Consider the following 68,757-nt stretch of genomic DNA (forward strand, 5'->3'; position numbering starts at 1 on the left):
TTTAGGCAACACACCAAAAAATTGATGATTCACTACTTTAAACAATAGTAAATGTAGATCCGCTGATTTAGGTAGCATTAGTGCAAATCCACCACTTTAGGCAGCATGATTTATTGGTGAAAATTCGCCAGTTGAGGCAACATCGTTCACAAAATCATGTTGTAGTGGTTGGCCACCACTGCCCCTAGTATGATTTTGCTAACCCGGGTACACAATGACATTGATTTGGATTTGGAATTATATTTGAATTTTGAATTCGATACGGAATATGATGATTTCCTGTCGCGACAGTGTTTATGAAATTGAACTTGACATTTATGAAGATTGATCAATTGAACGATGAGTGTGACTAATGATACCCTGATTCATTAGGGTATGGCATATACTGATTATTCTAGTGATATGGGACACTAGAATATGTAGTATGTGGATGATGACAGGCATAAGCAATGCTGTTTAACTCTATAATTTTTCTTTTAATATGTGATATTTTTTACAGAGTACTAATCATTGTTTTTGACAAGTATGGTTTGCATATTCTTATCTTTGCAATTGAGGACGATTTCTTTCTAATGGAGAGGTATGCAATGGAAATTGATAATTATCTATTTATTACAGTTGATAGGTGACAAAATCAATAGCAGTTAATGGACTATGCAAAAATATATACATTTTATTATTTAAGTGCTCTTTATGAGCTATGGCCATGTAATGTATTCACTTTGAGCATTCAAGAAATCTATAAATAATTATGTGTAAGAGGAAAATGCTCAGTCTTGTAAAAGGGGAGATTGCACCCATTGGTTGTGTCTATTCTCCTCTCCTCTCCTCTCTTCTCTCTCGCCGTGCCGGTGTAGCACTCCGTTCTAAGAGGTGCATCTGCACGTGCTCTCTTTTGCTCTTTATCTCTCTCTGATTGCATACAACTATGATTATGTGCTATGGGATCCGTCAGGTATGTATAATTGTTGTTTATGGCCTATGTTGTGTTATTTTGAGTATTTTGGAGAGCTCTCTTCTCTTCTGTTTGTAGCAGAGAAAGGCCTCAACCATGCATGTGCAAAGCATGCGTGCACTTTACCCCCATTTGCTCTGATACCACTAAGAGGACAAGGGGTAGACAACCTGACACTCCTCCCATGCAACCTCCTATTTATAGGAAATGCCCCCCTCCCCCCCTGTGCATCATCCTAAAGCCATGCTCCCTACAACCCATGTCTTCATAAGAAATATCTCAAATCAAGAAAAATAGAGCATGACACTTGCAAAAGTGCTAATGCAAAATCATAGAGATTGTACATCTACGAGGAATTTTAGGATAAGGCCGAAGCTTATAAGGCATACCAAGCATGCCCTCACATTCGCTAGGTATTCTTAGTAGAATGCATGGTCTGCTTGGCCAAGATATTTCATCATGTATAACAAGATATGCTCACAAAGGTTACAAAACTCACCTTGCTTGGTAGGGGTTGCTCCAAGATGATCTAGTTGTTTTGTCTTGTCTATGTTTACCTTATGCTTAACACTTTTATTTATCTTGTTGAACATTGTAAATATGAGTAGTTATTGTCTCTTCAATGTAAGATAGACATTAATACAATTTGTAACCACAACAAACTAGACATCTCCTTGTTGCTTGCTTTTGCATGAGTAACACATTTACCATACATGCGTACGCTCCTTGGCTTACTCCATATTTGCACCCTACAAGAGATGTCAGTGACGTGGTGTTAAGTATGGAGCCTGATTTACCCTTGTAATTTTCTGTGGTAAAAGCGCACATTTGTAAGGCCCCCATTATGAGGAGAAGCCATCGTGCGTGAAGGAAAATCACTCACCGGAAACCAAAATTTTCACGGACAAGAATTAGGGGCAACTTTAGAGGCCTCGGGGGCGGAGGCCCCCGAGACTTTTTTTTTCGCCGGAATATTATGGCCGGACGGCGGCCGGAAAGTGGTCAGAAAACAACCGGTCGGTTGGCCGGTGGCCGGTAGTCAATGGTCGATGGCCGTTGGTCGGAAGTCAATGGCCGGTGGCCGGTGGCTGGAAGTCAATGGCCGGCGGTCGGAAGTCAATGGCCGGTGGCCGGTGGCCGAATTCAAAAGTGGACTTGTCTTCTCAAGGGCGGCCACACATGGGCGGATTGAAGGGTCCAATTTGGACTTATTCGCACAAGGGCGGCTACACATGGCTGTCTCTCATAAGAGAGGGCAGCCCTTTTGGCCTATAAAAGGAGGCCATTTCTACACACATTAGATAGTGAGAAGTTGATGCAACAAGGTGAGTGTGAGGTGGTGAGAGTGAAGCAAGGCGGGAGCTCTATCAAGGGTTTAATCCCTTTGTAAACTACTTCTTCTTTTGAAGTGCTAAAGCCATTGAGTGGCTGCTTTCCGGTGGACGTAGCCCACATTGGGTGAACCACGTATATCGTGTGTACTCTCTCTCTCTCTCTCTACTCTATAATCTCTTGTGTGTGAAATCTATCTCTCTCCATTAAGTAATCTACTCAAAAATCTATTTAGCTACGTCTTATTTCTTAACAACTGGTATCAGAGCAAGGTTTGCTCGTAGCTAAATTATCTCAAGGAAAGGATTCCTTGAATTGAGTGGGAGTTATGGCGGAGGAAGGGAAGCTCAAGATTGAGAAGTTCAACGGTAAAAACTACCAACATTGGAAGATGCAGATTGAAGACTATCTCTACCAGAAGGACCTCTATTTTCCACTAGGCGGTCTTGCGAAAAAGCCCGCAACAATGGCAGATGAAGCATGGATTGTCCTTGATCGAAAGGCACTGGGAACAATCCGGTTAAGCTTGGCGTCAACGGTGGCCTTCAATGTTTCGGAGATGAAGACCACGGAGGACTTGATGAAGTCACTTGACGACTTCTACGAGAAACCATCGGCATCCAATAAGGTATTTCTTATGAAGCGCTTGTTCAATCTAAAGATGGCAGAGAATGGTTCAGTTGCAGAACACCTAAATGACTTTAACACAAACATAAGTCAACTTCGATCAGTGAAAATCAATTTCGATGACGAAGTGCGAGCTCTCCTTATACTATCATCTCTACCGGATATTTGGGACAGCCTTGTGATGGCTGCAAGTAATTCTATCTCTGGTACAAATACTCTTAAGTTTGATGATGTTGTGGGTGTTCTCCTAAGCGAGGAAATATGAAGGAGAAGCACAGGAGAATCATCAAGTGCTGCATTGTCAGTGGAAACAAGAGGAAGGCCTAAGGAGAGGTTCAAAAGCCAAAAGGGTCGTGATCGCTCAAGACGGAGCAAGTCACGCACAAAGTCAATTCTTGAATGTTGGAACTGCGGCAAGAAGGGCCACGTCAAGAAGGATTGCTGGTCCAAGAAGAAGAAGGAGACAGAGTCTCAAGACAACAAGCCAACATCGGAGGCCAATGTGGCAAGTAAAGTAGAGCAAGATGCTCTAATTCTCTCATTAGACAATGTGTCTAATTCTTGGATAGTAGATTTCGGGGCTTCATTCCATGCGACACCACACAAGCAACATTTCCAAGACTACACCAAAGGTAACTTTGGGTATGTATACTTGAGAGATGATGAAGCTTGTGAGATTGTCGGCAAAGATACAATTTCTGTCAAAATTGCTAATGGAAATGAATGGAAGCTTAAAGATGTTAGGCATGTTCCTTCTCTTCGCAAAAATTTAATCTCTACAGGACAATTGGACGATGAAGGTCACAACATTGCATTCGGGAACAAACAGTGGAAGATCTCAAAGGGATCTTTGGTGGTTGCCAAGGGAGAAAAGGTCGTTACACTTTACTTGTGTACTATTAGCACGCAACCTTCAGCTTGTGCAGCAACTACATAAGTTGATAGTACAGTGTGACACTATCGACTTGGGCATATGAGTGCCAAAGGAATGCAAATCCTTCAAACAAAGAAGCTTCTACCAGGTTTGAAAGAAGTGGACTTAGAGTTCTGTGAAGATTGTGTTTATGGTAAACAAAAGAGGATAAAATTTCAAATCAGGAAATGAAAGAAAAAATAAAAAAACTTGAGTTGGTTCATTCTGATGTTTGGAGTCCTGCAAGTACACCATCACTTGGTGGCTCATTGTACTATGTAACATTCATAGACGATGCGACTAGAAAAACATGGGTTTATGTCATGAAGAATAAATCCGATGTATTTTCCATATTTCAAAGGTGGAAAGCCTTTGTGGAGAATGAAACAGGTACCAAGGTTAAATGCCTCAGATCCGACAATGGAGGCGAATATTGCAGCCAAGCTTTTGAAAGCTTTTGTGCTAGCAATGGCATTCGTAGCCAAAGGACAACCCCAAGGACACCTCAACAAAATGGGATTTCGGAAAGGATGAACAGGACAATCATGGAGCGAGCACGAAGCGTGCGGCTACATGCAGGCCTATCACTTGAGCTTTGGGCGGAAGCTGTAAGTACGTCTGTGTACTTAATCAATCGGTCACCCTCAACGGCATTGGATGGAGGAGTTCCAGAAGAGGCATGGACAGGTAAACGGTGAATTATGCATTTCTCAAAGTGTTTGGGTGTGAGGCTTTCATGCACATAGATAGAAGCCTAAGATCAAAGCTAGATGCAAAGTCCAAAAAGTGTTTCTTCATTGGCTATGGAGAAGGTGACTTTGGGTATCGCCTATGGAATCCTGAAGATGGTAAAATCTTAAGGAGTAGGGATGTAATTTTTAACGAACAAAATATGTACAAAGATTACTTGGAAAGAAAACAAACAAAAGAAACAGGTGATGAGTACATGGAGCTTGAGGACGGTGAAGACTCAAGGACTGCAAACGGTGACAATGTGCAACAACGTCAACCAAATAAGGAGCCTCAACCTATTCCCCGAAGATCTACAAGAGCAAGTAGACCTCCAGAAAGGTTTTTTCCTTCCTTCAACCATCTCTTGATCTCAGATTCCGGAGAGCCGGAATCATACGAAGAAGCTATGCAACATGAATCCAAAGAAGAATGGACGAAGAGCATGCAAGTGGAGATGGACTCACTATATCGCAACCAAACATGGGAGTTGGTTGAGTTGCCTAAAGGTAAGCGGGCACTTCAAAACAAATGGGTGTACAAGCTGAAGGAAGAAGAAGGTGGGAAGAAAAGGTACAAGTCTAGGCTTGTAGTAAAAGGGTTTTCTCAAAAGAAAGGTATTGACTTCAATGAAATATTTTCTCATGTTGTAAAAATGAACTCAATTAAGCTTGTCTTAAGCCTTGTGGCTGCTCATGATTTAAATCTCGAGCAAATGGATGTAAATACGGCATTCCCTCACGGTGACTTAGAGGAGGGAATCTACATGCTTCAACCAAAAGGGTATGAAGTAAAAGGTAAGGAGAAAATGGTTTGCAGATTAAAGAAGAGCTTGTATGGTTTAAAGCAAGCATAAAGACAATGGTACTTGAAGTTTGATCGATGGATGTTGGATCATGGATTCACAAGATGCAACTCGGATCACTGCGTCTACACGAAGAATTTGGGAGATGGGAAGTTCATCATCCTAATGTTGTATGTTGATGACATGCTGATTGCAAGTGCTAACATGCAGGACATCAAAAGACCTAAAAGAGGAGTTGTCTAAATCTTTTTCAATGAAAGATTTAGGTGTTGCAAAGAGGATACTTGGTATGAAAATATCAAGGGACAGAACGAAGAAGACAATAAAGCTATCTCAAGAAGATTACATCAAGAAGGTACTAGAAAGGTTTGCAATGCAAAATGCAAAACCAGTTTCTACACCTTTGGCTGGTCATTTTAAACTAACGAAGGATATGTGTCCAAAGACACAAGAGGAGATAGCCTATATGTCTAAAGTTCCATATGCTGTAGCGGTAGGTTCTCTAATGTATGCTATGGTCTGGACAAGGCTAGACATTGCACATGCAGTGGGAGTTGTGAGTAGGTTCATGGACAACCCAGGTAAAGAGCATTGGCAAGCTGTGAAGTAGATACTTAGGTATCTAAAAGGGACAACAACAAATGCTTTGTATTTTGGAGGAACTGATATTCTTCTAGAAGGGTATGCTGATGCAGATACGGCAGGTGACAAAGATACTCGAAGGAGCACTACTGGCTATGTGTTCACGGTTGGAGGCACAGCAGTAAGCTGGGCTTCAAAGCTACAGAAAGTGGTTTCACTTTCTACCACGGAAGCAGAGTATGTAGCAATGACGGAGGCAAGCAAAGAAATTCTGTGGCTTCACAGATTCTTAGAAGAGCTTGGATTCAAACAAGACAATTGTGTCTTGTACAGTGATAGCCAAAGTGCTATCCATCTTGCGAAGAACTCAGCCTTTCATTCAAGGACAAAGCACATTGAGGTGAGATATCACTTCATACGCACTCTTTTGGAAGAGGGATAGCTAAAGCTAGGAAAGGTGCATACAAGTGAAAATCCTGCAGACATGTTTACAAAGGTGGTCAACAAGGAGAAGTTGAGCTTTTGCTCATCTTCAATCGACATTCAAGGATAAGAAGACAGAATGGAAAGCAGTCACAGGTTTGATTTGGAGATCAGTCTCCAAGTGGGAGATTGTTAAGTATGGAGCCTGATTTACCCTTGTAATTTTCTATGGTAAAAGCGCATGCCAAGGATATGGCTTGCTTCACCCATGTCTTTCATTTCAAAGTTTACATGTAACTCTGACTTCAAGGCTGAAATCTCATCCCTGTCTCGCTTAATGCGCATGCCAAGGATATGGCTTGCTTCACCCATGTCTTTCATTTCAAAGTTTACATGTAACTCTGACTTCAAGGCTGAAATCTCATCCCTGCATTTCCTGGTAATTAACATATCATCCACACAAAGGACCAAAATTAGCAAACTACCATCTTTAGCTCGCTTAGTGTAGAGACAATGCTCCATATGGCTATGTTTGTAGCCTTGAGAGAGCATGAACGAGTAGAATTTATGATACGACTCCCTTGATGACTGTTTTAGACCGTAAAGAGTCTTTTCTAACTGACGCACCAAGTCTTCATTGCCCTTCTCAACAAAACCTTCTGGCTACGACATATAAACTTCTTCTTGAAGATCACCATGCAAGAACGTCGTCTTGATATCCATCTCGTCAAGTTCCATGTCGTCTTTAGCAACCAACACAAGTACACACCACAGACTAGTCATCTTGAAAACCGGAGAAAAGATCTCATCAAAGTCAATACCCTGCTGCTGCTGCTTAAATCCTTTAGCAACAAGTCGTGCCTTGTACTTGGGTTTATTATCATGAGGTGTAATTTTTTGCTTATACACCCATTTGCATGGTAATGCCTTTTTACCTTTAGGCAACATAACCAACTTCCAAGTTTGATTCTTATGCAACGAGTTAATTTCTGATTGCATAGCTTCTCCCACTTCGCCTTGTCATCCATTGACATGGCTTCCTTATAGCAGGAAGGCTCTCCGCAATCTGTCAACATAATGTAGTCCAGTGAGGGAGTAAATCTATCAAGAGGCCTTGAAACTCTTGTAGACCTTCTAATAATTGCTTGAGCCGGTTGTCCCTCAGCAACATCTTGTACTGCAGTAGAATTATGTACTTCTTGTCTAACATTAGGCACTTCAGCCCTATTGTGGACAATTCCATCTTCTTGGAAGATAACTCTCCTGACCTCCACTCTATGCACAGGCTTCTTATGCATCTTTTCTTCATTGAAGTATACGTCATTACTGCGAATTATCTTTTTAGCTTCAAGATCCCATAACCAAAATCCCATCTCACCAGGATTTCCATAACCAAGAAATATGCATTTCCTTGACTTAGGAGCCAACTGCTTCGAAACTCCTTTGGAACATGGAAATACGCTTCACAGCCAAAGATTCTAAGATGCTTGTAAGAAGGTGGCTTCCCATATCAAAGCTCTTTAGGTACCTTCTCATCTAAAGCCTTGTTGGGAGATCTATTAATAAGATGGACAGCAGTTGCTAACGCTATGGCCCAAAATCCATTAGGCAACTTTGCATTAGACAACATGCTACGTAACTTCTCTTGTATGGTACGGTTCATTCTCTCTGCAACACCATTTTGTGAAGGGTTATATGGAACAGTCAACTCTCTTTCGATGCCTTTGGAATCACAAAAATTCTGAAAGGCTTTAGTGACATACTCACCACCATTGTCTGATCTTAAGCACTTGACTTTCTTGCCAGCCTAATTCTCCACTAATGCCACAAAATTTTGAAATTTTGAAAAAACTTGATTCTTCTTCTTGAGAGGATATACCCACACTTTCCTTGAGAAGTCATCAATGAACGTAACAAAGTACAATGAACCTCCCATGGATATGTTAGGCATAGTTCCACACACATCACTATGCACTAACTCTAATGGCTCACTTTTTCGAGTGCTTCCTCTTTTGTGTGGTGACTTTGTTTGTTTACCATAAAGACAATTCTCACAAACTGAAAAGTCTAAGAAATTGAAGCTAGGCACATAACCAAAACGAGACAAGATTTTCATTCCCTTTTGAGACATTTGTCCTAACCGGAGATGCCACAAAGAAACACTTGCTGCTCGATTACACAAATTACATGGTTTTCAACATTGGATACATGTAGCATGTACAAAGTCCTAGACTTTGAACCATGTGCTACTACTAAAGAACTTTGGTGATCTTCCACGAACTATCACCAAATGTGCAGTAATATCCAGCGTCATCCAATTGTCCTGTACTAATCAAGCTTTTGGTAAGCTTCGGCACATGTCTCAAATTCTTGAGCATGAATGAAGAACCATTCTGAAAATTCAGCTGCACATCGCCGCACCAACTATGTCGCAAGCAAAATTATTGCCAAGACGAATACGACCTTTATGGGCTGCATCATATGTACTGAACCACTCTCTATGATGAATCACATGAAACAATGCACCTGAGTCAATAACCCAATCCTGTAAAGCATAGTCATCAGTGGCAACCAAAAATGCTGAATCCATGGCAGATGTGAGATAATTGTCTCCATCTGAATCTTCAGCAAAAACATTGTTGATCTCTTCAATCTTTATACTGCTTTCCTTAGTCTTGCCTTCTTCCGACTTCTTGTCTTTACCTTTCTCTTGTTTCCACTTTCAACAGTCTTTCTTCATATGATCCTTTTTGTGACAATGATAGCACTCAATGTCTTTTCGGCCACGTGATTTGCTATGAGATTTTCCTCTCTGATTCTGCTTGCCCTTTTCTTGTGAACAATGAGAGCATTGCTAGTACCACGAGAAGTATCAAGATTCTTCCTGCTAACCTCTTCAATAAGCAAACTGCCCTCAACATCAGCACATGTTAAACCATCAGGAGGTGTTAAGTTACTTATGGCTGTGTGAAAAGTATCCCAACTTTCTGGCAACGTGACTAGCAAGAACATTGCTTTGACCGAATTGTCAAAATTGACTCCCTGCGCAGAAAGCTAATTGAAAATTGTGTTGAACTCATTGAGATGGTTGCACATGGGTGTGCCCTCATCCATTTTCAAATCAACTAACTTTTTCAGCCAATAAACCTGTGATGCTGCACTTTGCTTCTCATATAGGTCATATAACTTCTTCCACAGCTCATAACTAGTCTTTTTCATGTTCACATTGAAGTACACATTCTTTGACAAAGTCAGCATGATGGTGGACCTGGCAAGCACATCCAACTCCTACCAACCATACTCATCCATATCCTCGGGCTTTATCCCCTTCATCTTTATCGGTCGGATCTGCTTCTTCTGTACTAAGACATTGTAAATTTGTTCTTTGTTCCTTCCAAAATGAGAAGTTAGTGCCATCTAACTTCTTAATGTTGAACAAAGAGTTCTCCGATGATGAAGCCATCACTCGACAAGGAACAAAAGTAATAGATCCGCTGCACTAAAGAAGATAATAGAAAACTTGAAAAATTTCGGCAGAGTTTCCCCTGCAAAACTGACTTCTGAACCCAAAACAAATGTGTACAATGACTGAACAAAGTGGCTGAATTGGCAAGATAGAATCTCAAAGAACTATCACTGTCAATGTATCCAACTCTAGAAGAGTGTCTCTAACCAACTGAACACTGTCAAACGCATACGCATATCGATGACAACAATGCCAACAATGGCGGGTCAACAGATGCACACCAATATTGCACTAACCGCATAAACATACATCCTATGTCGATGCCGAAAGTATAGGGATGTTGGGGGATCGTTCCAAAACCTGTATCACCGAAAGGATCTCCACATTTGAGAATCCCCCAGCTCAATAAAACCTTACCACGACCCTCAATAATAGGCTTTGCATATTTCCATCACAATACATAAACCGCATAAGATCTTACATCAACCACAGAAACCCTTTTCTGTAACCGCTGCGGCGGTTCGTCTGATTTAACAGACCCTCAAGACCTCACATCAAATATGCATGTGACAGAGATTGCAGAAAGAGTCTGCAATGAAAACTTGTATGCAGAAGAACCGACGAAGGTAGACCACCCTGCTGTCTGAACTGAATACCTCTCAAAATGTGCAAAATTTACAGAAAATTCCTTCTGCAAAGTTGTAGACCACGCAAAAACGGTTGGGGTGGTAGGAATGGACATGAAATAAGCTGTTTTTATAGGTCAAAACAGACCTGTAAAAATCTGAAGCGTCTACTTCACAACCTACAAGCAGTTTGAGTGACATATCTCAAAATTGGTGAAGATTTTGAGAAAACTTTCTTCGGCAAAGTTGAAGAGGGCAAAAAACCATTCATGAAGATGAGAATCGGCTTGAATGAAGACGTTTTGGTAGGCCAAAACAGATCTGCAAAAATGTGCTACAGTTTTTATTGCTTCTCTGTCTGCCTCCTCGTTGAGCTCCAATGGTGCTCCCAATCCATGAGCTCTGATACCAGTTGAAGTGCGCGAGCGAGAGAGAGAGTGTGTGTGTGTGTGTGTGTGTGTGCAACAATGGAGAAGAGGGAAGAAGAGAGGAGACACAGGTTTGAGTGGACTCCAAACACAATTGTGTTAGGGTTATGAGTCCTTATTCTTTTATGTAGAATGAATGGTCAGTGTTAGTTCCCGATAGTCTCCGGCCGCCCAACACTCAGGCGCATCACATATCGCTTTACCACCCCAACACATAGTCCATCCGCTCCTTATCCCATCTTACACACATTGTTCTCTTGCTTATGTGGGTAATGGAAATGTTATTGAAGACTGTTTATATGAAATTGGTTCAATTGATGGTGTATTGAAGATTGATATGATCACATGGTATTATGTTGTTGTTTAGAAAATCATTGAGTGGCTACGTGCCGGACGTATTGGCTTCAACTATTCATGCAAATGCTGTGGGCCAACTATTCCTACAAATTTCCCCCTTGTTAATGAAATCATAAGCTAGGACTTGGTATAACACTTTGCTGCCAAATACAAGGCCATATTAGAAGGGGTTTAGTTAAGAAATCATGCAAAGGTTTGGGGCTCAAGAGATGCTATGTGTGAAGATGTGTGAGTTGAAACAAGTAGGCTCTTTGAGTATGGAGAGTTTGAGAATCATAATTTCTTCTATTGCAGTAAAGGTCACGCCTTTCGGCCCAACACCACTAACACCGATCACTGACTCCCTAACCTTATTCTTTAGATATAGTAAATGAATAAAAGGTCACAATTAATTCATGCTGTAGTTACTCCACCAAGTAAGCATCTCCCTCTTCTCATCTCCTTCCTAACCACACATACACGCACACACTCCCACACAATGCACTCACATATTCATTATCCTCAATAAGGGGGAAGAAAACTATGATAGGATTTTCACATGTGCTCATCTATAGCCCGATGAAAGAAGTGGAAAAATTGAAAGGGAATATCCTAGTGAAATACTGTTTTCATCGAAAGACAAATCTAGATTTAAGTATCAAATACGCTATTCTTAGAATTTTAGCATCATGTTGTGCTAGGGAGTTTCTTACTCAAAGAGATATTACCAATTCAAAACATATGGTAATTTGATATGGTTAACATGCAAGGGTATCATACTGAATACACCATTTAAGGTGTACAAATCTCATACAGTGTGAGTAAGTGGGCAAAAAATTATTTTTTGGCATTTCATTAATGGGTATCTTACTAGACACCCACTCTTGATTGAAATGGAAGAATAGAGGCAATCGCGACAAGCAAGGGAGGGAGCTGCCATGTGGGCGCAAGATGTGATGACTGTGAGCCACATTGTGTGGCACGAGGACAAGAGGAGGGATGGGGTCGCATTGACAGCAGCCTCACTTGCATTTTTTTTTTCTATTGAGCAAGGCAAAAATGGGGATTAGAGTCCGGTGTTGTCCGAGTAGTTAGCTCGTATGATTTTGAATCGTCTACTCGTGGACCTGAGTTCGACAATCTGGATGGAAGGGACTTGACCAGCCATTATTAGAAGAACAGAATCCTCTAGAGGATCTCAAGATTCTAGGTAATATAGAGTGGGACTATAGCTAGTAAAGTTTACATGTAATCCCATTACAAATTTGTAGCTTAAGGTGTATTTGCCCATGGGGATGGGCTCCTATGTGCGCCACGTGGTTCGATGTGCTATATGACACGTTGCATTATTTCTCCCGTGCGTGAAAAACAAGAAATTGAGTTAAATGAGAATAACGATGAAATGAAACGAAATGCAACGCGTTGTTTTGCAAGTGAGTTCTCTTTCTGCATTTCATCTTCTGTTCTACGCTCGCTCCAGAGCAGAAGAGTAGAAGACCTTTTGTGCAAGGTTAGTCTTTCCTGTAAGGGTCTGGAAACTTTCCGTTTATGATTGCCCTAGGCCACAGGAAATTCTAGAAGAGACACAAGCGACCTGTTTCTTGCCACTGTTTTCTGCACATTCAACAGAGATCCCGCTATGCCTATGCACCTAAAGACTCCTTTATGCTGAAATCTTCAAGCAACAATTCCAGCAGGATTTTTATGCATGACAGTAAGGCAGAATGTGGCAATCTCTGTGCCATTTTGTTTGCCCGCTTTCATGTCTTCCTAAAGGCTAAGATGATCACAGTGATGTTTTGAGCAGAAAGGTTTTTCTCCCATTTCTGGCTTATCGGGAAGTCCTGACGAGTCTTTAATTGTGAATGGTCGTCAATATCGCATGCATCAAGGTGTTTGGACAGATTCAGCAGGTTCTAACACAATGACAGCCCTTTGTATTTGCTTCTTGTGAGGGTCCTGTCGATACTGTTGCCCTGCATATTTCCCGAGGCATGCTTGAATAGTGAGAACTTCTTCAAGGTCTTGGTGCTCTAGTGTGATATAGATGATTTTGAGAGGGGAATTTCCACTCTTGTTGCGAGTTGGAAGTAGCCTTCTCACATGTTACTTTACCTCTCTTTAAACTTTTGTTCGTAGTTCTGGGTGATCGCTTTCTCAAAATTCAGACGAAAAAAACAAAAAGGGAATTTTAAGGTTTTTCTCCACAAAAGGCAGAGCATCAGAAGTGCAGGTTGTAATTAATAGGAACTTTTTGGGGTGCCCCAATTTGAATAAGCCCGACACTGATTTTTCTTTGGAGGATCAGCTATTACCTTTTGTAAGGTTTACAGAGTTGGGCTGTCAGGGAAGTCACGCCCAGGTATTTCTTGTTGTGTTACAACCAGTTATATCAGTTTGTCTATGCAAAGAACTAAAATTGAATGTGGTCTTATTTTCACCAGGGTTTAACAGATAATGACATCAAAACTCACATCCCGCATTGTTTGCGCACATAATCCTAACAAAGGTGACTTTGAATTTGGTGGAGTGAGTGTAAAAGGCAGCTCTGAGAAAGTCAGATGGAACACCTTCAGACAAGGGGATATTTGGATCAATGGTCTTTTTCCTGAAGACGATTCTTTGACCAAAAATTGTAACTTCAATCCCATCAGCCTCCAAACTTCTTCAGATTGTTATATCAGTGAGCATTCAGAAGTGGATTGGATATCCAAAGAGATAGCGTACCAAGAACTTATTTGCAATGAGAAAGCTAATTATTGTACTGATGCTGTCTCTGGGAAAACTGAGCCGATCAAAGAAGAACATGACATGGATATCATTTCGACTCTAGCTGCAGTTGCTGCTCTACTCCGGGACTGGTGTGCTTTGGAAGCTGAATTGTCCCAGCCAGTGGTGGATGAACCTATCGAGAGGAATACCGGCTTAGAAAATGTGTATCATGATGAGTGGGTTTGGATCAATGATGATAAGGTCGAGCAAAGAAAGATGAAGAAGGATGTGTCAATGCAGCTCAAGGGGAGCCATTATAATGTCGCATGGGATGATTTTATTCAAGAACGTCTTAGAAGACAGCAAATGCTGTATCATACATATCTCCAGCCCCGACCTGCTTCAATTGAACTTGATTGTGGGAACAAGTTGGCGTCAGATGTTTTAGAGGATTTGTTTGGTTCTCAAAAGTATGTTGACATTGGTTGGTGCTCAGAGGAAAGGGCAGAAGAAGAGTTTTATTCTTTCAAACCATTTCTGCAGCCTGCTGGCAAAACAATTGAAGAACACAATGCATGCATCAGTAATCAATCTCTAGAGGCAGGCAGTACTTTAAATAATAGCTTTGCTGCACAATTTTTTGTCGACATCGATTTTTCGGATCAGCTTGCACATCAATATGCAAGTCAGCATCCAGTTACAAGTAGGTATAGTTTTGGCCGCAAGGGTGATCCTTTCTTTAGTCCAGAGGTTGGGGACATATTTCCAGCAGGCCATACATCTTACTCACAGGTGGAAAATGACTGTATTTTTGGGGGAGGGCTGATTTTGGCAGAGGCCAACAAAGGTGGTTATGTTGATGATGCTGATGCTGGGAAGGTACTACCTGGACATATTCTTGACGATGTAAAATGTAGTCCTAGTACAATTCAAGATCTCGGTTTCACGCATGGAGCATTTTCCAATGTGGATATAAAAAATGAGACAGAAAATGACACAAATGTAGTTGAGCTTGTGCATGAAGCAATGCCTTTTGTGCTTCCTTACGTATGCCTACAAGAACTTTTAGCCATGGAAGAAGTTTGTAAATCTTTGAGAGATTGGATCAGAAATGACCTTTTGCTATGGCAACAATTGCATGTGGAGCCTCCTTTAAGCAAAAATTTCACTGACAACGTTTTTCTCGAACTAGCATCAAGAGCAAAGGGACAACTTCGGTGCCTTAATCTGGTGGATTGCACTAAGGTGACAGAGGCAGCTGTGGAGCAAGTTGTTTTCTCAAATCCAAGGATTGCAAAGGTATTCTTCTTGCTATGGAGAGAGAAATGAAAATGAAATGTTATATTAAATGTCTCTAAAAGGCCAAAATGACCTATGAGACTAATCTGATACAATTTTGGTGGATCTAATACAATGTCTAGGTACAAAATAAAATGAAGTAAAGTGAAAAACTAAAATCTTAACTGCCAGATGTGAACTAAGCACAGAGAGAGAGAGAGAGAGAGAGAGAGAGAGAGAGAGAGAGAGAGAGAGAGAGAGAGAGAGAGAGAGAGAGAGAGAGAGAGAGAGAGAGATTATATTAAAGTTATTGAGAGGCCAACTTAACCTATAGGTCTGATCAAATAAATCTTGGTTACATCTTTTGGCATCCATATAATAAATGCATATAAAAACAAAATGTGTATGAAAACAGAATGCTTTTGAAAATTTCCTTTACGACTCCTAAGAGTTATAGCTCCAATGCGGTTTCAACACATGAAACGAGGAGGAGCTAATCTGGATAGGCTATGTGTTCAGTCCTTGGGGAGTGGGGTACGGAACTCCGCAATGATTGCTTTGCCTCCTTCGTAGACTGTCCGCTTGCCGTTCTTCCTTGGTTATTTTACATTGGCCAATACCTTGGGTCTTTTCTTTAGGTGCAACGATGTCACCTTGTCTGCTATCTACACCTTTTGTCCCTTGCTTCATTACTATTACTACGTCAAATTTATCCATGTATGTGAACTTTACTTGTGTACCTTCCATATGATGGGAGTAGGGGTGTCCTAGAGTCCTAGGTCCACAAACAGGACTGTCGTACTAACTTGTGCTTTGAGGACATTTATGTCCAAGAGGAAGTCATCCCTAATTTCCTCTGCAATGTCCGTCCTATGTGAGCCTAGGGGGAGTCCAATAGAGAGAAAAGACAGCAGTTATTCTCTTTGTACATTAGAGAGAGAAAATCAGCCTTAGAGAGAGAGTTGTCAGATTTTAGAGAGAAAATCAATAGATCCTAGAGAGAGAATTTTGTCAGAAGAGAGACCAGTCCCAATTGCTAGAGAGAGAAAATTGCAATTTCTAAAGAAAGAAACGTTCTAAAGTATTAGAATGGTAAAATTCAAGTTTAGAGAGAAAATGAGCTCCCTATAGAGAGAGAAGGAAGTATTTAGAGTCATTGCGCGGCTTGGAAGATTCTTGCCAGATATTGGTAGGGACCACCTTTTTAGAGAGAGTGTTTGGTTGGAAATATGCACTGATTAGTAGCTTGTCCAGTCTAGACTCAAAAATGCTAATCCTAAAACGTGTCACATACCTACGACCTTGTAAAATCAACGCAATCGTCCTCAATTGCGGGTGCTTAAGAGAGAAGGGTTAGGTTTTTAATCCTAACACCTTTTGGGCCACTCGGATGAGTTCTGTAAGTTGGCAAAACTTCTTTTGCCTCTTTCGCTAGGGTTTAGGCCCCCTTTCTTCCGGCCTCTGTCCTTTAGGCCATGCCATGTCATCCCTTTGTGACAGAAACCATAAGGACTCCAAGCATTGTATCCTAGGGGAGGTTGTCGCAACGATGGTGGAAGAGGCGGTTGCATCGGGTACACATCAGGTGATTGAACCATGTTCTTTAAAACTCTCCCGATCGGAAGCAAGGACTGAGTAGGTTGTTCGTTAGAAGCCCTTGTGCTTTTTGGTTCCGAAGGAGGAGGAATAGCATGAGGCATCAGAGGGGGCAACATGTAATTCGAGTACTGTTGAAAGCTTTGCAGAATCAAGAGGTTCTATTGAGGATGCCTTGAGAGTATGTCGTGGTTTTCTTTAAGGAGGACTTGCAGATACTTCGTAGAATCGAGAAATGCCATCTTGCTATGTCTATTCTTGGGAGGATTGATATGCTTTCAGAAAAGCACGCGTCCAAAGCTCTGACACCACTGAAATGGGATGGGCACCACATGCCAACTACAAGAACAGACCTTAATGGACGCCTAGCACCTCAAACCACGAGAGAGAGAGAGAGAGAGAGAGAGAGAGAGAGAGAGAGAGAGAGAGAGAGAGAGAGAGAGAGAGAGAGAGAGAGAGAGAGAGAGAGAGAGTGGCGGAGTTCCACTCCCTGTCTACAATGGCCCCAAACGATGGTGCTCTTTTTGGTAATTCTTATATTTCTCTGACAAAGTACAACTTTGTGGCCTCTCCCTGCGGTAGAATGCTCGAGAGAGAGCCCAAAGGGCTTATTTAAAGGCCCATCCAAAAGCAGTTACATGAAAAGCAAGTGATCTAAAAGCATTTGGTCCAAAAGCACCTGCCTAGAGGGCCGTCCGTACAACATTGCCAAGCTAGCAAGTCCCTCCGCAAATTGCGGGCTAGTCCGTACGGATCAACCACGTCATTAGCTCTACGCAATGTGTGTTGTGTGTATGTGAGTTCTGCTTTATTTTAGGGTTTAGGTGTAATCAATTCCGGCTAGTGATCGGACGGAAAGTCAAAATCTACACACTTGGCAACATTTTTAGTACTTCAAACAACTTAAATAACAAAGAGAAATTTTGAGCCAAGACACGTTGGCCCCAAAGACTGGCGCCCCTTTTGGTATTTCTTTATTATAGATTCGCAAAGGTACAACTCCCGTTGGGTCCAAATCTTCGAGTTTTGTATTCAGATGCCCCAAAGACTTGCCCATGGGGCACTCATGAAGAGTAGAAGGGATGCTAAAACAGAGCCTTAAAAGCGTAAGTTCTAAAAACATCGGGTTCCAAAAGAATCTTCTCCAAAAAGCTCGCGCTAAAACTGCCCAAAATGAGCGAGCGTGATTTGTGGAAATCCGGACAGCTTGCCACGTGTCATCCTCAACGCAAATCACGGAAAAATATGTACAACTGTCATGTCATCAATCATCCTAATTTGTGGATGTCTGTACAATTGCTGCCACGTCACTAACTATCACAAACCCCTCTCTTAGAGAAGATTAATCGTCCTCGATTAAGCCTGCAAAACAGCTATAGGACAAACTTTCTTCAGTAGACACGGACTCTTAAGTACCTATGTACTAGAGTCCACAACGTAAATTCATTGAACATGCAGTTCACAAATCACAGACTTGGTTCACACCGAACATTGTGTTTTACTCATTCAGTCTAGTCATCTCATTTGTCCAGCAGTTTGACGCACCTAGATCCTCGTGACATGTGTAGCCATCTTATCCCTCCTGAACTTTTGATGCGCTCACCACAATATCTAGTCATCTTATTCATATGGGAATCTTGATGCACTAGAATCTCATTCCGTCATTCAACATTTCTCATTCATTATCATCATTCATCCAAATTTGAAAACAAATTTCATGATTCTTATCTTGAATCGAAAAGCTATCGGATTTATTCCCGAGCTGCCGTCGCTCCCAATTGCTTTCTTATGCAAATTCCTCGATTTCACCTGTAAAACAGGCAAAATTTCAAGCTAATGGTTCATCTCGTTGCAGAGGAGTAGATGTCCATCTTCATGCTTCCAAATGCTTGCAGATGCGTCTTCCTCGCTCCTATTACCTATTATTTGTACACAAATAACAAGATCTTCCAAAGACATTAACTTCACGCTTGTTGAAATTTTCTGCACAGAAATCCTAGTTTTTTGCTGAAAACCCTAATTTTTAAAAATTGTTGAAATCAAAATTCGTTTGCGTCAATGCGTAGAGCTTGTTGAGAGGGTCAATTTTGCCTTGTGCTGCATATCCAAATTGAAACCGGCCCGTGGGGTGGTAGGCTTTGGCTTTCACCCGAAATTCTTTACTTTAGACACACACACAACACGTTGCAAAGATAACCTGCAACGGGAATTAACACTTAAGCCCACACACGGCTGGGAAGCTAGAATGCTCCGAGCAAACGCCGACAACCTGTAAGCCCCAAAATTGGCGCCCCTTTCGGTATTTCTTATACTTTGAGAGGGTAAATTACAAAGTAGAGTCTTGGAAATTCTTTAACTGTATCGAGCTAGATACCACCTATTTTGGCCAAATTTTGGCAGCATAACAGCCCCAAAACTTGTGCGAAACCTATTCCCCTGCTGGAACTCACTTCCACTGGCATAAACCCTCTCCAAAAACAGTAAATTCAGCTCACTGTATTTATTGGTTTTTGCCATGTTTTCAGGCCTAAACAGTCCCCGAACTGTCCTATGTCAGTGGGGCACTGTTCCCAATGGTTCTGGCGTCCGTATGGCTGAAAAACAGTCAAAATACAGCGCATAACCAGCACTAAAATTTCACCTGTACGGTGAGGTTATCACCCTCACCGATGCCTGCTTTTGGAGTAGCAGTTAGCTACTCCTGTTCCTCCTCAAGGAGGCTCTTGCCTCAACACAAAAACATGAAACCACACAACTGTACATCAGTCAAATGAAGAGCCCTCTTGTAGGGCATCACATAACTGCACGTAGGGGGGAGATAACAGTGTATAGTGTGCAGGTCATCAGTCCTAGCACCACACTGTACATAGAATGGAAAGAAAGCACTCCATAGCTCTTAACTTGTGACAGTTCTTCCAAAATGAGGCCTTCGAGCTACAAATTCAGCGCCATTTCTTCATGCATGAGGAAAGTGCATAGAAATGTGCCACTTGGCGCGATTACAAGCATTTTCCGGTTTCGGGGCCGCCACGTAAAAATCTCTTGACTGGTTGCCCAGTTGACTTCGCGGCAGAGTTGTAAAATGTTCCCCATTGTCATTCCGAAGGTAATGACACGAACGCATTTCACGGCCCAAAATAGCAGTTCCCTAATTTTTAGGAGATGCTTCCGTTGGGCTCCCATTGGTCTTCTGACCATCTATCCTCATTGGGACCGCATCCAAAAGTGCAATGTGGCCCGACTGTCAGATACTTTCTGTTGGTGATCCCACCTTGACTTTATGCCTTTATTGAGTTCACTTTCTAGTATCCACCAGCTTGCTAAGTGCGACGGGGGGACCTACATGACCTTGGATTGAGCCTAGATATCCCCTTACTGTACAAATTCCATTGCCGACCAACTTCCTGTTCACATTGGCCATACAACGTGTGACCATTTGCAACTTCAAAAAGAGGTTCTTTCAAATAAAACAAAAATCATTGGAAAGAAACCAACAACTAAGGTTAGCAATTGCCACGTCCTTTTGACCTAGTTAACAGTTGCCACGTCCTAGTGACATACCCGCCTCTTGAAATCGCAAACATCCTCGATTGCATACCATAAATACACGCCACTGATGATCTTGTGTTGTTAGCACTCTTTTATCATGGCATGTATCCGCAAGAAAAGTCGTAACACATAGATACAAATGACTTAATGAGACCTTCATACTTTTGTCATTCCATCTATTACATTGAATTCATATGTACATTTCATGTGCTAGCCCTATCATTACCCCTCCTCTGCACACGTTGGGTTGGAGCATAAGTAGGTTGTAACCCAAAGGCTTCAAGGTAAAGTTGCAATACATTTGGTGACTCTGACAATTCATGCTCTTTGCATCCATAGGCGGATAGTTCTTGAATTTCACCAAGTAGCGTCTTGCAACCTGTCCTTTAACTGTTTTGTCCTTATGTGCCAAAACTTGCTCAAGTACTATGATCTCATCAAGTTTCTCAACTTCTGGTTGATCGTCATCTGGCATATCTTCTGGCACATCACCCATGAAGGGTTTTAGAAGACTCACGTGAAAGGCATTATGAATCTTGTCACGTGACACATCCAACCCTATGTCTCCGTGGACAAGCTACAACACGACAAGGGTTCGGTCAGTCTAGTCAGTCTAGATTTAGAAGTGATCTCGCACTTTTGTGAGTCTGTTCTCAGACCGCGCATGTCCAGTCACTTAGTGTAGATGCATATCCTCTGGTTGCACACAACAAGATCATAAGCATTCCCATCAGAATCCTTCAGGGGAATTTTCCAGTGCATTTAGCCTATTTTCCCTATTTTTGACATTTTTCACTTATTATTTTTAACTGACTTTTGTTGGAAAGTAGGTAGGGCAAATTGAGTAAGTTTGTATATAAGCAAACCTAGGCTAGCACTAATTGGCAGAAGAGGCAGCAAGAGCTCCATCGCTCAACAGGCAACTTCTTAGCAAGAACCTTGGTGGCGGTTTCTCTTCCAAGCAAAGGCTCTCTCCCCTAGCGTTTTTCATCAAGTATCATTGCCAGCAGATCTCAGCCTCTAGCATTTTCCAGATTGCAGCCCTATTGTTTTTTGGAGCCCAGATCGCCCTCCCTTGTGCATGGCGTTTTCAGCATTAGCATCAGTAGTTTCCAGCAGATAAGCTCCGACAGTCTAAGCCATAAAGATCCGCCATAAAGACCAGCAAGGGCAGCGTTTTTTGTTGCTAATTGGACTATTTTCTTATTTTTAATGATTAAATCTCTTTTTTTAGGATATTTTATTATGTGCACTAAGAACTGTTAAAAAGATTGTAGCTACAGGAACTGCCATCAGGAACGGACAACTCTGATGTGTCATTTGATGGGTGACGGTAAACATCGCGAAGGAGTTTCCGTAAGTTCGGTGGAAAGGGCCGGGTTACGAGTGCCTCTGATGTGTCACATGATGGGTGACGGGTGCATCAGTAAGGGGGCATCCCGTAGGCTAAGGAGGAAATCCGAACTGAGTAAGAAAATACGCGCAAGAACGCAAGCACAAGAATAAAGATGGGTTCAATGAAGCTTTTTACGAAAAGCAGGAACAGTCGCGAGAGGACAGATGTTTTCCCGCGAGGAGTCTGTGTCTGCATTGCATTTGTGTCGTGTCCTGCACCCGGGGACGCCTGGAATGTGTCCGTGTAGCATTGTTTCACTAATTGAGTGAGTTTTTAAAGTTTGAACAGGTTCACACTTTATTTTATAAAGTGACCGGCACTTTTAAGTGACCAGCCCCTTTATTAATAAAATAAAGCAGGCAAGGCTCTTATAGAAAAAGCCAGCGCTAAAACCAACGCAAGGGGGGCTGAATTGCGATCTCTCTCTCTCTCCTCTCTCTAGAAAACGCGATTTTCTCTCTCCTCTCTCTAGGAGCGCCAAGCTCTGTTTTTGGACCCCTATTCTTGTCGGGTGTCAGACCCTATAGAAGGGTAGCCAGCGTTTCAGTTTGAAAGGGCCGGAATCAGCAGGAAGTGCAAGCGCTGGGATTCTGGAGCAGAGACTGGCGACGGAATTTGCAAGTGCTCGCGTGACGACCGAGTACGGAGGTTGATTCTCCGAGCAAGGAGCGACAGGTATAAGGTGTTGATACGCATTGAGAATTGCTGCTTTGTGTGGTTTGTTTTGCAGGAATCTCCCGTCTCACGGGAAGGCCCTTCACGGGAAGTACGGCTTCTCGCCTAAGTCTCTCACGGGAAGGAACGGCCTTGTGCCCAAGCCCTTTACGGGAAAGCACGACCTTCGGGTCTAAGACTACAGAACGGAGGGGTTTCCTCGGGTTCTCGTGCTTGTATAAGAATTCTCCCTGAATAAAAGAATACTCTTAAGGGGGGGGGTCCAGCCTATCTTCTGGTCCCCAATACTGTGTCGATCTTCTCCCTTCTCTCATGTTTTCAAAGAATTATAATTTTTAGATTTTCTAAGTGCTCGTGTACGCTCCCGTTTTGTGACAGTGGTATCAGAGCTCGGACTCCTCTCTTTCTCTGCAAAGAAGGACGATTCCGGGAAGAACGGGAAGAACCATGTCGAGCCAAGGGAGAAGCGTTGAAGAGGAACTTCAACAAGTGCAAGCTCAGCTTGCGGAGTTGCAACAAATTTTACTGTTGCCGGACGTCCAAAAGCTTTTGGGCGGAATGAAGAAAACGAATGGAACTGATGCAGCCAAGCATCCAGACAACACTATTGGCGTGAGACCACAGGAGGCAAGAGAAGAAGCACGTGCCGAGGTGCACAAAGGATCGTCGGATCGGAATGAACGGCCTACTTCAAGGAAAGGCCAGGAAATAGCGCTCTCTCTGCTAGACGAGAGCAAGGACATCTCTATCTCATCTCCATCTTACTCTCCTGATTATACTTCTACTTCTCGATCATCTCGTCAGAAGAAGGAAGCAGCTACTACTGCCACTACCATACATCAACCTAAAGATAAGCCTCGATTCAAGAAGCAAGGTCGCAAGTCTCAACATCGCATGAGAGTCTTCAAATCAGGCGACAAGGACATCAAGTTCGAAACCTACAACGGACGGAGAGACATCTCCAAAGCACTGTCCTTCATCAGACAGTTTGAAGTCGCCTTTACCAATGGGCACTTCACAGAAAAATCCAAATTACGCCATGTGGGGATATGCACCTCAAGGAAACGGCAAGTAATTGGTGGTTAGCCAAGATTCTGGAAGGTTCTCAGGCCAGAACTTGGGAGAGCTTCAAATCTGAATTTTATGAACAATTTCTTCCGCCTGACTTCGAGCAGGACATACGGAAGGAATGGGATTGGCTTGCCCAGAAGGAACATGAAAGAGTAACGACTTATGTGGACAAGTATTGGTCGGTTCTTTTGAAGGTCACTCCCTTCATGAAGATTGCCGACGAGGAAAAGAAAAGAAAAGTCGAAGCGGGTCTCCAATTGCAGCTTCGAAAGAGTATGAAGGTGTATCCGCATGATACTCTTCAGAGGATGATGGAGTCAGCAATCATTGCTGAGGATTTGCACTCAACTGGGACGCCCAGAAAGATGGAGCATAGCACTTACTGTGCAAGACAAAGAGGGGTCTACGATGACCAAGGGGGCCAAGGAAGAAAACGTCCTCCATTTAGAGACGATGATCATTCTAAGAAGCCAGAGGGCACTGGCAAGCGAACTAAGTACCTTTCTCCTACTCAACTTCAAACTTTCAGAGAGGAAGGAAGATGCTTCTACTGTGGCGAGAAAGGACATATAAAACCGGACTGCCCGCTAAAGCAGCAACGGCAAGAGCAAGCCTCTACGAGGCAAGAGAAAGCAAGGAAGGAACCCGCACCACCAAGCTCGAACTCAATTCCAGATGTTCAAGGAAACACAGAAATGGAGAAAGGGAAGTGTCAACTTCTGAAGGGCTGGGGGTCTTTGAACAACCAGCTAGTACTGATTCTTTATGATCCAGGATCCACGGATAACTTCATCTCCCTGGATACTGCAGAACGTTTGTGCCTTACACCGACTCAGCTTGGCACACTGGTTACATCCGGATCGGCATTCGAGGGGTTGACAACCAATGCAACTCCCGTGCAAGGACAGCTCAATCTTCGGATTGGCGAGTACAAGGACCGCGAATCATTTTTGATGGCACCCATCGAGGGATGTGATATCATCTTGGGTATGCCATGGCACTTTCACATGACACCCATTCCCGATTATGTGGAAAAGACCCTCACTTTCGATCATGGGGTTAAGAAAATAAAGATTCAAGCTGATGCAGGAGATTGGCAGTTCCCAATTGTAAGCCATATCTCCATTAAGAAAGAAATGAAGAAGTGTGTTTCTGCTTACTTGATTTTTGCAAAGGATAAAAGTAGTAGGGACTCTCTCTCTAGTCTGGAAATTAAGTGTCTTCAATTTATTGAAAAGTACAAGGATTGTTTCACGAAAACACTTCCTGATGAACTCTCTCCGGTACGCCCGGAAGATCACCGCATAGATCTCATACCGGGTAGCTCGCCTCCCAATCAACCCCCTTATCGGGTAAGTCTTGCTCAGCAAGAGGAAATTTTGAAGCAAGTCAACGAGCTTCTAGAGAAAGGGTTAGTACGGCCCAGTGCTTCACCCTACTGCTCTCCAGTTCTACTGGTGCAGAAGAAAGATGGCACGTTTCGAATGTGCATAGACTATCGGTCTTTAAACAAGATCACAATCAAGAATCGCTTTCCGATCCCTCGGATTGATGATATACTTGATAAGTTGCAGGGTGCAAGTGTCTTTAGTCGCATAGACTTAAAGAGTGGGTATCATTAGATACGGATTGCCCCTGAGGATGTCCATAAGACTGCTTTCCGCACAACCTTTGGACTATATGAATTCTTGGTAATGCCATTCGGCTTGACCAATGCTCCTGCGACGTTCAATCGCATGATGGACCGCATTTTCAGCCCGTATCGAGCTTTTATGGGAGTATTCTTTGACGACATACTCATCTTCTCTAAGTCAGAAGAGGAACATCGAAAGCACTTGGACTTAGTGTTTCAAGCATTGCGAAAGCATGAGTTTCATGTGAATGCAAAGAAGAGCGAGTTCTTTCTCTCTGAGATACACTATCTCGGCCATATAGTCTTCCACAATAAAGTGAGTATGGATCTTGCCAAGATCCGAGTGGTAGAAGATTGGCCTATTCCCACTACGGTACATGATGTACGTAGCTTTCTGGGATTATGTTCATATTATCGAAGGTTTGTCAGAGGATTTGCTCATGTAGCAGGACCACTTCATGATTTGACAAAGAAGAAGATTCCTTTCAGATGGGGATCGAGACAACAAGGAGCTTTTGATCGGCTCAAGTACTTGCTAAGCCATGGACCTATTTTAATAGTGCCTGACTTAAGGAAACCATTTGAGGTTCACTGCGATGCTTCAGGTGATTGCATCGGAGCAGTGTTAAACCAAGAAGGCCATGCAGTGGCTTATGAAAGCATACGGCTTAAGGATGCAGAGTTGCATGCATCAATCTACGAAAGGAACTCACGGCTGTGATTCACACCTTATCCAACTGGAAGCACTATCTTTTACGAGCGGATTTTGTGATCAAGACTGATCACCAGAGTTTGCGGTGTTTTCTTACGCAAAGGAAACTATTTGAGAAGCAGATGAGATGGGCAAACTTTTTGTCCATGTTTCACTTCCAGATCCTTCACACGGCTGGGAGTGAGAATGTGGTCGCAGACGCATTGTCTAGGCGGCCAAGGGTGAACGCTATCACTTCAGTGTATCACCAAGAATTAGAAGCACTACCGGATTTATATCCGAATGATCGAGACTTCTCCACCATTTGGGGAAAGCTACATCGTGGAGAGAATGAGTTTCCCTATTCCATTCGGGACGGTTATCTCTACCACCATTAGGCCATATATGTGGCGGAACGATTAAGAAAGAAGATCATGGATGAAGCACACGCTTCACCTTATGCGGGTCATCGGGGTATTCTCCCTACGACCTTAGCAATGGAAAGATATTTCTTTTGGCCTAGCCTTAAAATTGACATTGATAAGTATGTCAGGGAATGCTTGGTTTGCCAAAAAGTGAAGTATGATCGGCATAAGACGGTTGGGTTGCTACAACCTTTGCCTGTGCCTAATGAACCTTGGGAAAGTATTGCCATGGACTTCATCATGGACCTCCCTAGAACTCAGACTGGAAATGACGCGATCTGGAACATTGTGGACAGGTTTAGCAACCAAGCACACTTTATACCAGTCAAGAAAACGATCAAAGCAGATCATATGGCTAGGTCTTCCTGGCACAGATCTTTAAGCATCATGGAATGCCTAAGTCAATTGTGAGTGATCGAGATCCTCGCATGACAGGATATTTTTGGCGTGCCTTGATGGATAATCTTGGTACAAAGCTGAATTTTTCATCTGCCTACCATCCTCAAACGGACGGGCAGAGTGAGATATCCAATTCCACAGTATTGGATATGTTAAAAGCTTATGTGTCAGACCGGCAATCTGATTGGGAGAAATATTTGCCTCTTGTCGAGTATGCGTATAACAATACCATACACTCATCGACGGGGAAAGCACCTTTTGAGATTCTCTATGGTAAGCCTTTGCTTCCACCCATCCTTTTAACTAAGGATAAGATCTTTGCAGCAGATGAATTTGTCCGGGATTTGGACACCGCCTACGGGCAAGTTAGGAGAGCTATTCTACGCTCTCAAGAAAAGCATAAGAAAGCTGCAGACAAGCACAGAAGGAATCTAGACTTAACAGTCGGACAGTTAGTCTTACTCAAGTTTGAGAAGGCAAGACTTAAGAAACAAGCGTCTCATAAGGGGAAAGTGGTAAAACTTTCTACCCGTTATTATGGGCCGTTTAAGATTACTGAGCGAGTGAATGATGTCGCTTTCTGATTAGAGCTACCGCCTAATTGGAAGATCCATAATGCTTTCCATGTGAGATTACTCCGGCCGTATGTGGGACCGCCTTCGAGCCAGCCTAGCGCTGAGGAACCTCCTGAGGATGAGGAAACAGAAGAAATACTCCAACCGGAGCAGATAGTAAGTCATCAGGAGCGGTCTCTCAAATCCGGAAAGATAACACGGAAGTATTTGGTTAAGTTTAAGAACTATTCGAATCTAGATGCTCAGTGGATGACGGAGGAGGAATTAGCAGCTTATACTGGAGGTATATGTCCAAGCACTGCAGTTGAGGTCAACTGTTTAGAAGCCAGAGGGATGTTGCTAATTGGACTATTTTCTTATTTTTAATGATTAAATCTCTTTTTTTAGGATATTTTATTATGTGCACTAAGAACTGTTAAAAAGATTGTAGCTACAGGAACTGCCATCAGGAACGGACAACTCTGATGTGTCATTTGATGGGTGACGGTAAACATCGCGAAGGAGTTTCCGTAAGTTCGGTGGAAAGGGCTGGGTTACGAGTGCCTCTGATGCGTCACATGATGGGTGACGGGTGCATCAATAAGGGGGCATCCCGTAGGCTAAGGAGGAAATCCGAACTGAGTAAGAAAATACGCGTAAGAACGCAAGCACAAGAATAAAGATGGGTTCAATGAAGCTTTTTACGAAAAGTAGGAACAGTCGCGGGAGGACAGATGTTTTTCCGCGAGGAGTCTGTGTCTGCATTGCATCTGTGTCGTGTCCTACACCCGGGGACGCCTGGAATGTGTCCGTGTAGCATTGTTTTCACTAACTGAGTGAGGTTTTAAAGTTTGAAGAGGTTCACACTTTATTTTATAAAGTGACCAGCCCCTTTATTAATAAAATAAAGCAGGCAAGGCTCTTATAGAAAAAGCCAGCGCTAAAACCAACGCAGGGGGGGCTGAATTGCGATCTCTCTCTCTCTCTCTCTCTCTCTCCTCTCTCTAGAAAACACGATTTTCTCTCTCCTCTCTCTAGGAGCGCCAAGCTCTGATTTTGGACCCCTATTCCTGCCGGGTGTCAGACCCTATAGAAGGGTAGCCAGCGTTTCATTTTGAAAGGGCCGGAAGGAGCAGGAAGTGCAAGCGCTGGGATTCTGGAGCAGAGACTGGCGACGGAATTTGCAAGTGCTTGCGTGACGACCGAGTACGGAGGTTGATTCTCCGAGCAAGGAGCGACAGGTATAAGGTGTTGATACGCATTGAGAATTGTTGCTTTGTGTGGTTTGTTTTGCAGGAATCTCTCGTCTCACGGGAAGGCCCTTCACGGGAAGTACGGCTTCACGCCTAAGTCCCTTACGGGAAGGAACGGCCTTGTGCCCAAGCCCTTTACGGGAAAGCACAACCTTCGGGTCTAAGACTACAGAACGGAGGGGTTTCCTCGGGTTCTCGTGCTTGTATAAGAATTCTCCCTGAATAAAAGAATACTCTTAACGGGGGGGGGGGGGGACGAGCCCATCTTCTTGTCCCCAATACTGTGTCGATCTTCTCCCTTCTCTCATGTTTTCAAAGAATTATGTGTGCGTGGATAAGCTACAACATAACAGGGTTCAGTCAGTTCAGTCAAGTCTAGATCAGCAGTGATCTGGCATTGTGAGTCTATTCGTAGACCGTGCATGCCCAGTCACTTAGCATAGATGCATATCCTCTGGTTGCACACAGCATGATCATCAGTATTCCCTTTAGAATCCATCAAATTCAGTCAGGGGAAGTTTCCAGTGCATTTAGCCTATTTTCCCTATTTTTGGTATTTTCACTTATTATTTTTAAGCGACTTTCCAACAAAAGTATGTAGGGCAATTTTGCTAAGTTAATATATAAGCAAACCCCAGTTAGCACTTTCTGGGAGAACAGGCAGCAGGAGCTTCCCGCTCAACAGGCACCTTCTCAGCAGAACCCAGCAAGAATCCTTGGCGTTTTCCATTGCCGTCATCGCCAACACCCTCAAGCACCTAGCGTTTTCTGTCTTGACAGTTTCCGCATCAGTAGCAGTACCCAGATCCCTGGCGTTTCCATCCCTTGCATGATCGCCATCATCTCCCAGTCCCCTAGCGGTTGCAGATACACCCAATCGCCAGCAAAAGCATCAGTTTTGCTAGCGTTTTACAATCTCAGCCCATCAGCGTTTTTGTTCATCAAGGCCAGTGTTTTTACTAACGCTCAGCAAGCATCAGCGTTTTTGGTTCTTCAGCCTCAGCGACATCAGGACAGCAGCGTTTTCAGCCTACAGCAGAGCATTAGAATCAACCCCAATTGGTTGTAGAAGAACCACGATTTTCAGCCATAAAAACGCAGCCAAAACAGTCAATTTCAGCCACCGAAACAGTCCCGAAATGCAGCAGATAGAAGACCACAGAATTCAGCCCTAAAGTCATCATCGTCGTCATCGACATAGTCCCCGTTTGCATCAGTCCATGCCTCATCATTGTACATCTTTGTGCAATCAAAAGTAGACCACTCTCGCCAACAAGAGTGGCGCCTTCGCAGGAGGGTTTTACAACCTCTCGGGTGTCGTATCTCTTTACTCTCCTTCTCTCAGTCTCATACACTTGCACACACAATATCCACTCACTTTGTTCGTGATCATAGCACTCTCCATAAAGACGGAAGGCTCTCTCCTTCCCTAAGAACTAAAAGGATTTTTGAGCAAAATAAAGATCACTAATCTTGAGAAATACAACATTCATTCCGCTGCACCTAAGATTGGGCATGTCCATTGTGTTTTTCCATTTGCCACAGTTGATTGCTCTAGATCATAAGAGAAAGATTCGATCTCATTGTTTGCATGTGTTTGATGAACGGCTTGTCACTCCGTCTATTTGTTCATCTACATTGCATACACAGTCTTTAGAGAAGACAATATTTTTTTCCTTCACTTTACATGGAATGGGTATGTTCATGGTTTTGTGTTGGAAGTGGTTTCAGGAATTTTCAGCCATGGAGATTCTTGAAGATGAAAAGAGCAGGACTCTAGACGAAGTTGAAACATCGAAGGAGCCACGGAAGACTTTGAGTCGCTTTCGGCGCGGCCCAAAGAAGCAAGCGCTGCATACCTTTATGAAGTTCAAGTACCGCACGACCCACATAGCAGAGTGGGCTGGCGAAGAATCCCTTCCAAGATTCCGGATGCTATTGGCGATCTCCCTCGACGCCATACAGTTCGGTACCAGTACCTCACTTTGAAAAGGAAGGGATGTCACGTGACACATCCAACCCTATGTGTTCGTGGACAAGCTACGCATAACAGGGTTCAGTCAGTTCAGTCAAGTCTAGATTAGCAGTGATCTGGCACTTTTGTGAGTCTATTCGTAGACCATGCATGCCCAGTCACTTAGCATAGATCTGGTTGCACAGAGCATGATCATCAGTATTCCCTTTAGAATCCATCAAATTCAGTCAGGGGAATTTTCCAGTGCATTTAGCCTATTTTCCCTATTTTTGGTATTTTCACTTATTATTTTTAAGCGACTTTCCAACAAAAGTATGTAGGGCAATTTTGCTAAGTTAATATATAAGCAAACCCAAGTTAGCACTTTCTGGCAGAAGAGGCAGAAGGAGCTTCCCGCTCAACAGGCACCTTCTCAGCAGAACCTAGCAAGAATCCTTGGCGTTTTCCATTGCCGTCATCGCCAACACCCTCAAGCACCTAGCGTTTTCTGTCTTGACAGTTTCCGCATCAGTAGCGGAACCAGATCCTTGGCGTTTCCATCCCTTGCATGATCGCCATCATCTCCCAGTCCCCTAGCGGTTGCAGATACACCCAATCGCCAGCAAAAGCATCAGTTTTGCTAGCGTTTTACAATCTCAGCCCATCAGCGTTTTTGTTCATCAAGGCCAGCGTTTTTACTAACGCTCAGCAAGCATCAGCGTTTTTGGTTCTTCAGCCTCAGCGACATCAGTACAGCAGCGTTTTCAGCCTATAGCAGAGCATTAGAATCAACCCCAGTTGGTTGCAGAAGAACCACCATTTTCAGCCATAAAAACGCAGCCAAAACAGTCATTTTCAGCCACCGAAACAGTCCCGAAATGCAGCAGATAGAAGACCACAGAATTCAGCCCTAAAGTCATCATCGTCGTCATCGACATAGTCCCCGTTTGCATCAGTCCATGCCTCATCATTGTACACCTTTGTGCAATCAAAAGTAGACCACTCTCGCCGATGAGAGTGGGGCCTTCGGAGGAGGGTTTTACAACCTCTCGGGTGTCGTATCTCTTTTCTCTCCTTCTCTCAATCTCATACACTTGCACGTACAATATCCACTCACTTTGTTCGTGATCATAGCACTCTCCATAAAGACGGAAGGCTCTCTCCTTCCCTAAGAACTAAAAGGAACCTTGAGCAAAATAAAGATCACTAATCTTGAGAAATACAACATTCATTCCGCTGCACCTTACATCTACACTCTCTGTCAGGTGCAACGGAAGCGAATGTTAATATTGCTCAAGATGAGTTCTCCAAACGGTGCTCAAGGGTTCCTTTTACTTACAGAAGAGAGAGCCTTCCGTTTCTTTAGAGAGAGAGTGCAATGATCACAAACAAAGTGAATGCTACTGTGAATGAAAGTGTTGAGATTGAGAGAAGAGAGAGAGAAGAATACGACACCAGGTGGTTCTCAAACCCTTCTCCAAGGCCCCTGGCGAGAGATGTCTATGCTATAGATTGCACAAATCAGATGCAATGGACTTGCCAACGATGTCGACGACAATGATGATGAGGACGAGGACGGGCTGAAAATTGAAAACGCTAGGGTTGAAAAGCTGAAATCTGCAAATTGTTGACTTTCTGCTAAACTCTGACATTGTGTCGGCAAGGATGGTGATGACGATAATAAAGAATCATCTTTCTATGTACTTGATTTTTGCATGTGATGTCTCAGATAATTGTGAGTCAAATTTATCTGTGTTAGATAAAGAAAGGTCAGCATTTTTGCGAGAGTTTAGTGACTGTTTTTCTGATTCATTACCATCGCAATTGCCGCCAGAGAGACCTGAGGATCATCGGATAGATTTGGTGCCAGGGTGTAGCCCACCAAATAGACCTCCCTATAGGGTTAGCGTGGCGTAGCAGAAAGAGATTATGGGCCAGGTCGAGCAGTTATTAGAGAAGGGGCTGATTCAGTCTAGTTCTTCACCCTTTTGCTCCCCAGTGCTCCTAGTGCAGAAAAAGGATGGCTCATGGCGCATGTGTATTGATTACCATGCATTGAATAAGAATACCATCAAGTTTTTAAGAATTTTTTGCTTAACGTTGAGTACTTGTTTTAAGCCAAGTAAGTTGCGTCAACTTATTTTACACATGCCTTTTCTAAACACCTTTTTAAGTTAATAATGTTTTGTTTTATCTAGTTTTGTTTCGTAGCAAACAAAGTGATTTAGTTAGTTTGTTTGTTTTGTTGTTGTTTTTATTTTCTTTTCTTGTGTCCCTTGCGTTTATAGTTTTATGAGTGCTTTATTCCCTCTTATAGCTCGTGAGTTCAGACTATTCTGAACTTATGAAGGTATATAAGAATACCATCAAGAATAGGTTTCCTATTCCAAGGATCGATGATATTCTCAATCGTTTAGAGTGTGCTGCAATTTTCAGCAGGATAGACCTTAAGAGTGGGTACCATCAGATTCGTATACAATATTTATGCGTTAGATTTTTTATACGAGATGTTAATAGACTTTTTGAGTACATCTAGAAAAGTGTACTTCCCAGATGAAGTGTTTTGCTACCCCGACCAAGATGCTTTTAGGGCTATTCAACAAAAGGTGGACACTTGGATGAAATTAAGAGAGCACAAAGCTAGAAGAAATACCTCTTAACATTTTGCTATTATTTAAAGAGCATTTAAAGAAAGACCCTAATCTTGTTCAACGACTACTCATTGAACTTATGTTGTCTTTTTATCTGGCTTGAACATCTTGTAAATTGCTATTGATTATTATCATGAATGATTGAAGCATTGTATACAAGGAAAGATATTGAATATAAGCTCTAATTACATTTTGTATTTGCAATCTTTGCTCAAGTTATGTTAAATCTGTGTAGTCATTGTTTTGTTCTGATTCCGAGCATTGTTTGTTTTCCTCTATTGGATCGTCCACATCTATCGTGAGATTCTCTTCGATTTTGGCTATAGTGCATTGAGATACATTGGCATTGAACTCACTTTCATCTTCATTTTGACAATCATACACCCAGCTAGGCATTTCTTCCTTATAGCCAACACTTTTAATGTGATGCAATATTTTTTTCATTACAAAACATGTAAACTAATTTTTTAGCTCTATTCACTAATAATCTGTTTTTGCGAATTGTGCTATGAACATACTGTGCATACTCCAGTTTCTCTTATAGATCGACTTTGTTGCACATTGCGCCAAAACTTTCATTTGAAGAGGGCGTAGCGTAAAGTAATCCTCCCCACCATTCATCATCCACCATTTCCATGCAAGTTGCTCTTTTACCATCGGCTGTATAAAATCATTTCCAAAAGGTCTCTCTTTTGGAAATGATATAATCACTCATCTCTTTGATATAATCAATTTGATCTTGAAAATTGGAGTAAAACATATTGACCACCTGATAGAAATCGTTGACTACCTCTGTATGTGACATCAGGTCTATATTCCAACACTCTGGATCGAGCATGCAAGCTACACCATGGACTCTTCCACCTTGCATGAAAGTACTTAGACAAAATTATTTGTGGTTTTGCAGAGAACTGTATTCGCCACTCCTTCTCTACTACAGACTCTTTTAACTCCTCAAGAATTTTCAAACTTTATTAGATTGTCTACCAAGTCATCCACACTTTGCCCATATTTTGCTCCTTCTGATCAAGGTTGAACTCACAAGGAGAAAAAATTGTACGCGACGCTAGGATATACTCCCCAAAGATTTTCCCTTTCTTAGAAGTGGTTACCATATCAAGAATCACGTTCGCCCTAGAAAAAGGACGTGTGACTCTGTAACCGTAGGTCAACTCACAAGGAGAAATAATTGTACCCACCGCTACTAGGATACACTCCCCAAGGATTTGCCTACTCAAAATTCCAATTATAATACATACATGCTAGCCCGCCGAGAAAATAAAAAATCCTGGCGAGCTTACTAGATCTAATGGTTTTTGTAGATTACCATGAGAAACAAGTTAATAATCAACATAATCACGTCTCATTCATGTGTGATCACTCATGTTATTAACGTAGTCATGTGGGTTGTGATCACATCAGTGAAATCCCTGTGTGTAGTGTATATTGTGGTGGAAAAACTAAGAGGTGGGTATTGCAAGTATACTAACACAACTCGTAGTTGCACCTCCCCTTGCTCCTAGTCATCTTCTTCGTATGCTACGGTTTTGATGCTGTTGTAACTCGTCCATGCTTTGTCGCGATGATAGATTCTCTTTTGGATCTCTTCTTAAAAAAGAGACTTGGCATACAGAACAATGTGCTAATAATGGTGTGCATGGCATTGTTGCAAAAATTACTCTCAAGGAAGGTCTTATCGCTAATTGTGACAGTGTCTAGTCCTCTCACATAGAGCACAACGAGATTTTCAAACCCATAAATGGTGAATGATACATACATTTTCTTGTGCTTTTGTGCACAAGTATCACCTTTATACAACATTGAGGTCAAACATATGTGTGCGCATGGAAGCCATGTTGTCATACGTTGCTAAGTTTCTAGGCATCAGAAAAACCAGATGTATTCTGTCTCTCTTGTCCATGAGCATGTTTTTAGAAGCTTCAGCATGCAACCTTTTTGGTTTTCAGCCATTGTCGCATCAGGTCACCATTTTCAGCCCTATTGGACAGTAGCAGATCAGCCCTAGCTGGTTGCAGAGGATCCCCATTTTCAGCCCTTGAAAAACACAGCCAAAACAGTCATTTTCAGCCACCGAAACAGTCCGGAAATTCAGCAGATAGAAGATTAGCAGATTTCAGTCCATAGCGTTTTTACAACAGTAGAAAGATTGCAGGTTTCAGCCGTTAGGTCGACTTCGTCATCACCGTCGTCCTCACCGACATAGTCCCAGGTTGCATCAGTCCATTGCATACGCATTGTACCACTTTGTGCAATCAAAAGTAGACCACTCTCGCCAACGAGAGTGGGGTCTTCGCAGGAGGGTTTTACGACGTCTCTGGTGTCGTATCTCTCTTCTTTCTCTATCTCTCAGTCTCATTCACTTACGCGCACAGTGTCCATTGACTTTGTTTGTGATCATAGCATTCTCTCATTAAGAACGGAAGGCTCTACCTTCCATAAGAACAAAAGGAACCTTGAGCACAGTTCGAAGTACTCATCTTGAGCAAAGCGCAAACAATCATTCCGCTGCACCTTACATTGGTATTAGAGCTTTGACAGTATTCTGTATCACTCAAGGAAAGAACCAGAAGAACCACAAGAATTTTTTTGCTTGTTGAGGTCGCACGAACCTAAGTTCGCTTGGGCATGACGATTCCTAATTGTATTTTGTTGAAGAGTGACAGGAATCCCAAGAAAGAAGGGCTTGTCCAGCCTCCCCTTGCGTCTCTTTTCACTCATTGAGAGCGGACCGTGCACTTAGCGGTCGGCCAATCGACGTGAGGTGGGAAAAAGCAACCTTGGTGTGAGCGCAAGGCCGCCAAGGGATGTGCCCGCGGAAAAGAGTAGAACTCGGGTGAAGAGAAGATCCTTCTTCAACGCGATTTGCAAGCAAAAGAAAACCTCAAGAACCTCAAGACCCCCAAGAACCCAAGTTCCTCGTGAACTTAAGAACCCAAGACCCCCAAGAACCCAAGTTCCTCGTGAACTTAAGAACCCAAGAACCCACAAGAACCCACGACTTCAGAATGGTCATCACTCGAAGAGGAATGGATACTTCGCTTGGAGGTGATGAGCATGAGAGAGGCGAAGAAGAATTTTCCCCACAAGGAGGTTTTTCTGACCCTTCTCCATCTACGACAAAGATTGCACTAACTCCTATGGAGGAGTTGAAGTAGTTGTCTATGGAAAGAAAGTTAGAACGCGTAGAAAAAAAAGCACAAAGAGAAGCAGAAAGAAAGGCCTACGACGGAGACATGGCAGCCATAGAACGTAAGTACGACTTGCAAGAAAAAGAAAGTCAAGCAAGATTTGATTGCAAGAACAAAGCAATAGTGCAAGAGATGTTGCGACTCTTTTCTCAAATGCAGGCACAGATTCAACAAGAGATTCAGGAAAAGGAGACTCTCTCAGTCTCTCTTTCTCCAAAGCATGACACACAGGATTTGCATGATTGTGTGAAGCATGATGATGATTTGATTGACAATGATTTGCATGATGATTTGGATGCCAACGACAAGCATGATGATGTGCATGATCAAGATGTGATTTCTCACAAGCATGATGATTTGCATCATCAAGATGTGATTTCTCACAAGCATGATGAGCATCTTGGCTTTCGAGTCAAGGTCCAAAGAACCCCCACAGGACGATTCGATCATTTAGGAAGAACAGATCTTGGCTCTCGAGCCTAGGTCCAAAGAACCTCACAGGAAGTATTATGTGTTCGCATGATTGATAAGCACGCATTGTTCGAGTGTTTCATTCGTGATTGTTTCCTGTATTTTAGTCAGCATCGTTATGTGATCCCTTTTCCCAGGCTATGTTGGGCACGTTTGTCTCATGGATGAGCACGAATGTATGTGGATTTTTCATGAAAAGCTGAAAAGTATGTATGTCAGGAAGTCACATTCCATGTCTCTTCCTTGGCATGACGCAGTTTCCGAACGAGCACATGAAAGTATGAGCACCAAGCATGGGCATTTCCGTTGTGAATTGCCACAGTTGATTGCTCTAGATCATAAGAGAAAGATTTGATCTCATTGTTTACATGTGTTTGATGAATGGGTTGTCACTCCGTCTCTATGTTCGTCTACATTGCATACACAGTCTTTAGAGAAAACAAGATTTTTTCCACTCACTTTACATGGAATAGGTATGTTTATGTTTTTGTGTTGGAAGTGGTTTCAGGAAATTTCAGCCATGGAGATTCTTGAAGATGAAGAAAGAAGCATAACTCTAGATGAAGTTGAAGCATTGAAGGAGCCACAGAAGACTTTGTGTCGCTTTTCGGCTCGGCCCAAAGAAGCAGGCATTGCAGACCTTTATGAAGTTCAAGTACCGCACGACCCACACAGCAGAGTGGGCCGGCGAAAAGTCCCTTCCAAGATTCCGGATGCTATTGGCGACTTCCTCGACGCCATACAGTTCGGTACCAGCACCTCACTTTGAAAAGGAGGGGATGTCACGTGACACATCCAGCCCTATGTGTCCGTGGACAAGCTACAGCATGACAAGGGTTCAGTCAGTCCAGTCAGTCTAGTTTAGAAGTGATCTGACACTTTTTGTGAGTCTATTCGTAGACCGCCGTGCATGCCCAGTCACTTGGTATAGATGCATATCCTCTGGTTGCACACAGCATGATCATCAGTATTCCCTTCAGAATCCATCAGATTCAGTTAGGGGAATTTTCCAGTGCATTTAGCTTATTTTGCCTATTTTTGGTATTTTTCACTTATTATTTTTATTTGACTTTCCAACAAAAGTAGGTAGGGCAATTTTGCTGAGTTAATATATAAGCAAACCCAAGTTAGCACTTTCTGGCAGAAGAGGCAGCAGGAGCACATGCTCAATAGGCACCTTCTCAGCAAGAACCCATCAACCCTAGCGTTTGCAGATTCCCTCTCCAAGCCTGGCGTTTTTGGACACCCTCAGCACCTCCCTAGATCTGGCGTTTTCCAGCTTTGCAGACATCGCCAGCCTTCCAGTTTGCCTAGCGTTTTTGGTAATACTACCAGACCTGCTAGCGTTCCCAATTTCAGCCCATCAGCGTTTTTGGATTTCATCAACAGTTCCAGACAGCTTAGCGTTTTTGCCAACGATACAAGGCAGATCAGCGTTTTTGGTTTTCAGACATTGTCGCATCAGAAGGTCAGCATTTTCAGCCCTATTGGACAATAGCAGATTCAGCCCTAGTTGGTTGCAGAGGATCCCCATTTTCAGCCCTCGAAAATGCAGCCAAAACAGTCATTTTCAGCCACTGAAACAGTCCCCGAAATTCAGCAGATAGAAGATTAGCAGATTTCAGCCCATAGCATTTTTGGACAGCAGTAGAAAGATTGCAGATTTCAGCCCTTAGGTCGACTTCGTCATCACCGTCCTCGTCACCGACATAGTCCCAGGTTGCATCAGTCCATTGCATACGCATTGTACCACTTTGTGCAATCAAAAGTAGACCACTCTCGCCGACGAGAGTGGGCCTTCGGAGGAGGGTTTTACAACGTCTCTGGTGTCGTATCTCTCTTCTCCCTCTATCTCTCAGTTTCATTCACTTACACGCACAGTGCCCCTTCACTTTGTTTGTGATCATAGCATTCTCTCATTAAGAACGGAAGGCTCTATCTGCCATAAGAACAAAAGGAACCTTGAGCATAGTTCGGAGCACTCATCTTGAGCAAAGCGCAAACAATCATTCCGCTGCACCTTACATTGGTATAAGAGCTTTGGCAGTGTTTTGTATCACTCAAGGAAAGAACCACAAGAATCACAAGAATTTTTTTGCTTGTTGAGGTCGCACGAACCCAGTTCGCTTGGGCGTGACGATTCCTAATCGTGTTTTGTTGAAGAGTGACAGGAATCCCAAGAAAGAAGGGCTTGTCCAGCTTCCCATTGTGTCTCTTTTCACTCATTGAGAGCGGACCGTGCACTTAGCGGCCGGCCAATCGACGTGACGTGAGGTTGCTCTTCCTCTTTCTACTTTCATTTGTCGAAGTCTGTCGGCTCTTTGTGTCATGATCTCATCGGTGGTGTATGTCAAACTGCCAGAGTAAATGGCAAAACCCCGTTTTGCATGACTCATCAACCCTTGAATAGAAGCTTACTTCTGTTCCAAGCAGTGATCTCGGATCTCTGTAGGTAGACCCAAGGTAAACCGCTCAATCTGTTCCTTGAACGAGATCTTCTTAACTGAAGAGGCGGGTAGAAAAGAGCTCCAGAATCTCTCGCAATAAGCGTGCACAGTATCCTTCTTTGTCATCCGAAGATGATTCCAAGCAGTTCGTATATCACCGTCATACTCTCGAGTCAACCAAGAAGAAATAAAAAGCCTTTTGAATTTCAGCCATTTAACTGGCGTAGTCTTGCTTAATAGAAGCGTGGACCATCAAGTTCGAGCATTCCCCATAAAGTAAGAGGCAGCTCTCCAAATCTTAGAGTGCTCTGAGTAACGTCCTCCCATGAAAGCGATGTCAAACTACTGTACAAAAGACAAAGCCTTCGAAGCATCTCTATATCCCGAAAACGTGTCAAATTTAATTGACTGTCCACCTTTCTTAAACTCTCGGACTTTCTTGCTTTTGTCTTCGAGAAAGTCATACTGGTTGGCTTTGTAAAAATTCTTCTTCTTTGGATAAAAGTTGCTCTCATCAGAGGCTGAACTGTCTATAGACAAGTCCTCTATAGAACTGTCGCTCATGGGGCGAGATTTTGGCTTCTTTGCCTTTTTCTTGCCCTTTCCGAAGCGTTGCTTCTTGCTTCCCTTTTTGCCTTTTCTATCTTCTTCGCTCGAGTCAGATGAGCTAGAAGAACTATCAGAAGAAGAAGAAGAAAAAGTAGGTACTCCTTCGAATCGAACACGCTTCTTCTGTTTCTTTGCCTTTTCAAAAGTAGTCTGACGACCCAAATAGCCCGGGAAGTCAGTGCCTTCCTTCTGCTTTTTGCCGTGCTTTTCCGCTTTGTTCTGCGCGTCAAAAAGCTGAGCAATTCGTGCATCCACCACCTCTTCTAATTCTCTTTATGCTTCTTGGGAATAGGAGGTTTCTTGAGAATGGGTTTTGAGGGTGGTGTTGTGGTTTTCTGCCACTCCGTATGCACCTCCAAAGAGGCCTTTCTCATATATTTTGCCATTTTTGGGTCCTTGGCAAAATTAAGCATCATCTTTGTTCCATTGCCGATCAACTGTCGGCGCTCCATCTCTTGACGCTCCGCCTGAGCATGTTAGGTGCAACGGAATGAATGTTTGCGCTTTGCTCAAGATGAGTGCTCCGAACTGTGCTCAAGGTTCCTTTTGTTCTTATGGAAGGTAGAGCCTTCCGTTCTTAATGAGAGAATGCTATGATCACAAACAAAGTGAATGGACACTGTGGGTGCAAGTGTATGAGACTGAGAGATAGAGAAGAGAATACGACACCAGAGACGTAAAACCTCCTCCGAAGTTCCCACTCTCCTCGGCGAGAGTGGTCTACTTATGATTGCACAAACTGGTACAAACTGAATGCATGTGACCGTTGCAAGTCTAGGCTATGTCGGTGATGACGACGAGACCGACCTAAGGGCTGAAATCTGCAATCTTTTATCTGCTATCCAAAAACGCTATGGGCTGAAATGTGAGGCTATTCCAAAAACGCTGATTTTGGGGGATGATCTTTGTCGCTGAAAATTTGCAGGTCTTAGGCTGAAAACTGAGGCTTCTTGGGGCTAAATCTGCTGGCCTTTCATTGCTGAAAAACGCCATGCTGAAAACTGTCAAAACCGCTATGTATGGGTCTCCAAAAACGCTAGGTGCTGAAGCTTCTCAAAAACAGGCTAAATGCACTGGGAAATTCCTTTGAAGGATTCTGATAGGAATGCTTATGATCATACTGTGTGCAACCGGAGGATATGCATCCACACTAAGTGACTGGGCATGCACGGTCTACGAATAGATTCACAAAAGTGCCAGATCACTTCTAAAATTAGACTGATTGGACTGACTGAACCCTTGTCGTGTTGTAGCTTGTCACGTGACATCCCCTCCTTTTCAAAGTGAGGTACTGGTATCGAACTGTATGGCGTCGAGGGAGATCGCCAATAGCATCCGGAATCTTGGAAGGGACTCTTCGCCGGCCCACTCTGATGTGTGGGTCGTGCGGTACTTGAACTTCATAAAGGTCTGCAACGCTTGTTTCTTTGGGCCGCGCAGAAAGCGACACAAAGTCTCCTTCAACGCTTCAACTTCGTCGAGAGTCATGCTTCTTTCTTCTTCAAGAATCTCCATGGCTGAAAATTCCAGAACCCATTTCCAACACAAAACCATGAACATACCTATTCCATGTAAAGTGAGTGGAAAAAGTCCTATCATCCTAATAGATTGTGCATGCAATGTAGATGAACAAAGAGACGGAGTGCCAAACCTTTCACCACACACACGCAAACAATGAGATCAAATTGTTTTGTTTTGATCTAAAGCAATCAACTGTGGCAATTCACAACGGAAATGCCCATGCTTGGTGCTCATACTTTCATGTGCTCTATCTACAACTGTGTCGTGCCAAGAGAGAGACATGGAATGTAACTTCATTGAATGCATACTTTTCAGCTTTTCATGAACAATCCGCATACATTCGTGCTCATTCATGAGTAAAACGTGCTCAACGTACAATATGTCATGCCTAGGAAAAGGGATCACATAAAGATGCGGACTAAAATACAGGAAACGATCACGAATGAAACACCCGTACAATGCATGCGTATCAATCATGCGAACACATAATACTTCCTGTAAGGGTTCTTTGGACCGAGGCTCGAGAGCCAAGATTGATCCTTCGTGATTGATCGAATCTGCAACGAGGTTAGCTTTGCTAGAAAAAGCATCAACTAACACATCATCCTTGTGAATAATCACGTCATCTTCATGCAAATCATCATGCTTGTGAGAAATCACATCTTGATCATGCAATCATGATGCTTGTGAGAAATCACATCTTGATAATGCAAATCATCATGCTTGTCATTGTCATCCAAATCATCATGCTCATCATTATCATTCAAATCATCATGCAAATCATTGTCATTCAAATCATCATGCAAATCATGTGTATCTTGCTTTGGAGAAGTAGAGATTGAGAGAGTCTCCTTTTCCTGATTCTGTGCAAAGTGCGAATGCACTTGAGAAAAAAGTCGCAACAACTCTTTCATGTGTTGATCGCTCTTCTCTTCTCTTACTTTGTTCTCATGGTCACATTTTGCTCGTCTTTCGTTGTTCTCGCGATCAAATTTGGCTTGTCTTTCTTTGGCTTCCAAGCGTGCTCGCTCGCTCTCACGCGCTATGGCTGCCATTCCTTCTTTGTATTCACGATCTATGGCTGCCCTTCGTTCGTAGGCCTTTCTTTCTGCTTCTCTTTCTGCTTTTCTTTCTTCGCGTTCTAACTCTCTTTCCATAAACAATTGCTCCAACTTCTCCATAGGAGTTAGTGCAATCCTTGGCATAGATGGGGAAGGGGGAGGATTGGAAAAACCTCCTGGTGGGGAAAATTCTTCTTCGCCTCTCTCATGCTCATCACCTCCAAGTGAAGTATCCATTCCGCTTCGAGTGATGACCATCCACTAAAGTAGTGAGTTCTTGTGGGTTCTTGTGGTCTTGGGTTCTTAAGTTCACGAGGAACTTGAGTTCTTGGGGTTCTTGAGGGTCTTCTTTCGCTTGCAATCTGTGTTCGAGAAGGATCTTCTCTTCACCCGAGTTCTGCTCTTTTCTGCGGGCGCACCCCTTGGCGGCCTTGCGCTCACACCAAGGTTGCTTTTTCCCACCTCACGTCGATTGACCGGCCGCTAAGTGCACGGTCCGCTCTCAATGAGTGAAAAGAAACACAAGGGGAGGTTGGACAAGCCCTTCTTTTTTGGGTTTCCTGTCCCTCTTTAAAAACACCATTAGGAATCGACACGCCCAAGTGAACTTGGGTTCGTGCGACCGCAACAAGCAAAAAATATTCTTGTGATTCTTGTGGTTCTTTCCTTGAGTGATACAGAACACTGTCAAAGCTTTGATACCAATGTTAGGTGCAGCGGAATGAATGTTTGCGCTTTGCTCAAGATGAGTGCTCCGAACTATGCTCAAGGTTCCTTTTGTTCTTATGGAAGGTAGAGCCTTCCGTTCTTAATGAGAGAATGCTATGATCACAAACAAAGTGAATGTGGACACTGTGCGTGCAAGTGTATGAGACTGAGAGATAGAGAAGAGAATACGACACCAGAGACGTTGTAAGACCCTCCTCCGAAGACCCCACTCTCGTCGGCGAGAGTGGTCTACTTATGATTGCACAAACTGGTGCAAAGTGAATGCATGTGACCGAGCAAGTCTAGGCTATGTCGGTGATGACGACGATGACGACGAGACCGACCTAAGGGCTGAAATCTGCAGTCTTTAATTTGCTGTCCAAAAATGCTATGGAGTCCAAAAACGCTGATTTTGGGGGTTGTTTTCTGATGATCTTTGTTGCTGAAAATCTGCAGGTCTTAGGCTGAAAATTGAGGCTTCTTGGGGCTGAATCTGCTACTGTTTAGGGACTGAATCTGCTGGTCTTTCATTGCTGAAAAATGCCATGCTGAAAACTGTCAAAACTGCTAGGTATAGGTCTCCAAAAACGCTAGGTGCTGAAGCTTCTAAAAAACGCTAGCTGTTGGGTATGTGTGGTGATGACCTTCTTGCTGAAAACGCCAATGGCTTGAAGCGACGGCGATGATGATCCAAAACGCTAGGGATGCTTGTGGGAGGAAACGCTAGGGTTGAGTCTTTGCTTGGAGGGAAGTCCACCAAGGGGTCTTATTGAGAAGTTGCCTGCTGAGCTTGGCTCCTGTTGCCTCTTCTGTCATTTAGTGCTAGTCTAGGTTTGCTTATGTACAAACTTACTCAATTTGCCCTACCTACTTTCCAACAAAAGTCACTTAAAAATAATAAGTGAAAAATGTCAAAAAAGGGAAAATAGGCTAAATGCACTGGAAAATTCCTTTGAAGGATTCTGATGGGAATGCTTATGATCATGCTGTGTGCAACGAGAGGATATGCATCTACACTAAGTGATTGGGCATGCACGGTCTACGAATAGACTCACAAAAGTGCCAGATCACTTCTAAATCTAGATTGACTGGACTGACCGAACCCTATTTTGTGGCTCCTTCGATGCTTCAAGTTCGTCTAGAGTCATGCTTCTTCCTTCTTCAAGAATCTCCGAGGCTGAAAATTCCTGAAACCATTTCCAACAGAAAAACATGAACATACCGATTCCATGTAAAGTGAGTGGAAAAAATCTAGTCTTCCTCAAAGATTGTGCATGCAATGTAGATGAACAAAGAGACGGAGTGTCAACCTGTTCACCACACACACGGAAACAATGAGATCGTATCTTTCTCTTCTGATCTATATCAATCAACTGTGGCAATTCACAACGGAAATGTCCATGCTTGGTGCTCATACTTTCATGTGCTCTTTGTATAACTGTGTCGTGCCAAGGAAGAGACATGGAATGTGACGTCCTTGAATGTATACTTTTCAGCTTTTCATGAACAATCCGCATACATTCGTGCTCATTCATGTGTCATGCCTAGGAAAAGGGATCACATAAAGACGCTGACTAAAATACAGGAAACGATCACGAATGAAATTTTCGTACAATGCGTGCGTACTAATCATGCGAACACATAATACTTCCTGTAAGGGTTCCTGTGGACTGAGGCTCGAGAGCCAAGATTGCTTCTTCCTGAGGGGGTTCTTTGGACCTTGACTCGAGAGCCAAAATCGGTTCTTCGTGGTTGATCGAATCTGCAATGAGGTTAGCTTCACTAGAGAAAGTATCAACTAACACATCATCCTTGTGAACAATCACATCATCTTCATGCAACTCATCATGTTGTGAGAGCCTCACGCTCGTCTTGCTTCGGATTCCTCCTTTCTTTGTGCTTTTCTTTCTTCTCGTTCGTCGCGCCGCTCGTCTTGCTTCGGATTCCTCCTTTCTTTGTGCTTTTCTTTCTTCTCGTTCGTCGCGCTTGCCATTTCAAACAAATTCCAAACAGGATCACCAAACAAGATCAAACAGAACTCAAACTTAAAAAGCAATCTCCACATCAGTCGAGCTCGAAAAGTCGATTGACTTTCCATCTTGAAACCTGCATAAAAAATTAGGGTTAGGTTCCTTCCATAAGGTCGTAGAGAACCACAACATGGTCTATCAGCTCTTGGACAAACAGTGTTCGTCTGGCGGCGATGGTAGTCCTAATGTTAGGTGCAATGGAATGATTGTTTGCGCTTTGCTTAAGATGAGTGCTCCGAACTGTGCTCAAGCTTCCTTTTAGTTCTTATGGAAGGGAGAGCCTTCCGTTCTTAATGGAAAGTGCTACGATCACAACAAAGTGAATGGACACTGTGCGTGCAAGTGTATGAAACTGAGGATAGAGAGAGAAGAGAATACGACACCAGAGACGTTGTAAAACCCTCCTCCGAAGGCCCCACTCTCGTTGGCGAGAGTGGTCTACTTTTGATTGCACAATCTGGTACAAATGGTATGAATGGGACTGATGCAAGTCTAGGCTATGTCGACGATGACGACGGTGATGACGAAGTTGCCTAAGGGCTGAAATCTGCAATCTTTCTACTGCTGAATTCTGACTCTTATGTCGGTGACGATGTCAACGGCGACGATGCGACAACGACGCGCTGAAAACGCAGATGCTGAAATCTGCTTTTTCCGGGTTGAAACTGTAAACCTTGCGGAAATTGACCGTGCGACGAGGAACTGTTGCGGGAAGGTGAGATCTGCGAGGGGTTCGGGACTTGATCTGCGAAGTCTAACTGCTGAAAACTGAAAACGTTGGTCCTAGGGCTGATTCTGTCGCGATAGATCTACAAAACACTGAGATTGCTGGCAGATGCAAAAATGCTAGGGGCTGAAATTGGTGGTTCTGTCGTTGGGATTCTGCAGATGCAAAAAACGCTAGGCTGATCTGCTGTGGTCTTGTCGCCGTGGCTCTGCAAATGCAAAACGCTGGCTGATCTGTGGTGTCTTGTCCAAAAACGCTAGCCAAGATGCTATGGAGCAAAAACGGTAGAAGCCTTTGGGGTCCTACTGAGAAGGTGCCTGTTGAGCGGTGCTCCTGCTGTCTCTTCTGCCAGAAAGTGCTAACTTGGGTTTGCTTATATACAAACTTAGCAAAATTGCCCTACCTACTTTTGTTGGGAAGTCACTTAAAAATAATAAGTGAAAAATACCAAAAATAGGCTAAATGCACTGGAAATTTTCCTCGACTGATTCTAATGGATTCTGAAGGGAATATTGATGATCATGTTGTGTGCAACCAGAGGATATGCATCTGTACCAAGTGACTGGGCATGCACGGTCTACGAATAGACTCACCAGATCACTTCTAATCTAGACTTGACTGGACTGACGGAACCCTGATCATGCTGTAGCTTGTCCATGGACGCATAGGGCTGGATGTGTCACGTGACATCCCCTCCTTTTCAAAGTGAGGTACTGGTACCGAATTGTATGGCGTCGAGGGAGATCGCCAATAGCATCCGGAATCCTGGAAGGGACTCTTCGCCGGCCCACTCGGATGTGTGGGTCATTTGATACTTGAACTTCATAAAGGTCTGCAATGCCTGCTTCTTTGGGCCGCGCCGAAAGCGACACAAAGTCTTTTGTGGCTCTTTCCTTGCTTCAACTTCGTCTAGAGACTTGCTTCTTCCATCTTCAAGAATCTCCATGGCTGAAAATTCTTGAAACCATTTCCAACACAAAACCATGAACATACCTATTCCATGTAAAATGACTGGAAAAAATCTTGTCTTCCTCAAAGACTGTGCATGCAATGTAGATGAACCAAGAAACGGAGTGCCAAAACGTTCACCACACACATGCAAACAATGAGATCGAATCTGTCTCTTTGGATCTAGAGCAATCAACTGTGGCAATTCACAATGGAAATGTCCACGCTTGGAGCTCATACTTTCATGTGCTCGTTCGGAAACTGTGTCATGCCAAGGAAGAGACATGGAATGTGGCTTCTTGACATACATACTTTTCAGCTGTTCATGAAAAATCCGCATACATTCATGCCCATTCATGAGTGAAACGTGTTCAACATACAATATGTCATGCCTAGGAAAAGGGATCACATAAAGATGCTGACTAAAATACAGGAAACGATCACGAATGAAACATTCGAACAATGCGTGAGTATCAATCATGCGAACACATAATACTTCCTGTGAGGGTTCTTTGGACCTAGGCTCGAGAGCCAAGATCTGTTATTCCCGAATGATCGAATCATCCTGTGGGGGTTCTTTGGACCTCGACTCGAAAGCCAAGATCGGTTCTTCGTGATTGATCGAATCTACAACGAGGTTAGCTGCGCTAGAAAAAGCATCCACTAACACATCATCCTTGTAAACAATCACATCTTCTTTATGCAACTCATCATGCTTGTGAGAAATCACATCTTGATCATGCAAAGCATCATGGTTGTCATTGGCATCCAAATCATCATGCTTATCATTGTCATTCAAATCATCATGCAAATCATTATCATTCAATTCATCATGCTTCTCATCATCATGCAAATCCGGTGTATCATGCTTGGGAGAAGAAGAGACTAAGAGAGTCTCCTTTTTCCGAATCTCTTGCATCGGGGCCTGAATTTGAGAAAAGAGTCGCAAGAACTCTTGCATGCTTGCTTTGTTCTCGCGATAAAATCTTGCTTCTCTTTCTTTGGCCTTGCGATCAAATTTTGCTTCTCTTGCTTTGTTCTCTCGATCAAATTCTGCTTCTCTTGCTTTGGCTTCGAAGCGTGCTTGCTCCCGCTCACGCGCTATGGCTGCCATCTTTTCTTGGTATTTGCGCTCTATGGCTGCTATTCTTTCTTCGCTTTCTAACTTCCTGTCCATCATCCTCTTGTCAAAGCCTGCATAGGAGTTAGTGCAATCCTTGTCGTAGATGGAAAAGGGGGAGGATAGGAAAAACCTCCCGGTGGGGAAAATTCTTCTTTGCCTCTCTCATGCTCATCACCTCCAAGCGAAGTATCCATTCCGTTTCGAGTGATGACCATTCTGAAGTTGTGGGTTCTTGTGGGTTCTTAAGTTCACGAGGAACTTAGGTTCTTGGGGGTCTTGAGTTCTTGAGGTTTTCTTTCGCTTACAAACCGTGTTTGAGAAGGATCTTCTCTTCACCCGAGTTCTACTCTTTTCCGCGGGCGCACCCCTTGGCGGCCTTGCGCTCATACCAAGGTTGCTTTTTTCCACCTCACGTCGATTGGCCGGCCGCTAAGTGCACGGTCCGCTCTCAATGAGTGAAAAGAGGCACAAGGGGAAGCTGGACAAGCTTTTCTTTCTTGGGATTCCTGTCACTCTTCAACAAAATACGATTAGGAATCGACACGCCCAAGCGAACTTGGGTTCGTGCGACCTCAACAAGCAAAAAGATTCTTGTGGTTCTTTCCTTGAGTGATATAGAACACTGCCAAAGCTCTGATACCAATGTTAGGTGGAGCGGAATGATTGTTTTTGCTTTGCTCAAGATGAGTGCTCCGAACTGTGCTCAAGGTTCCTTTTTAGTTCTTATGGAAGGGACAGCCTTCCGTTCTTAATGGAAAGTGTTATGATCACAACAAAGTGAATGGACATTGTGCGTGCAAGTGTATGAGACTGAGAGATAGAGAGAGAAGAGAATACGACACCAGAGATGTTGTAAAACCCTCCTCCGAAGGCCCCACTCTCGTCGGCGAGAGTGGTCTACTTTTGATTGCACAATCTGGTACAAATGGTATGCATGGGATTGATGCAAGTCTAGGCTATGTCGACGATGACGACGGTGATGACGAAGTCGCCTAAGGGCTGAAATCTGCAATCTTTCTACTGCTGAATTTTGACTCTATGTCGGTGACAATGTCGATGGCGAAGATGCAACAACGACGCGCTGAAAATGTAGATGCTGAAATCTGCGTTTTCCGGGCTACTGTAAACCTTGCGGAAACTGATGGTGCGGCGAGGAACTGCTGCGGTAAGGTGACATCTGCGAGGTTTGGGACTTGATCTGCAAAGTCTAACTGTTGAAAACTGAAAACGCTGGTCCTTGAAGGGGATCGGGGAGCACCACAGACGGAGAGTGAGAGAGAGAGAAGGAGAGACACAGGTGATGTGGGTGGGGAGACTCAAAGAGTGAGCAGCCCCCTATACACTTATGCTATCTATAAGGTATACAAGTCAGTGGGCGCCCAGACTCTGGGCGGCCGGGCAAGGCACAGACGCCTATACCCCAACAACCTCCCACTTAAAGGCGACTGTGCCTTTAAGCAAGGGAACCTAGTTTAAAGACTACAAAAGGTGAGAGAAAACCGCTCTCAACCGATGCCCACTGGTTGGCTGTGATCGTGTGCATCCGGCTGCCCTGCTCCCGTGTAAGTCCATACACCACCAAATGTACCACACACGTACAGCAAGTATGTGTGCAATACCTGCATATCTCCCTCGTGCACTATGCCATCATCAGTCAACAAATGATTGACAACCCCAACTGCAAATGCTCCCACTGCAGCTGCGATATCCGGTCTCAAGATCAGCATCTCATACATGAGACCATCGAATGCCGATGCAATGCTAGCGGGCCCTGCTAGCTCTACGGAGCATGCATCAACATATATATCCCTGGCAATAGGCATCTCTGACTGACAAGGCGTGTCAGCCACATGCATCTCCTGACTGTCCACAAAAGACGCATCAACCTGTCGTGCAACCTCAGAGCAAACCAGCTGCTCTAGGTGTCTGCTGGAAGACATATCCTGCACAACTATATCCCCATGCTCACTGTCGAGCATAGAAAGGAATGACTGCATAATCGCTGACATCTCAGCCTCCTCTGCAATCATCTACTGCAAACATGACCACTCAATCTGCTGTGACTCACTAGAGCTCTCATGCTCTAACTCCGTATGCATAGACTCTTGCACAACGTCCTCCTGTCGTGACTCACTAGAGCAAGACTGCTCTACCTGTCTATCCTGCATAGAAGTATCTCACACAACTGACTCTCTGCTTTGCTCAGTCACTAGCAAAGCATGCATGTCTGACTCTGTCACCTCTCTGTGTGACTGCTCAAGTCGTGCCCCAACTATGTGCACAACGAGCTCACTACTCTGCACCCCATGCAAAGCATCCTGCAACCCACAAGCAAAAGAGACTCGCCTGCTCTCTCGCTGTCTACCTGGCTGCATGATCACAGAGACAACACCGTCTCTCCCGTAATCCACATGCAATGGGTAACCTGTACCACTCCTGGCACCTCTCGCAATCACTAGCGAACCCAAATGCATCACAAAATCTCGCTCTCGTAGCGAAATCTGACATCCACAATCTCTAAGCTGACCAATCGAGATCAAACTCACTGTCAAATCTGGTACATGGCGCACATGTCGTAACAAGTAAGATGCACCACTCGGTAATGATAGTCTCACATCTCCTGCACCTGCTATCGCATGCACCGATCCATCGGTCAAACGTACACTGCCAAGCATCCCGCTAGAATAGCTACAAAACCATTCACGATGCGACGTGACATGAAACATAGCACCTGCGTCTAGCAACCACTGCGAAGGGAGTGCACTATCCACATGTATAGCATCTCGTGCATAGCTCTAGGTAAAAGTGACATCCCCGTCACTAGTATACTCCGACACTACATCTGCCTCAACTGTCAAAGCAACTGAGTCCATGGCATCACTACATACATCTATGAGACTGCCATGTCTCCTACGATGTCGCATACGACGAAAACAACGCCGTCTAACGTGTCCAGAATGACCACAATACCAACATATCACCTGTCGACATACTCGTGAATGTACATGTCTCACACGAGTCCTTGATGACTCAGATCTATGATACATATCATGTAATCTGCGCCAAAGTGCTCTCGAATTAGTCTCATACATAACAAGAGCATATACAGATTCCGCAAGGTGCAAAGAGAGCGTAGATAGTGCCATCTCCTCTAGCTCGTGCCACTGATCGTCAGACATGTTTGAAGGTCTACCTGCATCACCACTCAATGGTCGATGCAACCCTCGTTGTGTCAATGCATAAGCATACACTCTCTCCATGCCGCAAAGTCTGACCCATCAAACATGCGCATCTGTGAGAGGTCACAATCTGATCGATCACCTGTCTGTGCCATGAGCACAATGTAGCAAACTAGAAAGCAAAACCACCTCACCAACACCACCTGAAAACTGTCTACCAATATGGCCAGAAACACAATGTAAAACCTGTGAGACACACTCCAAAATAGAGCTCCCGCAATGTCAATACAAGCCTCGCATGCTCTAGTATCACATTGCAATCTGTGAGCTAATCACCAAGCCCACACTGTGCGGTATCGATGCATACACACGCACAAATCTCCCACCTGCAGAGAACACCGCAGGCAAATGCTGAGTGCAATCCGCAATCTCTACCTAGATCGCATAAATGATACGCAGGGAAAATTTCGCCAGAGTTTCGACGCACAATGGCTATCAACACAAAATAACCATTGTCCTGCAAGCTCAATACAATGAGCAATCAATGCGCATCAAACTACACTCAACATACATGCATAAGCTCTGCAAAACTATGGCAAACAATGCTCGAGATCACAAGACTCTCCCACCCGAGAGCAAACCACTATCTCAAGCAAAGAAAGATACACAACTCACTCTTGCGAGAGTGGATACAAAAACACAAAACTGTGTCCAAATTGACAAAACGTGTCAAAGTGAGAGTAAACACTCGATCACAAACTATGGCGAGAATCTGGGAAAAATCGGACAGAATTTCCCGTGAAAACTGAGCAAAAACTCAAGTACAATCTCTACCATAAACCATAACACTACTCAATGCCAATGAATAAGGATGCCAAAATGGCTCCACATTTTCACATACAATGGCAATCCGCCCTCAACGTACATCAACGGAGTGACCGCGCATAAGCAAGCGCCAAAAGATTTGCAATCCGGAAACTTGATCAATGCGAAAACAATGCTCTCAAGAGAGCTCACCGGCACTTGAAAGTGCTCGCCAAAATGCATGTATAATGGGCATCAACCATGCACCATAACCATATGCAAACCATCCGCAAAGACCATGAATCCAAGCACAAAATCACTGCCAAAGTATTCTGTGAAAACCAGTGAAAGAAGCTCCACCTGTGTGCTCCAAAAACCTGCTTCTCTCAAGAGACCACTTCGGTGGTGTGTAAACGCCTCCGTACTTCGTTGCCCAAGTCTACCAAAAACCCTCAAACCACAAGCTTAACACAAGGTGCAATTGCATCTTTAGCTCATAATTTATGCACTCAACTTCAAGCATCTCCCGTGCTTCCAAAAGTGCATCAAACTCGCACACAATGCGACAACAGAAAATCTGGAAGTTCTGTATACAGTCAGTCTGAGCTGAATATCAGCAAAACGGTGAGGAATTTGCAAAAAGTTTCTTCTGCAAAGTTGTAGACCACGTCGAAACGGATGGGCATCGCGGACAGAATTCTCAGATCTGCATTCTACAAGGAGAAAAACGAATCTGAAAACAGTGCTGCTGCGCACACAGTTTTAGGGCAGCACCTTCACTTACACTCAATCTTCCACACTCCTTTCTGAGCTTCCACAAGAGCATACATCACTCTCAACTGAGCTCACAAGCTCCCATTGCATTCTCGCAAAGCTTCCAAGCTTTCTTAATCTCTCTACCGTCGAGAGAGAGCGAGCTATCGCCTCGAAGCTCTCAAAGCCGTCGTGCTCTCCGCGGTCACCATAGCTCTGATACCAATTGAAGGGGATCGAGGAGCACCACAGACGGAGAGTGAGAGAGAGAGAAGGAGAGACACACGTGATGTGGGTGGGGAAACTCAAAGAGTGAGCAGCCCCCTATACACTTATGCTATGTATAAGGTATACAAGTCAGTGGGCGCCCAGACTCTGGGCGGTCGGGCAAGGCACAGACGTCTATATCCCAACAGTCCTAGGGCTGATTCTGTCGCGATAGATCTGCAAAACGCTGAGGTTACTGGTAGATGCAAAAACGCTAGGGGCTGAAATTGGTGTTTCTGTCGCTGGGATTCTGCAGATGCAAAAACGCTAGGTTGATTCGCTGTGGTCTTGTCGTCGTGGCTTTGCAAATGCAAAACGTTGGCTGATCTGTGGTGTCTTGTCCAAAAACGCTAGCCAAGATAGCAAAAACGGTAGAAGCCTTTGGGGTCCTGCTGAGAAGGTGCCTGTTGAGCGGTGCTCCCGCTGCCTCTTCTGCCAGAAAGTGCTAACTTGGGTTTGCTTATATACAAACTTCGCAAAATTGGCCTACCTACTTTTGTTGGGAAGTCACTTAAAAATAATAAGTGAAAAATACCAAAAATAGGGAAAATAGGCTAAATGCACTGGAAAATTTCCTTGATTGATTCTAATGGATTCTGAAGGGAATATTGATGATCATGCTGTGTGCAACCAGAGGATATGTATCTATACCAAGTGACTGGGCATGCACGGTCTACGAATAGACTCACAAAAGTGCCAGATCACTTCTAATCTAGACTTGATTGGACTGATTGAACTCTGATCATGCTGTAGCTTGTCCACGGACACATAGGGCTGGATGTGTCACGTGACATCCAAGTTATAACAATCGCACCGGACCACCAAGGTTATCAACTCGAGAAGAGACATCTACTGAGAGATGTCGAGAAATTTCAAGATATAATCTGCTAGGGTTTCCATGGCAAGCATTTCAGGATACCCCACTCTGCCAGAAGTTGCGCTCCGAAGGAAGATGTCAGAAACCATACAACTTGGGCAAAATTTTTCTTGAAAGCTTGCCAAGTCCTTGGAGTGTGCTGCTTGGTAGCTGTAGACATCAACATCTGCATGACACCGCTTTTTAGAAAAACAGTGACTTGAAACAAATCTTGGATCCTTCTCTTGCAAGTGATCTTAATGGCTTATGCCATGTAAGACATGAGCGGTGAAGACGGGAGCGTGCCTGATGCGCGATGAAGTAAGGGTGGGAGTTGCTAATAAGTCCGGATTGGAGGGTGAAGATACCTTAAATAATAATTTCAATAGCTCTGTCTGCTCTTTTGTAGGACCGGTATGCTTTCAGAAAAGCACATGCCTGATGCTCTGATACCACTTTCATAAGACGGGCACCACGTGCCAATATAAAAGAGCTGATTGAACAACTTCAAACACTTCAAATAACAATTGAATTGAGAGAGAGAGAGAGACGATACGCGACACGGAGTGGCGGAATTGAATTCCACCGCAGAGAGTATTGGCCCCAAACCTTGGTGCCCCCTTCGGTATTTCTTTGTATTGCATCAACACAGTACAAGCCAGTACTCCAAACTCTGCACGTTCTCTAGGAAGCATGCTAGAGAATGAGCCCTAGCCTCATATTTAAAGGCCCTTGCCTTGAAAAGCAGTTACAGTAAAAAGCCTTTAAAACTCAAAAGCTTCTGGTCCAAAAAGCAATGCCAAAAGCTACTAGCGTAATTTACGAAATCCGTACATCCTCCCACGTCCTCAGCCAACGCAAAACGCGGAAATCCGTATAGCCTACCACGTCATCATTCCATCGCAATTTTCGAAAATCTGCCACGTCATCAATTTTTGCGCGTGTCCGGATCCTGCTTTATTTTCTTCTTTTATGTCACTTGGGGCCCCATCGAACGGGGTCCCCATAAGTTGGTAGGACTTCTTCTGTTACTTGTTCTTCTTAGGGTTTAGGCCTCTCGGCCACATCTGTAAGTTGGCTCATTCTCTAGGCATCGACACGTTAGCAGTTTGTTACATCAACCACCTCTTCTAATTCCTTCTTTATATATTTCTTGTGAGCAGAAGGTTTCTTGACAGCGGGTTTTGGGGGTGGTGTTGTGATTTTCTGCCACTACGCATGCACTTCCTGGAAAGAAGTCTCGCTCATATATTTTGCGAACATGGGGTCCTTCGCAAAATTGAGCATCGTAGGCCGAGGCGGGCGATACTCCTTGCCGGAATCTTCGTTGCGATCCCTCCCCGCATCTCTGGATGCAGAGGGAGTCGGCTTATCCTTGTCTGAAGCCATAGGTGTTGCGGAAAAAAAAATTGGGATCGGATTTCCCGTAGAAGAGGAATCGGCCGTGCTCTGATACCACTGTAATAGACTTGGACACTCCAAGTCAAGAATCTACCACGACAACACAAATAACCACTTCAAAACAGTTCACAGTTCACAATTGATTCGACACTGGCCCGGCGGAGTTCCGTACCTAGAGATATTGGCCCCAAAGACTGGCGCCCCTTTCGGTATTTCTTTTTGTATTAATCTGAGTTCAAAGTACAAGAGTGTGGGTAGCCGCTCACACTCAGACTCTGCGTCCAGATGCTCTTAGTTGTGAGAGGCCTGCTCACATATTTAAAGTTACAAGGGATGCCAAAAGCAGAGCCCCAAAAGCTGAAATCAAAAGCTTTGAAAATAAAGCAAAAGTTCTTTCTCTCTCTTTCTTTTAATAAATAAAGCAGAGAGGCTTTCTCTTTCTCTCTCTCTTGCTAATTAGAAATACAGCAAAGAGGCTTTTCTCTCTCTTTCTCAACTTGCGTAGGAAAAGCAAGTCCAAAAGCTGAAATCAAAAACTGCCGCCTTGCTACCCGAAAATCACAAGGCAATTTGCGGGGGTCCGTACAACTGCCACGTGTCATGCCACGTCAGCAAATTAGGGTTTCTGATTTTTAGGGTAAGGGTTTCAGCAAATTAGGGTTTTGGATTTTTTTGCAGTTAGGGTTAGGGTTTCAGCAAATTAGGGTTTCTGATTTTCCTGCAGAGCGGACAGCCACGTCATCACTTTGTGACAGGTACTGCGATGACGAGGCTATGGGCTGATCTGCTATTGTCGGGGATGGCGATGGGCTGAAAACTGAAATCTCTGAGGAGGCTGTGGGCTGAAAGCTGAGAACGCTGAGGGCTTTGCGACGAGGACTGCAGTCGCGGCTGAATGCTGAAAACGCATGGCTGATGGGAAAAACACTGGCTTTGATGGTGCCAAAACGCTGGTCCTGCTGATACTTGTGGAGAGGCTCTGTCACTGCTCCTCTGCCTTCTACTTGCGCCCAAGGGGCTTCATTTATAGGTCCTTTAGCCATTTTCCCTACCTACTTTCAATCAATGTCATGTCAAAGTCACTTATTAATAAATGACTTAAGTGACTGTTCATATGCCTATATGCTTAAGTGACTTAACTATGCAAGAGAGGGTATGCAACTATGAACGGCCTGGACATGCACGTCCTGCTAGAGGCTCACAAGGGTGCCAGGCTAGGCCCTAAGCTAAGACTGGCGCTCAATTGTACCAGAAGCTTGTCGAGGTGGCGCAAGTGAAGTGCGCACGTGACATCCGCCCCAAGCCCCCGAACGCCGTTCCAGTGTTCCAGACCCTTGCACCCGCGTTCCCTGGTAACTCTGACTAGGAGGAGGACGACGAGGAGAATTGGAGTCGTCCTCAAAGTGAACATGTCATCAGTGTTTCCTATTAGACCCAAAGTTGACTGCTGGCCATGACAGCCTGGAAAAGACTCCGATTTTCTTCCCTTGTGAGAGCGTTTTGTGTATTTCATGATTTCATTGATCATTTTTTGTGATGTCAAAAGAGAAGTCTTCGTATTAGATTTTGGCTTTGCTTTTACTTCATTGCTGACTTGAGAGGAGCATTGGTGGCCTTCTGCCACCTCTTGTAAGATTCTGCGATCAGCTGCTGCTTCAAATACTATACTAATTTTGGATCCTTTGAATACTTCTCGAGTTGCTTGACGAAGGTTTTAACTTGTAGTTTCCGTCGCAAATCTGCAATTTGCGGATCAGGGCTCTTCATCATGCAAAGCTGCAGGTGGATCACTTCCCGTTCCTGATTGGATTCTCTTTCATATTCCATGGCATGGTGCAAAAATTTGGACCGGATCCTCTGTTGTAGAAGGAAACATTTAAGCTTTCTGGTACCACTGTAACCTGCTTGGCACTGATAAGGCGGTAATTACACAGCAACACGAACAGAAATTATAACTTTTAACACTTGAACTTACAAAACAGACTGCAGTTGTGACATGATGTGGCGTATTTCACTTCCAGATGCACTTTGCATAAAAGTCTGGTGCCTCTTTTGGTACTTCTTCTTATATCGATAAATCATAAGAGTACAATTGCTGGGGAGTCACTTTGCAATTGTGCAGCCATACCCTGAGAGTGGCCCCCTAGGCACTATTTATAGGCAGCAGGCCCAAAAGCAACTTACGAAAGCTGGCGCTGTAAAAGCAACTGGTAAAAAAAATGGCGCCCAAAAGCTGTTCTGCCAAAGGGTCAATTTGAGGCTGCCCTGTGTCATCGATTTCTCACTCTCTCCGTCTTCTGTCGACAGGTCATGTCCCCACGTCATCCCGTCATCCCTTTGTGACACGATCCCATTGTCTGGCCTATTTTCTAAAGTTTCTTCTCATTTGCAAAAGAACTCTTGGATAAGCCTTATTTTTGAAGGGATAACCCCCCCCCCCCCCCCCCCCCCCCCCCCCCCCCCCCCCCCCCCCCCGGCCCCCTTTTCCCCTTCCCCGCAACACACACGCACACACACACACACACCCCCCATAAATATGCAATCAATCACACACAGACAACTCTAACTCAAAAGTGAAATTGAAACACACAGCTATGCACACACATGCCTACCCGCAAGGGATTGCCAAACCAACCTGCACTTGACCACCCAAACATATGCACCAACCCAGCTTGCTGTAAGCGTCTGCAAGGAGAGTGCATGCACGCGCGCACACACACACACTCTTACTTTTTGCGTATACACATGTGCACCTGGATCAGGCTACACCTGACAATGGCAGAGTGTTAGCAGATCGTCCTAGTATGTGTGAATTTAGTCCACAAATTTGCAGTTTTGAAGTTAATATATCAAATTTGACGCTCTGAAGGAAAAGCAGTGTTTTTTACTCTACGTTTGCTAAATAATTCTGTACTGCGAAGTTGGTCCTCGTCCTTTTTCACAGAGTTTTCTCATTCTTCTGTTTGTTTGGCTGCAGCTAAGTTTACCAGGTTGTTCAAGGATAAGTGCCGATTCCGTCGTAAGAATGGTCGAGGTACTTACACATCAAGGACATCCAGGGCTCTCTAGCTTGAAATATTTAAGAGTAAGAAACATATATGGGCTGACAAGAGAGCATTTAGCGAGATTGGAAAACATGGTTGGGGCCAGGTCGTCGTATCAGCGGAAACCACAATATTATCATAATGGTCATCATGCCTCTATTTGTGACGATGAGAGGCCAATTGATGTGGAAGAATGCCCGAAGTGTACCAATGTAAGGTTGGTTTATGACTGCACGAGGGAAAAATGCCAACAAAAGCAGGGATCGAAGTATCAAGATTGTCGAGCGTGTTTTTTGTGCACGGTCCGTTGCGAGGAGTGTGGAAGGTGCATTAATGATAATGACTTTGAAGAGACCTTCTCCTTGGATTTTCTGTGTTCTTGTTGCTGGCTCAGGCTACCCAAATGCGCGGCATGCAGCAGGCCTGGCTGCGGAAGACATGTTGACCACTTCATGCGGACACCAGAGAGAACTTTTTTTTGTGGTGATTGTTCGGGGACTTCTGTGGACACAAGGGGTCCAGAGTTCCACCCACATTCCTGACGCAACCTTCGAAGCCCTTTATAGTAAGTTTAATCCTGTACATAATTTAGGGGGACGATACTCCATTCTTTTGCAGGACATTAAAAAAACATTCATTTGTACATAGAACAATTTTGTCACTGTGAAAAAAAAAAAAAGAAAAGAAAAAAAAAAACAGGAGTAATAACAAAAAGTTTAAAAGAGTGTCATGCAAGTTGCTGACACTATGACAAAAGTTTTACTTGAGAGTCACCCTCTTTCATTATTGATTCCGGGAGTTTACATGATCATCGAGTCTTCAGGGGATTTTCGTTTTTTAGTGTTTCCATTGGGGGGGTGCACCTCATGTGTGTTCAAATGGAGGGCTATTTTAATTGTTTAATAGAAAAATATGAAAAAATTCGTAAGTTTAACAAGAAATAGGGGTCATTTTATTACCTCACCATCTGTGAGTATAGCTTTTAGTACCATTTGAACACACGTGATATAGATGGTTTCTTATAAGTGCACGTGAGTGTGTGTTGCACGTAAGTGTTGTCATAATCCCACAAGCTGTTCAGATGAGAGTTCTTACTTCAATTTGAAAGAATTTCAGCCATTCATTGAGTGCATTAACTGCCTTCTTGTTGGGCTTTCGAGGAGTTATCAACCAAGCAGGGGTGCTTTGACAGTTCACACAGTGTCGTGGCCACAAGTTGGTGGCATAGATTTCTATGCCTTCTGACGAAAAAGTCTCTTTGAGACAGCAATATCCGGGATGTTTAGTTGGCACTCTATATTTTCATCTTATTGGTGTGTGGCTATGTGGTATCTTCATGGTTTTACATTTGACTCGGCATCGATTCGGTTGTATGGGATCTTTTAAGGAGTAAAAGGTATGGCAACTGGTATTTAGTCGATGCCACTCATGATGGAGCTGGTGCTTGTCTTGTTATATATCTGTGTCTGTAACTTGCATTTAAGGGTGAAGTAGGGTTTCTGAATTTATTTAGCGCTATATGCTTGAACCTTATGTTCAGAGGTTTCCATGCTCTTCTTTTGGGGTAGAAGTTCCAGTTGCTCCGACACCCATGAGTCGGTTGAGATCCTGCTAATTGCAGAATCTTTCTAGTGCTGTGAGGTCAGAACATGAATTGTTATATTCCACTGGCTGGACAATTTTTTCTGTTTCCTCTTGTTTATTATGACGTCCGACTGGACCAGGACTGCTTTTTGACGGGCATTTTACCAGTTTTTAATGGTTGAAAATGTAGTTACCATGAAAAAATAACATTAAAATATCAAAAACTTGATAATTTCTCGGGAATTTGACGGGCTTGAGGTGTCTTGCCTGGTTTTTAAGGTTGAAAATGTAGTTACTGTTGAAAAATAAGGCTAAAAATATCAAATACTCAATAAATTTGTCGGGTCGGGTGCCCGTCAAAATCAACCGTCTTGGATACCAGACACCTATTGACTAGTGTGACTAGTCTCTTTTCTTCTGACAGGGAAATGACATACTTGCCCCCTTTAGGATCATAGTTGTCCTCATAAGATATGGAGCTTTCAGAGCTTTGACCGGTCCCAAGTGGAGCCGCTATTACTTCTTTTTTGGAGCTGCACTCCCTCTGCTCTTTTATATTTGCTGTTGTTGCTATCTATGCCGTTTGTTAAGACATACAAATGACAAAAATTGGAGGGTGTTAAACGTAAGGTTTTGGAGCGGCTCTCGCTTCTTTTTTGGAGTTGCAGTCCCTTTGTGCTTTATATTTGCTGCTGTTGCTATTCATATTACTCGCTGTAGGGCGCCCCCCAATTTTCAAAGATTTTAAAACATACAAATAACAAACATTGGAGGGTGGTAGAGTAAGGTTTTAGAGCTGCTGTCGCTTTTTTTGAAGCAGTAGACTCTTTGGTCTTTCATATTTGTTGCCGTCGCTATTTGTATCGCTTGTTAAAGGGCCTTCCCAATTTTTAAATCATACAAATAACAGAATTAAAGGGTGTAACAGTAAGGTTTTGGAGCTGTAGGGTAAAGGGGCCAGTAAAAAGCAGGGGGCATGTTAGAGATAGGTTGCCCCCCAATAAAAGATACCATACCAAAAGAGAGACTATCAAGTATGAGTAACCGGCGGTGTATTGGTTATGTGGCTGCCTCCAATTCGCCATGGCATGGGTTTGAGCCTTGTTGTTGCCTGTTGCTCTTTTCTCCCCCCCCAGTATGGCTTCCAAGTGGTGCTTGTTTTAGGTACACGTGATTTTGATGATCGCTGTCGCACTTCGCCGTCAGGTTATCGACTGCGTGACTGTCTTTTGCCATCAACAGTCCATGTCGAGAGCTTTCACCTGCACAGTTCAGTGTTGAAAACAGCGAACTACAGTGGATGCTTGGCACGTACGAATTTAGCTTGCTCTATACTGGCCCCTTCACCCTAGTCCCTTTGTGCTTGCTGTTGTTGCTATTTATATCGCCTGCTGTGGGCTCACCTAATTTTTAAAAATTATAAAACATACAAAATTACAAATAACAAAACCTGGAGGGTGTTAAGAGTAAGGTTTTGGAGTTGCTGTCGCTTCTTTTTTGGAGCTGGATTGTTGTCATTGTTATTTATATTGCTTGTTGCAAAGGTCGCCACGAAAATGCATTCTAAAACATACAAATAACAAAAAATAGAGGGTGTTAAGGGTAAGGTTTTGGAGCTGCTTTCACTTCTTTTTGGGAGCTGCAGTCCTTTTGTCCTTTTATATCTCCTACCATTGTCATGGCTATTTACATCGGCAGGCACAATGGTTAGATCAGCAGCTTCCAGGTGGGGGAGGGTGTTGAGTTCCATCTGCATGGACCAAAACTTGCTTTTGGTCAACATGATCATGACTCGGTTGTGTGAACGGAGAGTGGTTGTGATAGGGAAGCTTATGCCATATGCAAAGGAAGGCTTTACTGTAGAAGCAATCATCTCTGCTTTCGACTTGAAGGTCCATGCCCTTGAGACAATTCATGAGGCAATAGGTAGATAGGGACTGTAGGTTGCCTGATGGGGACATGGAGAGAAACACAGGGAATTGGATGTGTAGGAGGTGTTGTAGGCAGAGGGGCAAGTTACAAGTGATGGCATGGCGAGAGCAAGGCAAGCGAGTCAAAGAATGTATGCCAATAGGTAGCCCCAAGTAGGATATGATTTCAAAAAATTGAAAAACCTCTATTCCTCTAAGGCCATCCTCCCAGATTCAAATCGGGGATGCCGTTGAATCTCGGATGTCGATCTCGAGATTAGTGCTGGAAAAAAACTATCTCAGGATGCGTGGCTTAATCTTGGGATGCCCCACCCCCTAGCACCCACAATCGCCAACGGGATGAGAGCCCAACGTCCTAACCATCACGTCCGTGTGCGTACCTTGCTTTAGATGCAGGACCATGCATTTCTACTTCAAAAACACTAATCTCTCAGGATTAAATAGAATTAATTTGGATCTCCCGATTAGTTTCAATAGATCGACGACCCAGAGTCGATAGTAGCCCCGATTTGATTCCATGGTTTGCACCCCATGGCACAAGCTATGGGCAGAATTGTAGGCAATGAAATGCCTCGTGAAAATGGAAAGTCAAAAGATTTGCTTCCACTGCCTTAAAAAAAAAAGGAGGCCTTCCATGCATGCAATGTGCACATCTCTTTTTACATTGTATTGTTCCCTTTTCTACCTTTCCCTTGGTTTCCTGGCACTTGCAATATATATTGTAGTTCTTGGGAAGTCATTAACAGAAGTATTTAATGTAAGCTATGCTTTTCCTCTCGCAGAGCGGAGGTCTTTGTAAGGAAAGAAAGCTTGTAACGATCAATTTGTATGCTTAAAGCAACTTACAGATGAAAACAAAGACCAACAACTTTCCGATGCATAATGTAATGCTTCAAATTCATGGACTATACCATTGAAGCTCTTTTGTGAATTCTCTGTGAAAGCAGTTTTCATTCTATTTTCCATAAATTTCACAACATTTTCACATTTGAAGGTGTGCATAATGCAATTATTATTCTTATTTGTTACCATATATGTGCTAGTGATGTGTGTGAACACACTTAGAACCATCAGGGCATTTTTCCCTCACTAGGAGGTTTTTCCCTCGTGCATTGTATATATGTCCATTATTGTAGGGCTAATTTATCTTTTTATTGTGCACTAAGCAACACTCTCTTTGTTGTGTGCCTTGAGCTTCTCCAAGTTGTGTGTGTTTTCTTGTAACCCTAATTCCAACACAATTGGTACCAGAGGAGGTTGCGTCCTCCCAGGCATAGTTGTCAGCATCGGCTTGCTCATTTTCTTCGATTTGGGTGACCTTTGGTGAGCATCAGCAGGTCGATTAATACTCTTGGGTTGCTCAAAATTTTGATTTGGCCTCATTTCAGTCTCTGTTTTCACTTACTGCATAGGCAATTTTGTCCTTTTTTGTATAATTTTTGACAGTGTAATTTTCAACAAAACGAGTTCCTTAAATCCTCTTTGGGTTGTGCTAATATAGCACGTGTTAGTCTTGCTTTGTTTTCCTCTTTCTTGGTAGTCTTCACATCAAGTGCAGTCACTCGCCATGGCTGACAACACAAATGTTTTCAAGATGTTCGTTGCTGAGGATAAACTGGATGGGGATAACTACCCAATGTGGGCTTACATGATGACACATATTCTTGTGTCAAAGGGCGTTTAGAATGTTGTGCAAGGTATTGATATACGTCAGCCTTCTATGGATACAGGCTTTATTGAGGATATTGCAAGTATTGGTAGATCTGTTGCTGCTAGATTTGTTTTGTCTATCGTTGAGCAGGCTTGTTGGGATGTTGGAGATACGCAATCTTATGAATTGATTGCATTATTCTATGACGCGCACTATTACTCCTCACATTCGCTTAGAAAAATCAGCAAAACAAGTTTGGGATACTTTGGTTGATCGTTGTGCAAGTCGCAATGAGGCTAAAATTGCATTGATGCATAAAGAACTGGAGTCGAATTATGGAAGAGGAAGATGACATGAACACTTTTTTTGTTGGTATCAAGGATAATTATGAGAAAGTCATTTTTGCAGGAAAAGTCATTTCTGACAATTCACTTGTGAAGACTTTCTTGATGGATTGTGAGATTCTTACTAGACTTTTACTAGTGACCCAAGGAACCCCTCAAGCTGTCAAGTTTGATGCATTATGCACATTGCTATTGCAAGAGTCACTTTCAAGAAAGAACATGGCTAAACAACATGTAGTTGATGATGCTTTTGTTGCTGCTCAAAGAAAAGGTGGTAATAGCAATGTAGCCACTTCTCATGGTTCTTCAATAAGTGGCAAGTCACCTGTTCCTAATGTTTTTGTTGGCAACACCTCGTCTGGGAATTCTAGTGAAAAGGGCAAGAAGATGCGTTGCCATTATTGCAAAGCTAATGATCATTTGATAAAGAAATATCCTAAGTTGAAGGCTAAAGAGACCAATAATAAAGAGGCTGGCTCCACTACAAGTGCAACTATTGTAGAATTTCTAGGGGAAGGAGATTGCTGATGTAGATGCAAAGTGGACATTTAGTGCAGAGTGTACTTATGATTCTTTTGTTCATGATGCATGTATGTTGATTGCAATAGACTTACATGTGTGGTACTTTGATAGTGGTGCTACAAACATTAGGAAATTTCTGAGGTCATTTGGAGGGCCATATGAAGAGAGAAAAATAGAGTGCGTCCAATGAGTAGGAGGGCTACGTTACGTAGGAAAGTACATGGAAAGACTCAAAAAATAGGAAAATAGCTTAAAAACTTTCACGAATTTAGGATTGTGGCATCGTAACTTCCTTGCTTTTACCGAGCTGTTAGGTGCTTGCCAGTGGTCCCACTACTGATATTCTCTTGTGGTCATTAACGTACTGGAGGGTGACCATTAAGCCTGCACAAGATATTGGAATTCTAAAACACTTTCCCTCCATTAGAATGCTTTCAAAGTGAATCTCCCTCCACTAAAGCTTTTCTCTGAGAGCTATGGCTTCCACGTCTTCTCGCCCAAGAAGCTCTAGGTGTTTACTGTCTCTCACACCAACAACCAACAGTTGCACTTTGCCTAGAAGGCCAAGTAGTAGCATATCCTCAATTACAATATCAACTTCAATAAGTGCAGAGAACCAATGGGTTGGACAAAGGATAAACAAAGGTTCATGGGTCCTCATGCAACCAAGAAGACCCAAGAGGTCTAGTGGTATCAATGTTTACCGCTCAGCATGGAAGGCCAGAGTGTTGGATTTCAAAGTTGAAATCGGCAAAAGATCTGTAAAGGAAGTTCTTGTTTAAAATGTGTTTACCCATCCAGACGTGATAGCAAACGGTGGAAATGTATCAGATATACATCAACCACGTTGCAATTGTAAGTACTGTTGACATCTGAACTTCATTTGATTTGTCATTTCACTTATTGATACTCTCATTGTAACTTTTCTTATATATTTTGCAACGTTTATCCCTCTTCTTATGAGCAATGTCTCCATTCTTCACAGCTCAACTACATTAGATTTGTCATTTTTACTTATTGATACTCTTAGTTTAACTCTTGTTATATATATTGCAAATGTTTATCCCTCTTCTTATGAGCAATGGGAGCCTGTGGAGTGCATAATAGGCCTCTTCCTTGTTGTTCATGCCCACATTGGTTCTCTACAGTATTCAAGGAGGAGCAGCAAAAGCCTGGCCGATGAAGGAATATTTTTCTATGACCACTTCTACCAACTCAGCTCAGGGAATAAGAATGGCATGTTGGTGAAACTGCCTCTACCAACCGATTGGAACATTGTGGATTGGCCAGTTCTCGAGGAAACAATGGTGGAGGCAATGCGAAGTAAGCTCTACAAGGATATACAGAGGTCTCTACGTAGCTCTATTCCCACCAAACTGGTTAGAATTGCAAACTTTTGTCCTGCTGCACTGTTCATAGAGTTGTTTCATAGCTACAATATCCGTGTTACGAAAACTATGTTCATGTGCAAGTCATTTCAGCAGTCATCTTGTGACAAACTTCTTGACAGAGGATGGTATGTAAAGGAAGAGATTGGCTTACGGTGCGAGGTCACGCTTGATACTCTAGTTGTCAAGTCCATGATTGCAAGCCAATCACTGTTAGTCTCCTTTTGGTATATGCGATCACAACTGCTCAAAGGTAAGTACATTCCTATGGACCAGGTTTCTGCAGGTTTGGAAGATAATCCTGTTGTGGATGTGGAAGTGATTGATAAAGAGCATGGCCTAATGTTGGTGGTTACAATAAGGGAGCCATGCAGTCTTCTGCAGTTGCGGCATGACATAATTGAAGAGTCAATGGACAGGGACCTATCAGATTTTTCCTTTTTCCTAGCTGGCCGTAAACTGATGCGATGAAGGGAAAAAGATATTTTGTGCAAAGAGTTGGATGGTCGGGTTGAAATAGTGTCAATGTAACAGAGATTCTTATGAACCCAAGTGTATACGAATGACTTTCAATACATGAAGTTTTTTGAGCTCATTTGTCAATTGTGCCCTGTGAATATAAGTGTGCTTGAAATACATTTCTTTAGCATGTCAAATCTCTCTCTCTCTCTCTCTCGATGTTAGACAAGACAAAGACATGATAGAAGAGTCATCTTAATTCATTAGAAAGTACAAACTCGTCCGTGAACAATGGACTGAGATACAATTTCTGTAAGTATGGAATCAGAATGTCTTCAAGGTAAAAATCAAAGGAATGCCACTCGAAAGAAGGTGGTGAGATAGTTGTTCCCGGTGGATTTAGTTCTCCCTTTTCAGGAGTATCATCAATTAGTAGTGTATTAGTTGCATTAAAGGGTACACCGATTTGGCTAAACGGTTTGTACAAAAGAGGTAAATGTGGTTTTTTAGGGTGGTAGTGGCCCTCGACGGTAACACATTTTCTTTGATCATACAAAAAGGCAAAATCTGACGTGTGAGCGCCGCATACACCGCAAACTATTGTAACTAGTGGCGACAAGTTTTGCCTTTGCATTGAAGACCATATGGCAACTCTGAAGCGCGGAAGAAGAAACTGAATAAATTCCTTGGTTCCTGGATGAACCATGACTCGACAAGTTCCCATCCGAAATGTTTGCAAATCCTCAAAGGGTTCTGTGTCACCGAGAGGCACGCGCATCAGCAGCAATCCATTGAGGTCCAAGATAATCAACCTCTGTAAAAGTTGACAAGTACATATAAGTAGTTAGAAGCTGAACATATTTTTCCATATTTGAATAGACATTACCGGAACAACCATATCTACAGGTAGCAAGGGTCCATACTGGGTCTCTGTAGTGTTGTTGTCGTTGTTGCTCTCCTCTGCTTTAGCTTCATCATTCACATCTTCATAGTCATCATTCACATCTTCATCAAGGGTCTCCCCCATGGCTCTTTCTGCCTCATTCAAGGTTTCCTCCAAGGTCTTTTCCTCTGCCTCGTTTGGCCGGCTTGCATCATCCATCCTTGCCTCATCCATATCAGTTTGCTCATCCCTAGGCCTGCTTTCCTCATCCAGGGTTTCATCCATAGGCTCTTTTGGCTCCTCCACTGGCTGACTTGGCTCTTTCATTGTCTCCTCCATAAGCCCCTCTGGTTGTACACTAGCACCTTCCATATGCTCATTTGACCTTTCCTCATCCTCGGTTCTTTCATCTTCAGCTGATATGACCCCTTCGGCCCGTTGTGATTCCACTGTATCTGATGCAGGGGTTTGTCGTGGTGGCACGTCATGTATTGTCATATCAATTGTGTGGTCGTCCAAGCTGCTATCTTCAGGTTCTCTGGGGCTCGACATAGTAAGCAGGTGTTGTATTAAACTTACCCGGTATCTTTGCAAATAATCATATGTGTAGTTTTTTAAAGCACTCTGCAAAATTGAAAGACCACATGGTGAGAAGTCTTGTATAAACTAAACCAAAACTGACTGAATGCATTGCCAAATGGTTACCTTAGTCATGAAAGGTTTTAATGCAAAGTAGCTTTGTAGGACATATTCTGCATGGAGAAGACATCTCCAGCCGCAAGAATTTCCATCGGTTTGATTTGAGATAGGTACATCTTTGATTGGGGCCTTGTATAGTTCATACCTTCCACATAGCTTGCCATAAGCAAGCAACAACCTCTTTATACAACTGCACAAAGCAGTATCAAGATGTTAGCTTGAGGCTTCAATTTACATGGATATCTATAAGAAACACTTTCTGATACATAACACTTACAACCTAATTTCAGGGTGGGTTCCTTTTATTGAATTGAACACCCACACTGCTGGTTGGTCAACATCAAGGCATATGAGACTCCAGTGATGGTTGTTCTCATATGGAAAGATGATGACAGTTACTTCCAGCATAGCACAGTGGAGAAACCAACTCTCAAAGGTCCCTGATGGACTGTTCTTCTGTCTAATAATCACTGACATTTGTGGATCAAGAAGAAACACCTCCGTGTGGGTGTGCGGTGGGAGTTGACTTTTGATCAAGCTGCAAAGAGTATACCTGAGTTAGTAAACCTATTATCTGAGTTTTCAAAGTTAGCAAGATAGTAACACTTAAGACAAACATAGATAATTGTGTCTGAGATCTGAGCATCTGGATTCAGCAATAAATTAATGTCCACTTTTTCTAGAGCCAGCTTTCTGGCTCCATCTACAGATGGTATCTCTGCAAGCAAACCATCCTTCATTGAAAGTAGAGTTTCTTTATTGCTTGCCTCTATGGACAGGGTCACATTGCATTCTGTTTGCCTCTGGGACTCCACTGCTACTTTTGCTTTCTCCTTAAGCTCTGCTTCCCTCATGTTCTCTGTTTGGCGAGCAACCGTCTCTGCCCTTGCCCTTGTATTCACATCATGTGTGACATCTACAACTGTGAGTTGTGGCAATAGCTCAGGGGGGTATAACAAAATTTCCCTCATTTTCTTATCCCTGCAGACATTGGGGACCAGTAGTTTGTCATACCTCCACCTTATTCTTTTTAGTGTCTCACTATCTTTGTCCATTACAGTAACCCTGTGGGCATGGGC

At 43.4% G+C, this 68,757-nt stretch overlaps 1 protein-coding gene across 1 annotated transcript; it reads left to right on the top strand.

Moving 5' to 3' along the window:
- Positions 1-12,609: 12,609 nt before the first annotated feature.
- On the top strand, positions 12,610-58,973 carry LOC147456303 (uncharacterized). The gene is made up of 6 exons (XM_086514822.1): positions 12,610-12,732; positions 13,030-13,135; positions 13,391-13,584; positions 13,667-13,706; positions 13,765-15,233; positions 58,151-58,973. Exons 1-6 carry the CDS (start codon positions 12,625-12,627, stop codon positions 58,757-58,759), a joined length of 2,526 nt encoding a protein of 841 aa, XP_086370948.1. The 5' UTR covers positions 12,610-12,624; the 3' UTR covers positions 58,760-58,973.
- The last annotated feature ends 9,784 nt before the right edge of the window (positions 58,974-68,757 follow it).

The sequence above is a fragment of the Adiantum capillus-veneris genome, chromosome 6 (genome assembly GCF_014529385.1).
Source record: "Adiantum capillus-veneris isolate H3 chromosome 6, ASM1452938v2, whole genome shotgun sequence".
In the NCBI taxonomy this organism is placed as follows: Eukaryota; Viridiplantae; Streptophyta; class Polypodiopsida; order Polypodiales; family Pteridaceae; genus Adiantum; species Adiantum capillus-veneris.

What these genes read in the sequence shown, in the direction of transcription:
- LOC147456303 (XM_086514822.1), top strand. Translation starts at nt 12,625, where the DNA reads ATGAAACGAAATGCAACGCGTTGTTTTGCAAGTGAGTTCTCTTTCTGC. An exon ending in GTCAGGGAAGTCACGCCCAG is followed by an intron (nt 13,585 to 13,666) that starts GTATTTCTTGTT and finishes TATTTTCACCAG; the next exon opens with GGTTTAACAGATAATGACAT. An exon ending in CAAATCCAAGGATTGCAAAG is followed by an intron (nt 15,234 to 58,150) that starts GTATTCTTCTTG and finishes GTTTGGCTGCAG; the next exon opens with CTAAGTTTACCAGGTTGTTC.